Source organism: Taurulus bubalis (genome assembly GCF_910589615.1).
Source record: "Taurulus bubalis genome assembly, chromosome: 7".
Classification (NCBI taxonomy): domain Eukaryota; kingdom Metazoa; phylum Chordata; class Actinopteri; order Perciformes; family Cottidae; genus Taurulus; species Taurulus bubalis.
The window spans coordinates 26696415-26768503 of NC_136595.1; the positions used below are offsets into that span (position 1 = coordinate 26696415).

A 72089-nucleotide genomic window follows, 5' to 3' on the forward strand; every position below is an offset into this window, starting at 1 on the left:
TCCGTGCGCCCGCTGCTCCAGAACAACTCAGGAGCCTCAGCGGCTCAATATTTGATGAGCCGACAGATGATATCCTGCGGAATGTTCCGGAACAAAAAGAAAGAAAAACGTTTTCCAGGAGGAACCAGAACGAATGAGCAGCAGAAGAGTTTTAGCAGGAGATGGTGGGGAGGTGAAGAAACCCTGAAAGCATTCCTTATACGACTTGCTTAAGACATATTTATAGGCCTAAATCGTCTTCATCTTTTAAAAAATAAATAATTTGGGCCGTAACGATTGAGAACAATAAGTCTTTTATACTCTTTTATGATGTATTTTTCAAGTGTCAAAACACATAACTTAAAAAAATACCATGTAATGCAAATTGATAATAAAAGCAAGATGCGTGAACACATGGTGAAATATCACTTTTTCTTTGAACATGAATTCTGCACCGGCGGCTGCGTATGCAGACATTCTGCACACGTCATAATGCATAAAACATGATAATAAGACTGTCACAACAAACGCTCCTTAGAACATATATTTATAAATGATGGTACTTCGTTTCTTAGCTAACTGGTTTATATGGACCCACAAACATAATGACAGTCATCATGCAATACATCAGCAGCTTTCTATAAAGACTTTATGGGGTATGAAGTAACTATTGCCTCACGTTAACGCTTTAACTTCATCATTAACACAAAGGAATGTATTGTAGCTTCAGGAAACTCAAAGCTATGAGGCTGCAGTACCTAAAACCCACCAGCGGGGTTCCTAAAGTTTTACTAAAGTTCTTCACGAGCTAAACCGTTAGCGTTTCAAAACATTTCACTCAATATGAACTGTTTATTTAACAGTTTTACCCGCCTGACAACGTTGACGTGAACGCGTAGAGCGCCACCTACAGGTTAAACTGTGGAACAGCATGAATGTAAGCATGCAGGTTAATGAACATTAATGAGCAATAGTAGAATGTGGGTATTTTTATGTGTTTTTACCGAAGATTCGGACACATTTTAGCCTCGTCTGTCGGTCCACCAACCGACGTCAGCAGAAATATGCGCGTGCACGTTGCCAACAGAGGCGTCGCTTTTCCACCCAGATGAGTTATTAAGCTTTGAACACCGAATTAAAAACTGTAGGCAGCCTTTAAATGTGTGGTTGTTGCATGTTGGGTTGGCAGAAACAACATTCGGACAGCAGACTCGAGTTCTGCAGAACTTGACCGTTGTTACCTGGTGACTTTCAACTGAATGTGGTGGTTGCTCGGTAGTAACTCACGTAAATGGCGTAGATAATATTTTTCCGTTGGTGTTTTTTTCACTCGTCATTCAAGGCTTCGAGGATCATTTATTGTCATGATGCAAAACAGGGCTTCACAAACACATGACAGACAGTCAGTTCTGTGGGCAGACAAAATGGCCGACATCTGTGACTGAGTTTGAGCTCCAGCATCAGGATGTCCTCCTCCTCTCGTCCCTCCAGAGTCCGGATCCCCGTCCTGCTGTCAGACCCTCAAGTGAACTCGATCCTGGACCTGGTGGATCCAGGTCTCAACCGTCACCGACCTCCCGCTGCTTTCATCCATCTTGTTTTTCTGCTACCGGGCATCAGACAGCCAGGAGCATGCTGGGTAGTGGAGTAGCCTTTTTCAGATGTTGATGAATGTACTCTGTCACACGCCAGTAAAACTCTTTTAGGAATATTTAGAGATCTCGGGGGGAAATACACATTATTCTTGTCGAGAATTCGGGGAGAAGACCACTTTGTGCGATAAATACGGCGTGTGTAAAAACTGAATTTCCCGGCCGGGGACCAACAACTTCTTTGACTCACCGGTTGTCTGTTTTGTGTGTGTGTGTGTGTGTGTGTGTGTGTGTGTGTGTGTGTGTGTGTGTGTGTGTGTGTGTGTGTGTGTGTGTGTGTGTGTGTGTGTGTGTGTGTGTGTGCAGATTAAACAAAGTAGATATTATTCAGTGAGCTTCAGATATTCTGGCAGAAACTTTTGTGTGACCTTGTGATAAGAGCCAAAGCTAGCCGTTTCCACCTGTTTCCAGTCTTTGTGCTAAGCTAAGCTAACTGGCTGCTGACTGTAGCTTCAGGGACAGACATGAGGGTCTAATCTATCTTCTCATCTCAAGCTCTAACGGAGAGCAAATAAGCTTCCCCCCGCCCCCAAAAGTCTAACTATTTCTTTAAATATGAAGTTGGAGCCACTAATTTTAGCTTCGCATAAATATTGGAAATGGGATGGGGGCTCCAGGAAGTCACTGCGACTGGCTAATAAACAGCACATAACCCCCACAAATTAAAGATAATTTGTCATGGTCAAGGTCAAATATGTTGATAGAATGCTCTAAACACAAACCAGGAATGAGCCAAAATGTTTTACAAAGACCATATAAAGCAAAACCATTATCACAAGTATTTAATTACATTCATAAAAAAAGAAACATCCTCGATGCAAATCATGACAAGAATCATTGCATGTGGGTCATTGGGTATTAAAGGAGTAGACAGACCGGACTCCTGCTGTTCTTATACGTTTCAAGGGAGGATCTTCCAGACTCTCGGTGAAGCTACTTACAACGCCTTTCTCCTAAAAGTTGATCCGTGGACCCGAGGGGCCCAGCTGAACCGTACGGGTCGATAGAGGCCTTCAGAAACAGCTTGGGGCGAGCCCATGCAGGGCTTTAAACACAAACAGAGGAATCTTGTAAGGAATTTGATAGCGAACAGGGGGCCTGTGCAAAGACGCTCGTACGGGGGGGGCGTTACCCCTTCTTTTCCGCTTGCCGCATTCTGCACCTCTGTGAAAAGAGGCCTGGTGGATCACAACATAGAGGGTTAGAGAGTCATCTTTGGCGACAAGAAGGGGCTGATCTTGGATATGATTATAAGCTGGAAGAAGCTAGATTTGACAAATGTGTATTAAGTATTGGTTCATTATTATAATTGTCTTTTTTTGTCGACGGTTTGATGTGATTGGGTAACTTGGTTATGGGACTGGGCAGCGGTGCTGGAGGAGTTTGTGAGGCCGAACTGTAGGACCTCTGTTTAGTCTTTCTTTCATGAAGAAATGAAAAGGATCATTCTTTATTATCGAGGGAAGGTGGCTGCGTTTCATCGCAGTGTTGTGTCTCTGAATATTTTTTTTCCCAAACGGAAGCTTATAGATGGAAAAAAACAGGGGACCAAAGGTTGAGCCTTGAGGGATGCCACATGAGGGATACACGGGGGTAGAGGATGTGTAGTCAACAGTGACAAAGAAGGTCTTGTCTGTGATATAAGAGTGAAGCCGGCTGAGAGCTTTGCCTAAGGAGTGACCACCATGTTACAAGGAGAACATTGGTTACCCTCAACAGTGCTGATTCTGCAGTCTATGCTATATTTATTTTACACATATAGCATAGACTTCTATCACGAGAGAGAATGCAGCATTAGCTTCACTTTTTTCATAACCGTAGGTTGTTGTCTGATTTGAGTGAAGGAGGGTTTTTGCTCTTTGGTTAACTTCAAGTCTTTATGCTAAGCTAAATTAGCATCACCTTCATGTTAAAAGGACAGGTGTCAGACGAAAATATTCCCTTTCTACATTCAACAAATGTAACCAAGCAAGACCACGTCTTATGTTCTCTTTACGAGGAAAAAACTCCCTATGAAATGTTAGCAATCATACAAAGTTGTGTAATAGGTTGTTTGTCCATCAAGTTTGTTCAGTGCTTTTACGTTTAAAACCTCAAGCGTCCCGGCAGCCATCTGCTGGAGCCGTGCGCCGGGAACAGAAGGTTTCCTCTTGACACATGAGGAAGTGCAGTGTACCTTAGATAAAGTGTTGCGCCTCAACACACACCCCTGCCCACTTTCACACACACACACACACACTAACAAACACACACACACTCATCCTAACCCAACCATCGCTGCCTGCTCCCTCTGCGGCCCGTGTAGCTTCTGGCAGGCCGCAGCAGCCGCAGCCCCCTCCGGTTCAGCGTGTTTCCTGAGCAACTTGAGCAAAAAATGGGAAGTGGTGGTGACCCGAAAAGTAACCCGATATGCCACATATGGCCCCATGTCGCCTTTCTTTTTTTTCCAACCTCCAACTGCAACAAAAATAAACAATTAACTGCACAATAAAAAAACAATTTAGAGACTTTCTGTAATTGTGGTTGTCTGTGACAATGGCTGCATTCAGCTCCGCAGAGGGGTGGGAGGCTGGGAATGTTTTCTGGTGTACATCGAGACTCTCGATGCTGCCTTTGTTGCATCGCCCTCTCCGGCGTCACATGGTAAGGTACGGCGCCTCACATGACGCCGAGGGAAGTCTATGTGATGTGGTCAACGAGGGTCATTTAATGGAGGCCTTGGAGGTATTGACTGTCTCTTTTCTTTCAATACGCATACATTTCACACAAGCTGAAGGCAATGTGGTTTTCTGTGTATTTTGTGGAGAAAAAATGTTTCCCCCCGTGTCCACTGAAAAACGTTTTTTGCACCCGGCCTCTCGGTTTCCTTTTTTCTTCTTCTCCTTGAGCTTAAAAACAAACAGGCCGTGTTTCATATGAAACTGCCAGATTTACCACAAACAGTGTCGGAAGGAGGGTGACATGCTTATCAAAATTTTGAACCACAGCGAGGAACATGCAGCGGGTTGAGCAATCCCAGGGGACCGGTTGCACAAAATACTGGTCACGTGCACATGTTCTTATACTTATGTTGTGCATAACTCTTTTGGAGCCAGATCATGTCCTAAAGTCCCTCTGAGGGGATCCAGAGAAGAGACCGTTGCCGAGAGACAAGTGATGGCTCTAAACGCAGCGTAATCATTATAATGTTCTGGTATGCGTCCTTCTCAAGACAACATGGTTTTCCAGTCCAGAGCAGACCTATTAGCCTTCAAGGAAACATCCCTACGGAGAATGACATCCTGTCTCTTTTTTCAGTTCAGGTTGACAGTTGAGATATTTGGCTTGATAGAAACATGTTTCCGGACTTATTTTAGCGTAGAAATGTTCCCATTACAGAACTATCCCTTTGCTATAAAAGCCAGGTGCGCGTGTCAAAGATTGCTGGTTGTTGGATCCCCCAACCTCCTAGCCTGCCAGCCCAGTTTGGGCTTCTGCAGTCTCAATACTTCATTGGTTCTGATATTGTGTATAACATATGAAATGATTTCATGGGATATACCGGATACATCTGTCTGTGCGTCTGAGCCTCTTGAGAGGTAAAGACGCACAGACAGATGTATCCGGTCATTTTTCAAAATGAAACATCTTCCAGACTTGATTTTTGTTGTTGTGTTGAATATTTTGAACGTATCATCTTTCGTGATACGTTACCCCAAAAATGAAACTTAAAAGTCTGTTTCAACTCTGCCAGTGTTTTGGTCCAAAATCAAGGCATAATATCCTGAGATCGGTTTAAGTTAAGCAGTAGACTGGACATAAAGGTCTTAAGCTACGGAGTAGACTGGATGTAAAGAACACATGTCGGGTGTCTCCCATCACCCCGACCCGGCTCCTTCAGAGAAACAAGCTCAGGGCTCCCACTAATTTGGCGTAATGGTGAGTTGTATTTTTAAGCACTTTATTATTGTCTTTATGCCGGTCGTATCATTTTATTACGGTCATATTTATTACGTCATATTTACCGCCCACATCGTGAAGGCCAGTCCGTGAAAATATTGTCTGACACGAAATCGGTCCGTGGATCAAAAAAGGTTGTGGCCCGCTGCTCTATATGACCTCAGTCTTGGTCCTCTATAGACCTCAGTCTAGTCCTGGTCCTCTATAGACCTCATGTAGTCCTGGTCCTTATATAGACCTCAGTGTAGTCCTGGTCCTCTATAGACCTCATGTAGTCGTGGTCCTTATATAGACCTCAGTGTAGTCCTGGTCCTCTATAGACCTCATGTAGTCCTGGTCCTCTATAGACCTCAGTCTAGTCCTGGTCCTCTATAGACCTCATGTAGTCGTGGTCCTTATATAGACCTCAGTCTAGTCCTGGTCCTCTATAGACCTCATGTAGTCGTGGTCCTTATATAGACCTCAGTGTAGTCCTGGTCCTCTATAGACCTCATGTAGTCCTGGTCCTCTATAGACCTCAGTCTAGTCCTGGTCCTCTATAGACCTCAGACTAGTCCTGGTCCTCTATAGACCTCAGTCTAGTCCTGGTCTTCTATAGACCTCAGACTAGTCCTGGTCCTCTATAGACCTCAGACTAGTCCAGACCTCAGTCTAGTCCTGGTCCTCTGTATACCTCAGTCTAGTCCTGGTCCTCTATAGACCTCAGTCTAGTCCTGGTCCTCTGTAGACCTCGATCAGTAAACAGACCACCAGAGAGAAGGTGGTCTGGTTCTAGAGAGTTCTTCATCAGGAGCTCTTCCTCACTCTCAAAGTCCTCGTACTCCCATGAATCAATGCCAGAGCCACTGATGTGACATAGCAACAAAAAACCTGCAAAGCCTGGCCTTACAAGTCCATTTTACATGTTTATAACACAATTCCACCATAAATATTAACATAAATCATAAATATAACTTAAAGGACTCGAAAGTGACTCGAGAGAGAGCTCCCCAAGTTTTGAAAATATCAATTTTCAAATCCCTAGCTTGATGCCTCACATGATCGGCCTTTCTGGAAAGCTTACAACCGACGGAATCCGCCAATATCATCAAGTCCACTGCCAGACAAAACCTCAGTAAGACATCAACAACATTGCCTTTTTTTCCAGCCAAAATCTGAAATATGACTTAATAATGGATGAAACAATATTCCACACAGCATTGCTTTGTGTGTTTTGGTGCATCTGCTTAAACAGAGCCCCTCTGTTGTGGAACCAAAGGCGTCCAAGGTCCAGGAAGAAAGTTAGGGCATTTTTGTTCTCAGCTGACCTAAACCTACGGTTCACGAAATACGCACTAAATGAATTACTAAAAATATTTAACTTAATCAAAGTCAAACTTTGCATTATGATATGCATAATAAAAAAAAGAAAATACATCCTGGAGGGTTTTTTTTTCTGATGTTTTTTCTTCTTTCCTGTGTTCCATTATCAACCAATAAACCAGTAACACATATACTGCTATATGAACCTCTTAACTGGTTTCACAAGTTTTTTCTGTATATTATACCTTTTGAAATTCAAATAGCCCTTGTGGTTGAGGATACATTATGTATGTATATGTAGACATTATGTATTTATGCAAACCATATGTATGCAAACCATTCGGAATTTTTGAAAGAAATGGCTCGGGGGCTAAAAGAGTTAGCTCCTCATCGGAGCCACTGGGTCGGATTCTGGTGAGAACAGATAACATCATGCAGGTTCACCAGAACCTCCTTCAGCTCAGACTCCAGCAGAGACCAGTCCACCGTGGACAGACTCGGATCCGGCTTCACCTGTAGCTTCGGACCTGTAGTCGGAGCTCCGGAGGGAGGAGGAGAGCTCAGCTCCCGGCAGCAGCAGCATCACCTCCTCCTCCCTGGGAGCCGACATCACGCTGCTGGAGACCCATGACGTATTGCTGGACCCGCTGGGGAGAACCAGAACCCGGACTGAGAAGGGCAGACTGCAGTAACATGAGAGGAACACTACCACGTTAGTCCACAGAGGGCGCCAGAATCGACACTAAATAAAAGTCCCTTTTAGTAACTTTTTGTTTAGACAGAACAAGCAGTTGGAATATGTTTCTGTAATGAGGACCGCAGTATTTGGTATGAACTCAATATGTTGGGTTCAAAAGCATCTTATTTGATTTCAATCACATACAACTGTTGCATGAGCAACCGAGTAACTGGAAGGACTGTTCTCTGGGAAAACAGCTGCTTCAGTCACGCTGCTCCACCATCCTGAAGGCAAAAGATGATGAATAGACTTAACTAATACATACATGTATTTGTGTGAAACATTGTACAGTCATAAGTGCACTTGTCCTTCTGGTCTAATTACTACGGCGATACGCCGCGGCCTCTCTCGAACACTTCCTTATTTCTGACAAACAAACATTTACTTCAATGGTGGGATTTCCTGCTTGTCTCTTATCAGTTAGGTCCCGAAACAATGGACTCTGCCCACGCAAAAAACAAATAAAAAGGCCGTCCTCCTCGTGGCTTTCCCCCTCACGGCCAGATGTCCCTCTCTGGGCTGGAGCCAAAAGGATTTAGAGGAGAGCAGGAAGAACGGCAAACAAATATTAATAATAATGAATCAGATAGTGTGTCATCCGTAACTGTACTTTACTTTAGCATTTGACCCTCCAACGAAGAGAGGATCTGAACTGCTTGTGACAATAACAGCACACAAACACACACACACACCACACACACACCACACACACAACACACACACACACACACACACACACACACACGGCTACCACTTCATTGGAAATGGGGATGGGTGTTGTTGAAAAAAGAAGACAACACCAGTTCCCTTAAAAGTGATACCGATACCATTTATGGAAGAATTTAAGTTGCAATTATTTGTATTAAGGTGCCACTGGCATGTTGCGGAGTCATACTTTTTTTTATGTCTTGGTAACGTCTTGGTGGCATCTTGGTGGTGACATCTTGGTGGTGACATCTTGGTGGTGTCTTGGTGGTGTTTTGGTGGTGATATCTTGGTGGCATCTTGGTGGCATCTTGGTGGCGTTTTGGTGGCATCTTGGTGGTGACATCTTGGTGGTGTCTTGGTGGTGTTTTGGTGGTGATATCTTGGTGGCATCTTGGTGGCATCTTGGTGGCGTTTTGGTGGCATCTTGGTGGTGACATCTTGGTGGTGGCATCTTGGTGGCGTTTTGGTGGTATTTTGGTGGTGATATCTTGTTGGCATCTTGGTGGCGTTTTGGTGGCATCTTGGTGGTGATATCTTGGTGGCATCTTGGTGGCGTTTTGGTGGTGTTTTGGTGGCATCTTGGTGGCGCTGAACTGCCGACTTCGTCGAATACGCCGCGCTTGACTTCACCACGGACTGTCAGCGTTATAGCTGCTGGGGAAGTGGACCAATCATACATTGCATTATATTGATTAACGGCAGCTAGAAAAACCAAACAAATTATATATACTGTATTTTTTCTCTAGATTCGGTTACGAAAAAGGATCAAATGCAGTTTAACTGGAGAAGTTTGCATACTTCTTGGTCGGGACTCTGGTTCTGAGTGAAGCCGAGTGAAGTGTCTTCAACTTGCATCTCTATGAGAAAATGTATTCCCTCAGTAAACATTGTAAACATGAGTTTATGTCTCAATCTCTAGTTTCAAGTCTTCTTCAATACAGCATGATGTTCATTTAGTAAATTATGGTCATTTCAAGTCAAACAGACCATAAAGCAGGGAATGCTTTAGGGCGGGGCTTACTGTGATTGACAGAGCCCTATACGTCCACTTCTTAAGTACAGTCTGTAGTCGACGCATAACATGCATAACCGTGCAGTCTTTGGCTATAACTCATCGATGACGTCATCTCTTACCTGTTTAGAATTTATTTACATTTACATTACATTATTATGATAATGTCATTTACTTTACTCAGTTTCAGCCACTTAAGCTGTAACTTATATGTGCGACCGTGTGACGGACTTGTAGGCGTGTGAAAATCTCCATAAACTGGTGTTGACGTGTACTGACATGAACGATATAGACACATAAATAATTCTCAGCTCAAGGAAAATAGAATGTTGAAATAATTTTCCAAGACATTTTCTCTCATTTTTCCATGTTTTTTTTTCCACGACTTAAAAATTGAAAAAAAGTTTCATTGGGAATTCAATATACACAATTTTATTTACAACGACAACAACATCAAAATTACAGTGACACTAAAGCCTCAGGTTTAATAAATATGGAGCAAAATGCAGGAAAAACTTGTAGGGGAGCATTGAAATGGAAAATAATCATTTTATTTTATTTTACTGATATTGCCGTGAATATTGATCACATGTGATCATCGGTCTGTTTGGATGAGGCGGTCAGCCCAAGTGAACTGTTTAAAAATGATGAATCAGCCAAAAATCTATCCAAAGTTAATCTCTTCCGTTTAAGTTACCATGGTGACGGAGACATAAGCAGCTTTTTTCTATTTTTGTGTTTTTTCCCCCTTAAGTTGAACCAACAGTTGGAAATCTGTGCACACATTAAGAAAATACGGCATAATAAAACTCTGCATCAATGCACCACATCTTCATTGAGATAAACATCTTCAAAAGCGTAGACATTACTTCTTTACAATAAAACGCACATTTATATTTACAAAAAAAGACAGAGCAGTAAGACTGTGGTTTTTTTTGTGGTTTTTTTTTAGTAGCCTAAACGATTTGATGAATCTTTAGTAGTGGCACCTCTTGACAGTATTTCTTTTAATTCTGCAGTCACACACACACACACACACACACACACACACACACACACACACACACACACACACACACACACACACACACACACACTCATACACTCAAGCAGGACACTTTCCTGGTGCTCTTCACAACCTCGTCCACCAGTGGGAAGAGGAGGAGGAGGAAGAGGAGGAGGAGGAGGAGGATGGGAGTCATAAAGGTCTTGGACTGGTGCTGACTACTGGCTGAGAGGTGCTCTGAAAAGTCCCACATCTGGTGGAGGAAACAGCTGGAGGGGCTGCTGGGAAACCAGCTACTGGTTCAAGAACAATGAGACGAACAACACACCGAACGTGGAGCCTTGAAGACGACCCCCTCCCACCCCCCCCTCCCCCCAACTCGTCAAATACAGACACTCGTTCAGTGGCCCCTAGTTTCAAACGATGACCCTCAACGTTCTCCTCCAGCGTCAGTTTGGGACACCAGGCAGCAACCACCGCTTCAAAAAAGCGAAGCCAATGCTTCTTAAACCTGCCATTCTCTCTCCTGACCACCAGGGGAGACTCCTCTGGTTGTATAGAAGTATATGCTTCATGTGTTAAAGCTGCATTCTCTCTCCTGACCACCAGGGGGTGACTCCTCTGGTTGTATAGAAGTCTATATAAATGACTCTACTTCTCTTGATGTATTCCCTCAGTAAACATTGTAAACATGAGTTTATGTCTCAATCTCTAGTTTCAAGTCTTCTTCAATACAGCATGATGTTCATTTAGTAAATTATGGTTATTTAGAGTCAAACAGACCATAAAGCAGGGGACGCTTTAGGGGCGGAGCTACAAGGTGATTGACAGGTCGATCGATACCAGAGGCGTAGACGCCGTCTTTACGTTACTTCTTCTCAATCCTAATATGGTCACTTCCTGTTCACTGGTAGCAATAAACCAAGAATGGTGACCGGTGGACTATCTCGCTGCATCTCGAGGGCCAACCGATCAAATGTCGTTTTTTGACGAGTTGGGAGGGAGACCGGATTGTCGAAGATTGTCTTGTCGACTCAAAACAATATTGCAGTCCACTTAATAGGCATCGGCCTTGACTTTATCCGCACTGTACAACAAAGAGCTACAGCCAAAAACAGAATGACAAGGAGGAGGAGTAAAAATAAAAAAAACTCAGTAAATGGCAGTACCTGTCTCATGCTTGTAAACAAAGACCACACACTTGGATGTGGCGGGAGAGCAAACCACATGAACCACAAACAGTTATTTACACTTTCACGAGAGAACTCTCCAGCAGTCCAGAAACACCTGCAGCCGAGTCTCAGGCTTAACTTCCCCATCGTGAAGCGACATCACAACCTACAGATATGTGCACATATACAGTCAACGAGCACATTGAAGGAAAAGCTGGCGTACCGCGTCCGTTCCATATCTCTGGAGACAACGGAGTGTGTGTGTGTGATTAATCGTGGGCGGAGCCACGGATCCAGAAGTTGCTCTCTAGGTAGCGACATCAGACTTAAAAAAAAAAGAGCAGAAATGCATTTTTCCTAGTCGACTTGAAGCACTTATGGACTGTGAGCATGACCGGCCATGCTGTCTATAGCTTATACACCAGTGTCTCCATACCTATACTCAAATTGGCCCCCGAAAAAAAAGTATCTCCTTCATATCAACGTAGATCAGAACAGTTGGAAATAATACTGACAATGAAAGAGTAAAATAAAAAGCTGCATTATGTGTCGTGTGTGTGAAGATATGAAGTTCAAGTGCCTTCGAGTGCTTTTCCTCCAGCAATTGCAACAGCCAACCCCCCCCAAAAAAATAACAAAGAATAACAAAACATAAAATATACAACAAAAAAAGTGTTTCCAATGACTGGAAAGAAACTGAACGACCTTTATGAAATGTGTAGGAAAAATGCAACTGAACAAAAAAACAAACAGACGGGTCGATGTTCCTCCACCGTCCCCCGGGTGCCTGAACAGTCCTTTGTGGGGAGCATTAGTCCAACTGTCCTCCCTGAGCCACGCAGGCAACAGTAGTGACGGCTACGGCCGCAGCCATTGGTCCTTCGTTGTTTCGGGTACTAGATCGGAAAATACCCGTCGTTTGCAACAAGCGCAGCCGTGTCCGGGTTCTGGTGGGCGGGGCGTGATGGCTGTTTTTTTTTGTGGCGGAACATTACAGGCACTTTATGAGGCGGCCGGACTTGGGGTCGGGCGGGTCCTCACACCCGGTGGGCTCGGAGGGTCGTCCCCTCCAGGAAGACCTCGTGCTGGACCAGTAAGGGCTGGGTGGGAGTCGGAGCGCCGGAGTCACCGGCCGAGTCGAGGCGGTGAAGCGAACTGGGCTCCTCCTCCTCCCCGGGTCTGGGCGTCGCAGGAAGCTTGGGGCTGAAGTTCAAATAAATCTGAAGAGAGAGAGAGAACATCATTTCCCATCTCAGGAAAAGTTTCATTTGTCATAAAATTATGCAGATAAAAGGAATAATTTGACATCCGGAGAAGAAATTATGCTCATTCACTTTCTTGATGAGAGTTAGATGAGTTTGACATATTGTCACATTTCCCCTTTTAATTTTAAAGATGGAGCCAGGAGGCAGTTAGCTTAGCATATCATAGCATTTAGACTGGAGGCAGGAGAAGGTTATCTTAATTTAGATAAAAGACTGGAGCCAGAAAACAGTTAGCTTAGCATTAAGACTGGAGCCAGGAGGCAGTTAGCTTAGTTTAGTATAAGGACTGTTGTCAGTTAGCTTAGCATAAAGACTGACTGAGAGCTAAGAGGCAGTTAGCTTAGTTCAGCATAAAGACTGGAGCTAGTTAGCATAGCACTAAGACTGGAGCCAGGAGGCAGTTAGCTTAGTTCAGCATAAAGACTGGAGCTAGTTAGCATAGCATTAAGACTGGAGCCAGGAGGCAGTTAGCTTAGTTCAGCATAAAGACTGGAGTCAGTTAGCTTAGCATAAAGACTGAGAGCTAAGAGGCAGTTAGCTTAGTTCAGCATAAAGACCGGAGCTAGTTAGCTTAGCATTAAGACTGGAGCCAGGAGGCAGTTAGCTTAGTTCAGCATAAAGACTGGAGCTAGTTAGCTTAGCACTAAGACTGGACAGTAGCCAGTTAGCCATGAGACAGTTAGCACCAAGAGGGTTCGGGTTTATTGTTTACCATCTTCACCATTTTTGTTTAGCTTGTTAGCATAAAAGACGTATGCATAATCTGAATCTAATCTAAAATCGGTTCCCAGAATGCATTGCAGCCAATGCATTCCACCTCATCTGCTCTCCACATTGCGGACTGTTTACCTGAAGCCAACCAAAGGTGACCGGTAAAGTGAAGTACTTCTCAGACTACAAACAGAAAGCCAGCATGCTTTCAATGGCTAGATGTTTCCTCATGTGAACGCAGGTGTTTCTCAGAGCTTAACCTGCCGGTGACAGGCAGAACTGTCAGAGCTGTCAGAGAGCAGGAGGACAGCGATGTCAGCATGTAAGCAATAATTAAATTAAATCAGACGAACACATCTGCTGCGAGAGCCCCTCCCTGATCTTGAGCCCAATTATGTGTGAACATTACCACGAGAAGTGAAGCGTCTAACAGCCACACAGCCAGCGTGGAAACGTGATTCAATTCAATGTCACAAAGGCAATGGTTGGTGCAGAAGAAAAACAGGACAGGAAACAGACAAACATTAAAGCCTGTTTACCAGACATGAGGAATATTTCATGTTTTTATGTGCCGAGCTCCAGTTAGAGCCACGAATTGTTTATATATCACACATACATATATATATATATATATATATATATATATATATATATATATATATATATATATGTTTAAATATATCTTTATATTATATATAGATTTATATGTATATAAATAAATACATATATATATATATATATATATATATATATATATATATATATATATGTATATATAAATAAATACAAATATAATACAAATATTTCAGTGTGAAATAAGCCTGGTCTGCTTCTTGCATAGCCTGGATTTCTGCCCGATATGTATAAAAACTCAAAGGCATCACATGACCCGCGTCACATGACCGCTATAGGGTCTACCGGGAAGTCTTCTCCGTTCTGAACCGGCGGCAGCGGGAAGTACCGGGGAAAAGCGGGCGCTGAACCTACGTGCTTCGTGGCGTCTGTCAGCTGCTGCTCGATCCGTTCCACGACCTTCCTGAAGGGCGGCCTGTTGAAGGGGTCGGGGTCCCAGCTGGACCGCATGATCTGATACCTGAGCAGAGACCAGAGGCACGTTACTGGGGTGTGTGTGTGTGTGTGTGTGTGTGTGTGTGTGTGTGTGTGTGTGTGTGTGTGACAGAAACATAATAAATAGTCTGGATCCTTGTAGACCCGCTGCTATAATATAAACAATAATATTACACCATTTTATACCTCTCACCGTCTCTCACCACTTCACACCGTCTCACACCATCTCTCACCCTCTCACCATCTCACACCCTCTCACACAATCTCTCACCATCTCTCACCATCTCTCACCATCTCACACAATCTCTCACCCTCTCACACAATCTCTCACCCTCTCACACAATCTCTCACCATCTCTCACCATCTCTCACCATCTCACACCCTCTCACACAATCTCTCACCCTCTCACACAATCTCTCACCATCTCACACCATCTCTCACCATCTCACCACTTCACACCCTCTCACACAATCTCTCACCGTCTCACACCATCTCTCACCCTCTCACCATATCTCTCACCACTTCACACCATCTCACACAATCTCTCACCCTCTCACAATCTCTCACCCTCTCACAATCTCTCACCCTCTCACCCTCTCTCAACCTCTCACACAATCTCTCAACCTCTCACCCTCTCTCACCCTCTCACACAATCTCTCACCCTCTCACACCGTCTCTCACCCTCTCACACCCTCTCTCACCCTCTCTCACCCTCTCACCCTCTCACACCGTCTCTCCTGAGATCTTTTTTCACTCACATTTCGCTGGGTGCGAACTCCGGAGCGTCCATTCTGTATCCTTCTTTGATCAGCTTGTAGAACTTGGCGTCTACATGCATGCCGGGATAAGGACTGTTTCCTGAGGAGGTTTTTACAGATATTGGGGTCACATTGTGCGACAACAACAACAACAACAACAACAACAACAACAACACACAGAAGAAGAAAACAAACGGGTGGATGGACTCACCGAGAGAGAAGATCTCCCAGAGCAGGATGCCGTAGGACCACACGTCGCTCTCGAACGTGTACACGCACTCAAAGATGCTTTCTGGAGACATCCACTTCACCGGCAGCCGAGCCTGCAACCAAACATGCAGAGAAATCAGAGTCAACGCCTTTTTGCTTTCTTTCCTCGCCTGTTGTTGGGACGCGTCTGTGACTGAGAGCCGCTAAATGAGCCCACTGTAATAAACGTCAGGTATGCACACACACGCTAACGCCGGTCGCCCGAGGATCCAACCACTCGGAGCTCAGCCCATACCTGACAGCTTGTGGTAAAAACAAAAATGCAAAGACAACACGTCTCCGGCATTCCCGAATCCAAAGGTGCACTTTAAGGTCATAGCCTGGTAGCTAAACATCTGGCATAATTTATTGTGAAATAATGAGAGTAATGATTTAAATGAAATATTATTGTTGGAGCCAGCGATGTTCCCAGCCGGCTCACTGGAACCCGAGAGCTTCGTCTTCTCTAGAAGCCGACGTCTCCCGCTGCTCTCCGTTTAAACAAAGGTCCGTCGTCACGCGTTTCCTTCGTGTTTCTTTGTGGATTCCGATGATATAATATTTGTTTTTTTAGAATAATTGACCGCTGGAACGATGGGATGGTTTTTGGATTTGAACTACATTTGAAACGTCTGTCTCCATTCATTCTTGGGGACTTATGGATGGTTGCAAAAAATCTTCACTTTATAAAATCTTGTGTTACAACTTCTCTGAAATATTTATCTAGCGTCACCCGAGCTATTCGTAAGTTAAATCATAAACTAGTTAGAAGTCAAAGACAAATAACAGTTTGCTTTGATGTTTATGTTGTAAAACGTCATCAACTTTAAATCTTTGCAACTAATAGATTTCACAAAGAAACGTCCCTAGTTGATTGCTTATATTAGGAAAATTATGTTTTGTTTTCAGATATGTTATGTTTAAAATGCAAACGAGGCATTATCTTATTTATATGTGCAAATGTTCAGACATTTACGGACATAAATCATAGAGGGAATTTATTACATCTCTTTGTATCACTCCATGAATCAGAAAATACTTGAAACACCCATTTTTCTAATATATATCACCATGAAACTTCACTAGTTCATTACTGACATTAAGATGATTATTTATTGTATGGCAAGTGTTCTGAAATGTTATGTTTAAATATGCAAATGAGGCGTTATACAACGGTTACCTTTGCTGAACTTCGGAGAAATCTACAGACAAAGTAGTAGTAGTAGTAGAATAAACACTTAAATGTGTATTTTTAGGTGTTTTCTTTCCGCGTCTGACACACGCCTCCAATCTCAAAATTGATCGGTGTGTGAATAATTCTGTATTGCCTGTAGTGTCTCGCCTTAACAAGCGTACAGCTCAAGAGCTTCATTGTGATCTGGAAAAGCCTTTAGGAAGAAGTTTGCTTACACAGTGGCTCTGACAAGTAAAGACAGGATCGACTAAGCAGGGTCAAACCAATTAACCACATCATGACTCTACAAATCTGTTTGGACCGTTTGAACCCAGGAAACTAAAGCTCGGGGTTTGACTGAATACAATAAAAGGCTGAAGTCCGGCTCGTCTCACGCTCCCAAGCACCGCGTCTTTAGTGCAGACTTACGTTGCCTTTGACGACATAGTTGGAGTCCGTGTTGATGTCTCGTGCCAGGCCGAAATCACAGATCTTTGCTACTCGTCCCTGAGTCAGGAGGATATTTCTGGCAGCCAGATCTCTGTGGATACACTGGAAAAAAAAACAAATGCACAACTACCGTTAAGATCCAATGATACGTGACCAATCAATAATATAATGACATTAGGCATTAATGCAGTTTGGTGCTGTATTTCCACACTCGACTCTGTAACACACGACCACGGAATCAGATACAGGAGCTTACTGGCCACGGGATCTTGACTCCACCGCTAATAAATCTTTCAACAGTGTGCTCCAACATGCCTTTTAGATCCGTTTACTAGCTGTGGAAACATGATCCACGCTGTCACATCTCAGATGGAGGAATTTCCATCAGAGTTTTATCCAATAATAAAATAGAGTATGAAGGCGTATAATCCTGACGTGACGGATTGATGACACAAAGAAAACTCAACGCTGTGCTGCAAATAGTTTGAATCAAAAGTATTCATACAGACAGAGGACCAACTACCAGGATCCTTTTGACGTCTGGGAGTCTGTTTGAGGTGAACTGTTTCCTTTTAGGGAAATGCTCAGAGTGAAGCCTCAACAGTTACGCAGTGTCTATGTCTGGGGCTTTTATTGTGAAAGGTAAGAACATAAGGATTGGATCTAGTCTGTGCAGCCCCTGTCAAGGTTGAAAGGAGTAATATGGGTTTTCCGTCTTCAGACTGCGGAATCTTCAGGTTGATGCAAAATGAAAGTTAAGTATGACAATAAACAAACCTCAAGTGTGTAACAAAACAAACCTAAAGTGTGTAACAAAACAAACCTCAAGTGTGTAACAAAACAAACCTTAAGGCTGCAACAAAACAAACGTTAAGTGTGCAACAAAACAAACTTTAAGTGTGCAACAAAACAAACGTTAAGTGTGCAACAAAACAAACGTTAAGTGTGCAACAAAGCGAACTTTAAGTGTGCAACAAAACAAACGTTAAGTGTGCAACAAAACAAATGTTAAGTGTGCAACAAAACAATCATTAAGTGTGCAACAAAACAATCATTAAGTGTGCAACAAAACAAACGTTAAGTGTGCAGCAAAATAAATGTTAAGTGTGCAACAAAACAAATGTTATGTGTGCAACAAAACAAATGTTAAGTGTGCAACAAAACAAATGTTAAGTGTGCAACAAAACAATCATTAAGTGTGCAACAAAACAAACGTTAAGTGTGCAACAAAACAAACGTTAAGTGTGCAACAAAACAAATGTTAAGTGTGCAACAAAACAAATGTTAAGTGTGCAACAAAACAATCATTAAGTGTGCAACAAAACAAACGTTAAGTGTGCAACAAAACAAACGTTAAGTGTGCAACAAAACGAATGTTAGGTGTGCAACAAAACAATCATTAAGTGTGCAACAAAACGAATGTTAAGTGTGCAACAAAATAAACGTTAAGTATGCAACGAATGTCAGGTGTGCAACAAAACGAACGCCAGGTGTGCAACAAAACAATCATTAAGTGTGCAACAAAACAAACTTTAAGTGTGCAACAAAACAAATGTTAGGTGTGCAACAAAATGAATGTTAGGTGTGCAACAAAACGAATGTTAAGTGTGCAACAAAATAAACGTTAAGTATGCAACGAATGTCAGGTGTGCAACAAAACAATCATTAAGTGTGCAACAAAACAAACTTTAAGTGTGCAACAAAACAAATGTTAGGTGTGCAACAAAATGAATGTTAGGTGTGCAACAAAGTAAACGTTAAGTGTGCAACAAAACAAATGTTAGGTGTGCAACAAAATAAACGTTAAGTGTGTAACAAAACAAATGTAAAGTGTGCAACAAAACAATCATTAAGTGTGCAACAAAACGAACTTTAAGTGTGCAACAAAACAATCATTAAGTGTGCAACAAAACGAATGTTAAGTGTGCAACAAAATAAACGTTAAGTATGCAACGAATGTCAGGTGTGCAACAAAACGAACGCCAGGTGTGCAACAAAACAATCATTAAGTGTGCAACAAAACAAACTTTAAGTGTGCAACAAAACAAATGTTAGGTGTGCAACAAAATGAATGTTAGGTGTGCAACAAAATGAACGTTAAGTGTGCAACAAAACAAATGTTAGGTGTGCAACAAAATAAACGTTTAGTGTGCAACGAATGTCAGGTGTGCAACAAAACAAACGTTAAGTGCGTAACAAAAGGAATGTTAAGTGTGCAACAAAACGAACATTAAGTGTGCAACAAAACAAATGTTAAGTGTGTAACAAAACAAATGTTAAGTGTGCAACAAAACGAACATTAAGTATGCAACAAAACAAACGTTAAGTGTACAACAAAACAAACGTTGAGTGTGCAACAAAACAATCATTAAGTGTGCAACAAAACAAATGTTAAGTGTGCAACAAAACAATCATTAAGTGTGCAACAAAACGAATGTTAAGTGTGCAACAAAATAAACGTTAAGTATGCAACGAATGTCAGGTGTGCAACAAAACGAACGCCAAGTGTGCAACAAAACAATCATTAAGTGTGCAACAAAACAATCATTAAGTGTGCAACAAAACAAACTTTAAGTGTGCAACAAAACAAATGTTAGGTGTGCAACAAAACAAACGTTAAGTGTGCAGCAAAACAATCATTAAGTGTGCAACAAAACAAATGTTAAGTGTGCAACAAAACAATCATTAAGTGTGCAACAAAACGAATGTTAAGTGTGCAACAAAATAAACGTTAAGTATGCAACGAATGTCAGGTGTGCAACAAAACGAACGCCAGGTGTGCAACAAAACAATCATTAAGTGTGCAACAAAACGAACGTTAAGTGTGCAACAAAACAAACTTTAAGTGTGCAACAAAACAAATGTTAGGTGTGCAACAAAACAAACGTTAAGTGTACAACAAAACAAACGTTAAGTGTGCAGCAAAACAATCATTAAGTGTGCAACAAAACAAATGTTAAGTGTGCAACAAAACAAACTTTAAGTGTGCAACAAAACAAACGTTAAGTGTGCAACAAAACAAACTTTAAGTGTGCAACAAAACGAATGTTAGGTGTGCAACAAAACGAATGTTAGGTGTGCAACAAAATAAACGTTAAGTGTGCAACAAAATAAATGTTTAGTGTGCAACGAATGTCAGGTGTGCAACAAAACGAATGGTAAGTGTGTAACAAAACGAATGTTAAGTGTGCAACAAAACGAACATTAAGTGTGCAACAAAACAAACGTTAAGTGTACAACAAAACAATCATCAAGTGTGCAACAAAATAAACGTTAAGTATGCAACGAATGTCAGGTGTGCAACAAAACGAACGTTAAGTGTGCAACAAAACAAACTTTAAGTGTGCAACAAAACGAACGTTAAGTGTGCAACAAAACAAACTTTAAGTGTGCAACAAAACGAACGTTAAGTGTGTAACAAAACGAATGTTAAGTGTGCAACAAAACGAACATTAAGTGTGCAACAAAACAAACGTTAAGTGTACAACAAAACAAACATTAAGTGTGCAACAAAACAATCATTAAGTGTGCAACAAAACAAACGTTAAGTGTGCAACAAAACAATCATTAAGTGTGCAACAAAACAAACGTTAAGTGTGCTGTGTCACGGCCATTAATGGTTGTTGCTCACATTTTTGGCGGCCAAGAACTCCATGCCTTTGGCCACTTGGTGTGAGAAGCTGAGGAGGTCTTCGGTGTCCAGAGACAGACCATCCTCGTCGAACAGCTCGCTCTCCACGTCTTCCTCATCTCCGCCACCTGAGAGGACAAAAGGACGAGGATGAACTTTTTTTGAAACGGAGTCCACTGCTTTTCTCTTTTCTGTGTATTTTAAGATGTTTGATGAATGGCTGGCACGCTTGCCTTTGCGTAGTGAGCGTCTCTTCTCAGAGGATGAGCCGAACGGCAGCTTGCCAGCAGCAGAAGGCCTCATGGTCATGTAGCCGTTCAAGCTGTTACTGTGAAGAGGAAAAGGAGCAGTCTGGTCTCAGCAGAGCTCGGACACACATCGGCACGCTAGTGTCCAAATACCATCCTCCTACGCACGTTCTGGATAGTAAATACTAGCACTCTCTTGTTCTCTTACATTCACAGTACACCACTCTTTAAGACACAAGAAAGAACCTGACCCAGCTGCGTCGGTCTGCGGCATGACGTTGCGGTAGTAGCAGTCTTCTTCCTGCTTGTAGCAGATGAAGGATTCCCTCTTCCTGCGCAGAAAGTTGAGGAGGTCACCGAAGCAGCAGTACTCTGTGATCACCAGGGTGGGGCCTGCAGACACAAGAGGAACCACGGTGACGCCGAGAACCACAATGCAGTCTCCTTCAATCTCCGATGGAATGATAACACGGGGCCAACATGGCTGCCGCACCTCCGACCGTGCAGGCTCCCAGCAGGTTGACGATATTCATGTGGTTTCCCAAGTAACTGAGGACTTTCAGCTCCGACATCAGGGCCTCTTTCTCCGTGGCGTGAGCGCTCGCTGTTGGTGGGATTGGAACAGATTAAAAAAGATTGGTCGTCAGCCCAAGAAGTAGGAGTATGTTTACGTGTCGCGATGTGGTATTTGTGCTTGTTGCTAGAGGCTAATAAAAATACAAAGGTGCTTGTAAAATACGGTTATTTGACGGCAGTGTGCAAGCTGTCAAATAAAGATATTGACGTAATCTGCTGCCTGTCTCTGAACACCTGCATCAAAGTTTTATTTATTCATACTTTTCAACAGCTACTTCGTTTGTCTCACGGACAAAATGGCTTCTCGCCAACGCACTTTCATTTATGCACAGGTGTTGTGATTGATGAGTCTTAATATTGTACGGTTATCAGTGCATGAATTGGACCAAAAACATTTCAGCAGTTCCATGACATGTGTTTGTGTTTATGTGTCATTACACTACAATACTCTATATAATATACAAAACAGAAAGACTGAAAAGGTAAGGGTAGAAGCAAAAAATGCTTATATATTCCTATCCTAAATTATTATTATCAATAAAATCAGATAATTAAATTTGAAATAAAGAAAAAAAATAATAAATATATTTTGACCATCGCACACATCAAAAACATTGATATTTATATGAATACTTGGTAATATATCCCAATAATGTTCTTATTCACATTAGGCCAACACACGACATACATTCCCACAGTTTGTACTTACATTTTTATTTGGTTAATAATAGGAGTATTAGTAAAGAGTAGCTTTTTAATTTGTGTTTATGCTAATCGTGAGCGGACACAGCCTCGCACGTAAACTAAAGTTCACAAATGTTTATAGTAGTTTATACTGCATTTTGTCAACAAAACAGACCTTTTTATAGCTTTCTTTCCTAGCCATAATCATAACAATAGCATCAGCATGATCGCTATTAGCGCTATCAATTAGCATAGGCTAATTAAAAGGGAATCTGTCGTCACGATCGCTAATTTAAAAAACAGTAAAGTCCATCGACATGTTTAAGTAATGCAGACCAGCAGTGCATGTGGTTCTTTGTAATGTTCTGTAACTGTAGCATGAAAGCGTGGTGGACTCATCAAGCTAGCTAGCTAAATAGCCGGCAGCTAAATGAACGTAATGCTTCATCCACACAGTCTCGTCACGGCGTGGGAAAGCACACCAAAAATAGCTGAACTGTTGCTACTTTCTGTTATGTTTCTAGTGGCTTCTTTTACGTTTACAGGGTGGAGGTCCTGCAGCCAAAACCCTGCATGTGTTTAGTTAGCGTTCGAGCTAGCTATGTCTAAGCGTGCGCTACTAGACTCAGCAGGTAACATGTATCTGAACTATGCTTTATAATATTAATGACGGTCCCCTCTCCCTGCACTGAATGTAGGTTCCCTTTGCGTTCAGGTTGAAATATTTGCCAAAACTAACAGTTATAAATTCTCCATCTCGGCCCGTCATTTCTTTCTTTCTCACAAATATCCAACATCAATGTATATACGCACAGTATCAACACTCATATTTCATATGTGCAGTCAATGTGAACTTGATTAAATCTATATTTTAGTTTTTATGCATTGCTTATTTATTAAATCTTTATTTCTGATGACTTATTATACGTGTTTTGTGGTTTTCCCGATGCCACTTGTTGTTGCACTGTCCCTTTTGCTGCTTTAATACTGCAAATGTCCCTCATGTGGGACAAAAAAAAAGGTATTTTTTTGCCCTGTGTTGTCGTCTTATTTGTTAAATACAGGTATTCTACCGCGTGTCTTACATTTGAGCATTTTCACCGCCACCGTGGTGACGGAATCCGCCTCGGCGAGTCCGTACGCGGTGGCCTCCACCACTTTCCCAAAAGCACCGGATCCCAGCGTCTTCCCTGAACGACGTGAAGACACAGACGCAGAAAGAAAAGAAACAACTGTTATTCCTCTGTCCTGTTTCCCTCCAACACGCTGGCCCCGTGCCAGTGTTCCCAGGACAACACCGGTTTGAGCCCCCGGGCTGAGTACGTAGGCACCAGGACACGCAGGATCCTGTTTGAGGAGGGTTCTCTTAAAAACAACACCCAGAATATGTCAACAATATGGTGTTTGCAGTGAGGGAGCGGGGGCTTTGTCATGAATGAGCTGTGAAACTGGTTAGTGACCACACACACACATGGCTAAAGCGCCGTGTCCACACACAGAAAACAGTGTTTGCCAATCAGCATGAAGTCGCCCCGAGGCGGGCGGCGGTGATGTCACGCCGCCTGCACTGTTATGGTTTATTACCGAGGCTATTACTCACACAAATCCCTGATTTACGACGCAGGACGCATAAAACAAATTTACAGAAATGACAGATTAAGGCGGATCATTTTGGAGGAAGGACTTGCAAAAGGGGGCGCTCACCAAAACGCAAGTTGTTTCGGGGAAACTCCCACTGGTGATCGTACGGAAGCTGGGTGGGGTCAATGTACACATAGTTGTTTCCATGGATGCCCTCGATAACCTTCCACTGGATCTGGTATTTGGGTTTCTGGCACCGATGCAGACAAAGACAACACACATAAATTAGTGACAAATTGTTTTGTTGCTCATCTTTTGGCATGACTTGACCCACTTGACTTGAGAGGGCGTGCCGCGCAGCATGCGTCTTACCTGCAGGTACTTGTAGAACAGCGTGATGAGGACGAGGCAGAGGATGCCTGCTGCTGACACGGAGCCAATGAGCAGAGGGGTGAACAGATCGTGGGGAACGGTTCTCTCTGCGGAGACAGAAATGATGACGTCAGGTTCACGGAGCAGCGGCAGCGCGGAGAACAGGCGTTTCTTCATTTGGCGATTATATTGGGAGGAAATGTCACGGTTTCCACCATTATTTACGAGAATATCTCTAATGGGCCTCCAGCTGAGGAACTAAAATATGCATCATTTGTCATAGTCCTCTGTAAAGGTTAAATACACAATACAAATGATTTTTCCCACGCATTTGAACTTGTCCGTTTATTTTGGGGAAATGTTTGTTTATGACGCCGTTCAAACAACCGCTTGGACCAACTGAACCGCCATGAATCATTAAACACTGACTGAATGTCAACAAACTAAACAACCAGCCAGCGCGTTGACTATGTCGGCCTGTGGGCGGGTACAAACACGTAGCCGTATCACGCTATCCAAAATCCAAGACAATATCTTCACGATAATGACGCCCCGCCTTCGTGGCAATGGAGTCGATCAGCGGCTCTTTCCATGGCTCGCCGTGTTTACACTCTCAATGACATTGCAGAGGGGCATTAAGCTAAGCTAGGGAGGGCTAAGTCACAGTGAAGCTCACTTTGGTCAAATCACAGCCAACTAATCCAGTTACATGTGTAAACACAGTCTTTGCTTCTTCTTTTTTTTAGTTTTTTCTCTAAAATTCTGCATTTTACTTTGTTTGAAATGCTTTTGCGTCCGTTTCCATCTTCTACGGTATTTTACCGTATTTCTGCTGTTTTTACAGCTGAGTAATTACCCGTAATCGGGGTCCTGTTCCTATGTGTCGGGCTGCTTGTGATGCCTTATTGTTTTGCTCCTCTGTGGGGTGTAATAAGCTCTTTAGAGATAAGAAGCTTTCTCTCCACTTCAAATCTGAGAATGCAGCGTCTGCAGGAACTAATCCCCTGTAAACCTGTCAGTGGTTTCTAAAGCCCGGTGTGACACCTCCTCGCCTCCCACAGCCCCCAGAACGGATTCCCAGCGCCGCCAGGACTCCCACTGCGCTCCTCGCTGTCCTCGCCTCCGCCTGGTCTGCTGCTGCTCGGCGAAAAGCGTTCGGAAAGATCCTGGGCACACGCTCCAAAAAAGAGCTTGAGCGGTCCTCATAATGCTCGCCCACCACACACACACACACACACACACACACACACACGTCCCCATAAACCAGGGTCTCCGGGCCGATGCAGCTTTGCTGTACTCTCAGTTTACTGGGCTCACGCCACTTTGAGGACAGATGGGGAAGCCGTTAAAAACAGAGCGGATTTGGAGTCATAAAGTAAACAATGGGCTAATTCCTATCTGTGAACGACAACATCGCATCGCGGCCAATCACGACCGAGGTATCTCTCCTCGCTAATGTTTACCTAACAGATTACATAAAACCAACTTGTACTCGGACCACGGCAACGGGTTAATCCTCGCCCCAGTTCGTGCTGGTAGTAAATATTTTGAATTGAGGATTAAGTGCGGTTTACAGAACTGAAAGATAACTTTGCTTTTTTTCTTAACAAAGAGTGATTAAAACGTCAAGATGCGGAGCCTGAAAACAGGAGATCTTCATCGTCTTCGTGTCCTTTCCAGGCGCTGTTGAAGGTGACGACGCGCAGAGGGATTACGTCAAACCAGCAACAAAACACGGGACCGACAGGCGCCTCGTTAGCACCACGTGGCCCCTATGTGTGTGTGTGTGTGTGTGTGTGTGGACTTTATAGGTAACGTTGGACTCACCGCTGATAGAAAACAGCGTGTAGGCCTGCTCCCCCTCCACCGTGGCCACACACTCCAGAGTGCTGAAGCGACCCCGGCTCACGTTGACCCGGCTCTCCACCTCCGTCTTGCCGAACATGGGGCTGAAGAGCGTGACGGTGATGACGTTGCGCTCCTCCTGGGTGGCGTTCACCTGTTGGGAGCACCTGAAGGCAGAAGATTACGCATGTTGACAAAGGGATCACCGAGTTATTCGGCAGTTATCTCACTCAGACGTCGGCGTGAGACACATTCCTCATTCCCGAGTCTTTGGAAGAACATTTTACTGTCACGTCCTGCCCTTAGAGTATGGTTTATATTTAGTGGTAGTGGAAGATATACTCCCCGCCTCCTTGATTATCCACTTCACCTCCACCTGAATTTGCCATTACTCAACCCACGTTGAGACACACTCCCCTTGTTATTCCCGTTACTCCACAAGATTGTCATGGTCTGTTTGACTCTAAATGACCATAATTTACTAAATGAACATCATGCTGTATTGAAGAAGACTTGAAACTAGAGATTGAGACATAAACTCATGTTTACAATGTTTACTGAGGGAATACATCAAGAGAAGTAGAGTCATTTATATAGACTTCTATACAACCAGAGGAGTCACCCCTGGTGGTCAGGAGAAAGAATGCTGCTTTAACACATGAAGCATATACTTCTATACAACCAGGAGAAAGAATGCTGCTTTAAGACATGAAGCATATACTTCTATACAACCAAGAGAAAGAATGCAGCTTTAACACATGAAGCATATACTTCTATACAATCAGAGGAGTTGCCCCCTGGTGGTCAGGAAAGAGAATGCAGCTTTAACACATGAAGCATATACTTCTATACAACCAGAGGAGTCGCCCCCTGGTGGTCAGGAAAGATAATGCAGCTTTAACACATGAAGCATATACTTCTATACAACCAGAGGAGTCGCCCCCTGGTGGTCAGGAAAGATAATGCAGCTTTAACACATGAAGCATCAGCTTCACTTTTTTTTAATCGTAAGTTGCAGCCTTGTTCTATGTTGTGTGGTCATCACTTTCAAGAACTTCTTCAGTGCAAGTTTTCTTAGTTTTTTTAAAGTCCTTTCTTATTAAGGGTCTGATGCTCTGTGTACGACTGCCTGGAATCCCAGTAAAGACCCAGGCTTTTCTTAACTGACCTTAAAAAGTCCTGCGTCTGCAACTTGAGTCTCTGTTCAACCCAGCAGAACCACAGACTGCACAGTATGCACGTGTCCACCAGTAGTATTAACAATGGTGGTGGAAGTTCCTCCTGTGCTCATGAATTATAAGGTAGATGTGTAAAAGTACCCAGGGCTCCATAAAAAGCAGCCGTTGTCTCCGGTCACAGGCTCATTCTCGTTCTGTTCAATGGCGTGCGTATACGTAATGAGCATTAAGTGGATTCGATTGTAATTAAAGAATTACTGGCTGGAATTTGGATAATCACTTATGATTCACTGCCTGTGCTGCTTGGGATTGGTTGTTGCTACAGCAACCCGGGTGACCCCTCCTCTGGACGCGCTTTATGTTTGACACGAGACGAGCGCCTACGTCCAGCGGTATCCGGGCAGACGTCCCGGGCCTCCTCCGCCAATCACAAGTCAATTCTTTCCAATCCCATTGTCACATGACGGGTCAGCTTATCGCCGTCAACCAACCACAAGTCAGCGCCGGGCAAACAACCCCCAACCTCACCAACGCCACATTCCACCGCCATCATCATTCCTGACTCTATCCAGCGTGTCTTTGGTGTGACCTTTAGGACGCTCGAGGTGCAATAAGTGCAGATCTGAAATGAATGGATGGCGCCGATCATCGCCTTGTATGTACATACAGACTGTGTGCAAACACACAGTAGATTTCAAATAATGGAGTGCGGAGGGGGCGACTTATTGTTGGAGACAAACCAGGAACTTATCAGCGCTGGTTCCCACGAAAAAAAATAAAAAAACGACAATTGGATTATTCCACTTTTATGATATAAGCATGAATACAATCAGCAGAAGTGAGACAGAAAATGTCACACCACCAGGTCACATGACTTCATATCTCCACTAAGCTGAATGAGGACGTCTAGTCGTCTCTTTTAGACCCTTTTTTTAAGATGCGTAAACGCTTCTAAATTCACCTTGAGGGGTTTGTACTGATGTATTTTATAGCAGAAAAGAAACCGTTAAAATCTTTTCCGCTTGCGTTAAATACGGACCTTATTTCAGACATCTGACCAGAAACACGCGGGAACAGGAAGTGCAAAATTGCTGACTCATTTCCTGGTTTTAGGACTCATTCCTGCAGCGGTCCATTGGATTTCGGTTTGTTAGAGACAATTGGCACAATAAAGAATGCTAGGTTGAGCCATCCATGGTTTTACTTATCTTTTTTTGGCAATACTTTGAATCACTATAACTATGAAGCCTATTAATCGTCCCTTCTGCTCGGTTGCCTGCAGCATCGTCCCCTCTTAGATACACTTATCTGAGGAGGTGATCAAACAACACGGGTCCATCTGATATATTACATCATGTCAAAAAGACCCTAGCCCTCAGGGGCCCAAGGAAGAAAAACAAGAAGCGAAGAGGAGGGAAAAGAAGATCTACGATTGCAAAACTCACAGTTTGGAGTCACGGAACAAAATCTCCTGCCTCGGGCCTTTTGGTTCTGCAGTTATTCTTTTGTTTTATTGTCAATTTCCCTGTAATTACTTCGGGCTGTAGCTCTTAAACTCCTTGTCACGAAACCCCAACATCTTCTTTTGAACTGATAAATGATGATAACTGCCAAATGAACGGAAACCTTCACCAATGAATATGCATGCATGTGGATAAAGTTGATTTCTCCCCTTTAAGGCTTCTTAAGCCCCTTAAAAATACTCAAATAAGTATTTATCTGCATTATTAAGTATTTATTAAGAAAATAAACGACAACCTATGTTAGAGTTGCGTTATTTTTTATAAAAGTTAACACTTAAAAACGCATCAGGAATGTGACGTATCACTAAATCCAATAAAATTTTCCGCATTTTAGCCCCGCCCATTTTAGCCCTGCACACTGCAAAAAGAGAAACGTGCAAATATCTCTTCACATGAAACAAATTAAACAGTTATAACTTTTTAAAGAATATTGTACTGCAGCACCCAATCACTCACAGTGAGAAGCTGACTGAGGACAAAATAAATGAAAGAGTTTTTTTTAATAAAACTTAACACTTCAGGAATGTGACGTATCACTAAATCCGATAAAATGTTCCGCATTTTAGCCCCGCCCATTTTAGCCCTGCACACTGCAAAAAGAGAAACGTGCAAATATCTCTTCACATGAAACAAATTAAACAGTTAGAACATTTTAAAGAATATTGTACTGCAGCACCCAATCACTCACAGTGAGAAGCTGACTGAGGAAGCTGTTTTTAACCTCACCTGGCGTAGGGCTGCTCGCAGTAGTACCAGGTGATCTGGGGGGCGGGGAAGCCCTCGGCCACGCAGCGCACCTGCCCGTCCACCGGACCCTCGTGAGACACAATCTCCGGTTTACCTAACAAACACAGAATGAGTCACGGACATCGAACCCGGCTGAGGTGTGACTGATGAACAACGAGTCGAGGTCGAGATCAAGATCTCATTTCACACACGAGGGGAAGAAGAAAACCAAAATCAATCAATGAAACTCATTTCCACGCGTCAACGCCGGGAGATTAATGCAATGTGCAGCGATGCGATTCATTATGTGGCTTAAGGGGACAAACAACCTTTAACACACTCACACAAACAAACACACAACTTACTGATGACAAAGATGGTGAACGTGTGGTTCACTGAAGCGTCGCCGTTGGAGGCCTGAAAGGTGTAAACTCCTCCCTCTGACATTTTCAGGCGCACCAGCCGCAGCTCGCTGCTGTACCTGAACAAGAAGCAATCACTTTTTATTCAGCATTAATGCAGCAAGCATCTCATACACTTTTCATTTTTCCTCTTGTATTTAATCTTTAACGTTGTATTTTACTTACAACGTAAGTATTTTTATTTTTTTTATACTCTTTACTTTTACTTTTACTTTTTTCTTTACTCTTGTACGAGAATTGATTTTGGGATAAATAAAGTTATATTTTTATCTTATCTTAATGTATTTATCAATGTTTAAGAATCAGCAGTAAAAAATGTTAGATAAAAGATAAATGTATCTGACATTTTCATTTTAGATTACAGTCTTTTGTTTGCCTTTTGCTCTTTTAAGCAACCCAAAAACAAATTCCTAAAATAATTCACAATTATCCGGGCGGAGACATTCTTAAATATTGATTTATTGATTCCTGTGCTTCCTGGCATACCCTTTAATTTACTTGAGAGTCAATTCTTCACACATCTCGAGAAGCGATTGTCCCGAATACCGTGACGCCTCGGGTAATATTCATGTATATTTATATCTGCAATCACGTAGGTAATACCGCAGATATTTCACGGTTTCATTTCCCCGTGAAAGCCATTTATATTCTGCCAGTTCCCCTTTCACAAAAAAAAAAAAAAAAACACAACCCCTGGAGCGTTTTTAGAATGCAGCTGTATTTCTCAGGAGGCTGTGAGCAGCAGCACCTCCACCCAAAACCAGAGCTGTCAAATTCCACCCGCCGGGGTTAATGAACATTTTCGTCTAGGTGGTAAAATGTAGTGTGTGCGTTCGTGTGTTTGTCACACCTGTACTCGTGGCTGTGCGTGCTGATCACATGGTCCGTCGTGTTCCTCAACTCGCGGCCCATGAAGCTCCAGGAGAACGAGCGCGGCTTCGGGTAAGCCTCCATTTCCACGTTCAGGGTCAGGCTCTCGCCCGAGCGGACGTGGATGGTTTCGTTGATGCTGGGTTCCAGGTGGATGAAGCCTTTCTCTGAAAAAATGAGGAAATTGGTCGTTGTTTTTACAGGAATTTGCAGAAGTGAAATATAGTCTATTTTTATTGGAGTGAAAGAAAATGATTTAAGTGGTCAGAAATGAACCCAATGACCTCAAAGACCTCAAAGAGACGGGGCACAAACCACAACAATGAATCACTGCACATATGTACACGTCAGTACATCTCTCTTGGGAAATACGTGTATTTTTGAAGTAAAATGAGAAGTTCAACATCACTCTCATCTCTGGCAGTTGGCTAGCTTAGCTTAGCTCAGCATAAAGAATGGAAATACGTATATATATATATATATATATATATATATATATATATATATATATATATATATAAATATATATATGTTTATATATAAATATATAAAAGTCGGGTTACAAGCCGCTACTACGTTCAGTGGGTGTCCCCTCTAGTTCCCCGCTGTTACCAGCTAGCGCTGCTGCTAGTTCCCCGCTAACTTCCGCTAGCTCTCCGCTTGCTCTCGCTAGTTCCCCAACAATCGAAGGTAGCAGGACCAGCCCCGGCTCGACGCCCGGCAGAGGGGACACAGGCATAGCAGCAGCAGCGGGGAGCTAGCAGCAGCGGGGAGCTAGCAGCAACGCTAGCTTGCTACAGCGGGGACAACCACCAAAGGCTAGCAGCAGCGGGGAGCTAGCAGCAGCGGGGAGCTAGCAGCAGCGGGGAGCTAGCAGCAGCGGGGAGCTAGCAGCAGCGGGGAGCTAGCAGCAGCGGGGAGCTAGCAGCAGCGCTAGCTTGCTACAGCGGGGACAACCACCGAAGGTAGTAGCGGCTTGTAACCCGGCTTTCATACCTATCCATTCAGGAAGACTCTCGTGATTTATTTAACCGCTTATTACAACAGAAGGAAATACAGTTGAGCTTGGCTCCGCTCTGTTAAGATGTCCCTGGAGCACGCGAGGCTAAAACAGGGAGCGCAAAGAAGAAGAAATGATGATGCAACAGTGAGCTCAAAGCAAGACACAGAATACCATTCTCAGCCTTTGAGCTCTGTGCATGTTAGGACTCTGAACTAGGAAGGTGGAGGCGGAAGGTGGAGCGGCAGCTGTGAGGAGGAACTGTTTAAATGGAGCGCCGTGCAGTGTGCTTGGTATGTGACTGATAAGAAGCAATCAGCTGGCTGTGAGAGGATTACAGCTGGAGGGAGGGAGGGGACTTTGCTGTCATGAACGAACACAATGCTTCATTTGATTTACACAGGATTCAGTCGACGTCCTGTATTGTGTTTTTATGTGAATGTGTCCTGTCTGGGTGCGATGTGTTGTGTCTTAATTTAACCGTTTTAATAGCAGATTTCACACATGCAAAATAAAAAACTAAAATGTCTGCCTTTTGAACGCATAAAGTAGAAGCAAAGTGTCTTTTCTTTCTGTTCTATTCTATTGGTAACGTGTTGATTGGTGAGCATTAGAGGTGCCGGTTCGGTGGACTTTTCCACAGAGTTCATTTCCATTCGTTATGCTAATCCACTGCTTCATATTTACCCAACAGACATGAGACCGTTGCGGCATGAAGAGAAATGAAGAGAACTGGAACCGGCGCTGGAGGCGAGGCCCAGTTCATTCCAAGGAAAAGTTGCTCAGAGCCACTTGTTTGGTTAATTATTAATTCTGCAACTTCTAGAACCCAATTATTTAAATATATTAAATTGTACTGGGAAATAAAATTATTTTATATATATATATATATAAATAAAATAAATAAAAAAATAATATATATATATATATATGAATACACATAATAATAATTATAAAAATATATAGATAAATACATTAATATATATATATGTATAAAACATATATACATAAATAAATAAATATAAAATATATATATACAAATAAATACAAATAATAATTAAAATGAAATATATATAAATACATTAAAATATATATATGTATATATACAAATACATAAATAAATATATATATATATCAATAAATAAATACATAGAAATAATATATATATATATATATATATATATATATATATATATGTATATATCTTTCTGGGCCCAATGGTACACGTGACGGACCTGGAAGTTGTAGTTCACGGTTTGGCCAATATGTCAAACTCTCAGCAAAATTAGTGTATTTCCTTAAATGGGGGACACTTAGAAGCAGCTGTTGGAGAAAAATTTAACATGAAGAAATTCAACATGACTTTCTGTCTCCACGACATCAACACTTGCCAATGGTTTATCTTTAAATAAACCTCCATTTACTCACCATAAACATCGAGCCAGGCCGACTGCGAGCTGACCCCCTTCTCGTTCAGGGCCTCGCAGCGGTACCGCCCGACGTCCTGGTGGCCGACGGCCGCGATGTGCAGCGTGGCGCTGCGCACGTGGGTGAAGTTCTCCGCCAAGATGCGGGAAGCGCCGTCAACCTTTGCTGGTTGCTGTGGATACCAGACGGCACCCTGTCAACGCCCAGAGATCTCTAGAGATTAACCCTGTCTGCTGGTCTATCCTCGCCAAGCAAACACTGACACAGACAGACACACACACACAAACACACACACACACACACACACAAGGCCGCACGTAGTGCACGTGGTACACACACAGCCAAGATCCTGAAGCTCAGACAGCGAGAACTTTGACCCCTTTCACTCGTTCATAAGAAGAAACAACCACTGGTACCAGCTGACAGAGGTTTCTCACTTTCTCTTGATTGTCGCTCAGGTTTGGGACCTTTAGAGACGGTTTAATTGGGACCAGTTCCCTGGTTCTACAGCTGGTATTCCTGTGGTTGACTCTTCGTGTTAAAGCTACTCCAAGGAACTTTTATTTTGTGCTGATCCCTGTGGACTAAAGAGGTCTCTGAGCACCAGGGTCCCTTTGGCTCCGATGACGATCTTTAAGAAGAACTCTCTAGAACCAGACCATCATCTTTCTGGTGGCCTGCTTACTGATGGATGACTATAGAGGACCAGGACTAGACTGAGGTCTATAGAGCACCAGGACTAGACTGAGGTCTATAGAGGACCAGGACCAGACTAGGACTGATCCAGAATCAGTTAAAAGTTATTCAGAGTAGCTTTGAGTCAACTATCTGATCAAAGCACGTTTAGATCTACCACCAATCAGGGTTCAGTGTTTCTCTCGTGGAATCTTCCACCAACAGCACAGCACACGGCAGAGGAAGGGAGGGGGGGTCTCACCGAGCCAGGAGGGGGGACCCACTTGAGCTTGATCTCTGCGTTCACGTTGGTGGTGTTGCAGGTGAGGGAGAGACTCTCGTCCCGCGTGAGGATCACTCGCTTGGTTCCCTGCATCTCAATCACAGGAGGAGCGACCGGGACTGAGGAAACACACAAAGAACAAAACAAATGTGACGGAATGTTCCGCCTGTGCTTTTCCAACCCTGCATCTCGATTACACCACAGAGTTTGAAATGTATCGGTGAACATTGTGAACTGAAACTAAACTAAACAATTATCCATCACCACTTGTTTAGGTTTACTAGAAAACATCAGAGTTTGTATCAAAATGATGAAATTGCAAACAAAACAGAAACTACTCTGTTCACATGAGACAAAACCAGCTTGAATGAGTAAAAGCCCTTTTGTTTGTTTTAACGAAACCTCCCGACCTTGTTTATGAGACGTCAACCACGATCTATCTATCTATCTATCTATCTATCTATCTATCTATATCTACCAACCTACCTACCTATTTACCAACCAACCTACCTATCTATCTACCAACCAACCAACCTACCTATCTACCAACCTACTTATCTATCTACCAACCAACCTACATATCTACCAACCTACTTATCTATCTACCTACCAACCAACCTATCTACCTACCAACCAACCTATCTACCTACCAACCTACCTACCTACCAACCTACATATCTACCAACCTACCTATCTATCTACCAACCTACATATCTATCTACCTACCAACCTACATATCTACCAACCTACTTATCTATCTACCAACCAACCTACCTACCAACCAACCTACCTATCTACCTACCAACCTACCTATCTACCTACCAACCTACCTATCTATCTACCAACCTATCTATCTACCTACCAACCTATCTATCTACCAACCAACCGACCAACCTACCTATCTACCTACCTACCAACCTACCTATCGACCAACCTACATATCTACCAACCTACCTATCTATCTACCAACCTACCTACCTACCTACCAACCAACCAACCAATCTGCCTACCAACCAACCAACCAATCTGCCTATCAACTAACCAACCGACCTACCTACCTACCTACCTATCTACCAACCAACCTATCTACCTACCAACCAACCAACCAACCTATCTACCAACCAACCTACCTACCAATTTACCTACCAACTTATCTATCTACCAACCAACCAACCTACCTACCTACCTACCTACCTACCTACCTACCAACCAACCAACCTACCTATCTACCAACCAACCTACCTATCAACCAACCAACCAACCTACCTATCTACCAACCTACCTTTTAACGAAACCTCCCGACCTTGTTTATGAGACGTCAACCACGATCTATCTATCTATCTATCTATCTATCTATCTATCTATATCTACCAACCTACCTACCTATTTACCAACCAACCTACCTATTTACCAACCAACCTACCTATCTACCTACCAACCTATATACCAACCAACCAACCAACCTACCCATCTATCTATCTATGTACCTATCTACCAACCAACCAACCTACCTATCTATCTACCAACCAACCAACCTACCTACCTACCTACCAACCAATCTGCCTATCTATCTACCAACCAACCAACCAACCTATCTGTCTATCTATCTACCAACCAACCAACCAACCTACCTACCTATCTACCAACCTACCTACCTATCTACCAACCTACCAACCAATCTACCAACCTACCAATCTACCGACCAACTTATCTATCTACCAACCAACCAACCTACCTACCAACCAACCTACCAACCTACCTATCTACCAATCTACCAACCAACCTATCTACCTACCAACCTACCTACCTACCTGTCAACCAACCAACCAACCTACCTACCTACCTTTCTGCCTACCTACCTACCTACCTACCTTTCTGCCTGCCTACCTACCTACCTACCTACCTACTTACCTACCTACCTACCGATCAACAAACCTACCAACCTACCTATCTTTCTAGCTATCTATCTGTGTGCATTGACGTTACCTGGTCTCACGGTCAGGTAGTAGTCGTGCGACCGGACGCCCTCTTGCCCGAGTCGCCCCGTGCACACGTAGCACCCTTCGAAGGCCTTCTGTGCGTCGTGGATGACGACGCCGCGCTCCGGGCTGGCGGTGAAGCGGAGGCCGGGGGCCGGCGCTCTGCCGGAGCACGTCTCCAGGCGCAGGTGGTCCAGACTCGGATCCGTTGCCAGGCAGGGGATGGAAGCGCTGTCTCCCACTCGGGTGAGGATGTTGAACACCATTGATTTTCTGAAGGGATTGTCGGGATCTGCCAAAGGAAATGGAGGCGTGAGAGGAGCTGCAGGATGGAGCTTCACTTTGTGATCATGACTAACACCAACATGCACTTCTTCTCCACCACTGCTTTGTTACTTTGACTTCTTGTCATTTGATTACCAGGAAAAATGACATGCTCCATTACCTGTTAAACCTTTGACGGTCACCTGAAGCTGTATGAACTCACCAACCCGACAAGTCTGACAACAGCAGTTAGTGATTGAGTTGTTTTTATTAATTTAAACTGTACTAGTAACAATTAGGTAGGGTGGAGTTCATAGTTTCTGTTAAGCTAAAACCTGCTGAACTGTCTGGTCAGGCCTCCACTCCTTAATCACTATAATAAAGTTGCTCTAGTGACAATTATGGACTCAAGCAGGACTCAATTGGGTCTGAACTTGGCTTTGACTCGGACTCTACTGGTTTTGACTTGTAGGATATCCACAGTGAGTTTGGGAGATTGACATGAATGTACACATTAACTCTACAGGGCCTTACACGTGCATTTTGCTGTATTTTATTGAAAAAAAACAAAATAAACGTCCTAATGACAGCCTCCCTGTTTAATGTTTCTCACTTCCTAAAGTATCGTGAACTTTTCTACTCGTGCAAACGCAACATTTTCCCGCGGCTGCAGCTCCACGTTAACGGCGTCCAGGAAGACGAAGCGACAGCCAGACGCAGCAGCTGCTCGTCTGTCTTCCAGAACTCAGATCGTAAAGGATTACGTCTATAAATCTGCTTTTTTTTCTTCTTCTTCGCTTTCAATTTTGTGGAATTAACAGACACAAGGATCTCTGCTCTGCCAGGAACGATGACTCGGCTCCAGCTTCTTATACATCACGGACGCCACGCTGCAAACGCTGGAGTTGTCCGATGACAATGAATCACATTGGAGCCTCTCGTAGCGGCGCTAAATGTGTGTGCTCTCTCTTCTGCGAATGATGAGCATGTGATGTTCGCCCGCAGTGATGGCGGTCGGCCAGGAGATGTGCAGCCACACAGAGGTGGAGATGCAGAACACTCGCTCGGTAAATACTTAAAGCATCGGCTACACCTGTCGGGGGGGGGCAAAGAGGCAAACACCTCTTTCTCTGGAGCACACGCCCACTCACACACATGAACACCTGAACACACACATTTAAAGCGCTACCTTTCACGTAGACGTAGATGGAGGTGCGCTCCTTGGTGCTCTCCTCCAGGCAGATGTAGCGGCCCATGTGGACCGGCTGCGCCCGGGGGATGCGCAGCGTGGACATGCCGGACACCCGCTTCTCCCCGCGCACCTTGGGCCGGTCCTCCCGCTGCCACTGCATCTCCTTGTCGCCCTGGCAACGCAGCTCGAAGGGCGCGTTGAGCGGGGCGACCAGGTGGGGGCCGGCGGGGGCGATGGTGGGCTTGGTGTGGCCTGTGGAGTGACGAGAGAGGGAGTCAACCGCACGGCAAACACAAGGGAGGCACCACCAGCCAGTCTGTGGTGTCGACCTGTCAATCACCTTGTAGCCCCGCCCCTAAAGCGTCCCCTGCTTTATGGTCTGTTTGACTCTAAATGACCATAATTTACTAAATGAACATCATGCTGCATTGAAAAAGACTTGAAACTAGAGATTTATATAAACTAGACATTTATATAGACTTCTATACAACCAGAGGAGTCGCCCCCTGGTGGTCAGGAGAGAGAATGCAGCTTTAACACATGAAGCATAGACTTCTATACAACCAGAGGAGTCGCCCCCTGGTGGTCAGGAGAGAGAATGCAAGTTTTAAGACACTTCCACATCAGCTTCACTCGGCAGAACTGAAGGTTGCCACCTGGATAAAACTAACGAAGCTAAAGTAATTTACTCATTTATTTACTTAAATAAAGATTAAACATGACAATTAGTAACTGCACAGATAACAACTTTTTCAAAGCTATAAACTAATTGATATCATTTTGACATTTCTTCACAAATAAAAGAAAATCTGCATTTTATTTGTGGTCTGATAGTTTACAGTTTAAATGAAACAGTTAAAAAAAAAGAAAACGCATGACAGTTGACCCCTGTCTTGCTGATTTACAGGTTTCATCATATTATTTATAATTTGAAAACCTCAAAGTTGAGTAATGCTACAGGGGTGAAATGTCAACATCTGCAACATTCTCTGATCCAAAAGCAAACCAAATTATAAAATAAAACAGGATTTGTTCTGGCTCCATAATTGATCGTGAGTTGTTTTATGACACAGCTGCCAAAACCAATAGACTGTAAAAGTTGCTTTAGTTAAAGCAGTTGTTCCTAAAGCGATAATGGCTTGCGACACAAAACAAAGCACAGTCGGCTTCGAGCCTCTGCGTTCAGAGAGATGACTTCCACAGTGGGAGGCAGGCAGTGTTTCCAAAATACAGCTCGACCCCTCAGATTTATTTTGGGACCTCTGAGTTTTATGTTTGTAACAAAAATATGATTTAGATCCTCTGAGAAAAGCCATTGTTTTGTATCTCTCATCCATGCGACCGCAGCTGGCCTTTACTACGTCGCGTTAGTCCAGGTGAAGAGGCAGGAGTCCAACCTCCTGACATCGGGGAAGAGGGGCCAATGCGCGAAGGGGCTGAAAGCCAGGGCCCCCGGTGTGCTTATGGCGTGAGATAACCACCCCAGACCCCTTGGAATATATGGTGTGAGGGGTCCCTTGATCATTAAAACAGAAGCGAGCCTATATCACCAGGACCCTCCAGACCGCTCGCGCTGTCAGTGTGAGGGCCAAAAGACCTTTTGAAATCTAAAACGTCAGCCTCTCCCCGAGGGCCCCCAGCCCCCTTGTGGTTTAAAACCTAAGTCAGCCGACCACAAAGACCCCCAGACCCCTTGTGGTTTAGAATGTAAGCTGATCGCCGGAGCCCCTCGGGCCCTTTGGAACCTACAATCTGCTGCACGTGTACGTCATGGACCCTCAGCGACCCGGCCTGATGGTAAATAATTGTTCTGCCCTGTAGAAGAATACACTTAAGACTGTAAATTAGCATTTAAAGTCTAAATCGTGACGGCTATTTGCATCGATCAATATAGAAACGTCCAAATCCTCCCATCGCCAAACATTCAATGAGATCCGCCATGAATGCGGTGATGGTGATGAAAGCTTAAATTCACAGAATTACAGGACAGCCAACAGCAGCGTCATCTGACGTCACAGCATCGATAGTTCTTCATGTGAGGCTCCTTGATGGAGTCCCATCGCGTGGAAACACGGTGATTTAAAAACGGGGAAACAAACTTCACGGCGTCACGTGACGCGAGCCCGTAAAGATGTGTCCGTCATTCACAGCCCGGTGGAGCGTGTGCACGCGGACGCGCGCATCGGATGCTCTCAAAGCTGTCGATCAGGTGGAAACAGAAGAATGAGAGAGAGAGAGAGAGAGAGAGAGAGAGAAAGAGAGAGTCCACCTGACGCAGGAGGCTCTCCAGGTGACCCGCGCGCGCAAAAGAGCGCAGAGTAGAACAGAAACACTTGTTTTTGGCGCAGATGGCTCGACGCACGCGCCAGCTTTTCAACTGAATTTCCTCGCGAGCCAAAGTCTGCCAACTTTCCTGACGAGATAGAAAACAGCCGACTTCGAATTGACTCTCGCACACGGATATTGCGCATAAAAAGCCAATTAGTGCAAGACGACGCCAGGCCGTAATGGTTGCAACGTGTTCACAGACAGACTCCCACACGTGTTCATAATTATTCAACAAATGAGGGATTACACAGGCATGCAAACCACTTGTGGATATGATAGCAGCTGCTTTGCATGCTTCCACGGAACCAGGAGTTGCGGATATATTTCCATAAAGACGTTCAGAAACCCGCAGGAGCCTGCCTCGCGCTCCACACGGGGGGGGGGGCTCACTGTTGTTATAACTCAGCTCCCTTTTGTTTTTTTATTAATGGCGTCCTGCTCTAACTCGTGAATTATTAAAACACAGATATCGTGAGCCGAAGTGTCCGCTTTCCTCGTCGGGTTTCAGAGACTCCGGGTCTCGTTGCACCGGAACAAAGACAAAGTGGTGCAAACGCTGCGCGAATGGCGCCGCGGCTGCACCTCCCTGTGATGTGGATTACCAGGGCTAAAACAGAGCCCAACTCCCCCCAGTCCCTTTTAGAGACAGAGTCGCGCGTGCGTTGCGCTACCCCCGCGGAAAAGACACACACCCCACATAAAGCAACAAGTTGCCGCGCGCCTCACCTGGATGGAAGGTTAGCTGCACACACACACACAGCAGGATCCAGAGGTATTCCATCGTTATTATTCCATGGGGCTAGCCGTGCAAGGTGAGCCTCTCCGGGGTTAAGGTGGCGCTACTCTACTCGCCCGCGAGCGCGCGTGTGTCGGACTTGTGGAGAAGTTGAACTGCGCGAGGTGGAGGCGCACGCACTCACTCACTCACGAGCCTTCAGAGGAGCTCGCGACCACAGCAGCGCGCAGCCACGGCAGATATCCGCAAACATTGCTGGAGCGCGCCAGGGTGGAGGCGTGGTGGTGCTGGTGGTACTGGTACTGGTGGTACTGGTGGTACTGGTACTGGTGGTACTGGTGTTAATGGTGGTACTGGTGGTACTGGTACTGGTGGTACTGGTACTGGTGGTACTGGTGGTACTGGTGGTGGGTGGAGACCAGCAGGTACTCTCTCTCTCTCTGACTGACTGCGGCGTCAACAACATGTTTATAAGGAGCCGCGCGGCGGAGCCTATCGCTCACGAGGAAGGAGGCGTGTTGGTGACCCGTCTCCACACACACACACACACACACACACACACACACACACACACACACACACACACACACACACACACACACACACACACACCAGCATCCACTCCAGGCTTTATATTTTATTCTTTGAATCAAGTAATATCAATAAACAGTAAAACAGTAGTAAAAACAAAGTCAAAATAAAAAGCAGGAAGAAGAATGTGAAATATACAGACACGCACATGCCAGCTCTTAATTATAAATACGTTATTATGGTATAATTACTTTACTGTATAAGTTTTTTTCACAACACACACACTTACGATCATTAAAAGACAAAACAACAAAATTGAGACAGGAACATCACATAATGACCCTTTGTATTTTCCCTCATGAGACCAGGCATGACGTTTTTTTTATGTTTTTTTCTACTATCACACACACTCACACACACACACACTCACACACACACACACACACACACTCTCACACACACACACACACGCGCACACACACACACACACACACTCCCAGAGCTGGCCTAGTTTCCCATTGCATGCTGGGACTGATCTCTGCATAATGTGGACAGGAATTAGTAATTTATTCTTTAAAACAGCCGTTTATAATCGCGACAACAGAAAGTTGGCCCTTAAGAAACCATTAGCTTTGTTTTCCATCCTGAGACATTATGGACCGTTTTATATCTTTATTTACATTCTGGTATTTCATAGAATAGTTGTACTTCTTCAGAGTTGTGCATAAGTGGTTTAACCGGTTCTTACATCAGATGTTGGACACTTGAAGGACATTTCAGGGAAGAATTCCTCTTCTATGTGAAAGCGTCACAATTAAAAGGTAATTATAAAAGACCAGCGATTTAGTTTTGCACGTAAAAAAAAGGCAATGGGTCAAGCTTCAAAACCCCTGGATCCTACATCTCCCACAATGCAGCTTTTCCCTGCATGTTAAATATTCCACACCCCAAATGTATTAATGTTCATAATCAAGCAGCAACGTCCTACGCTGGGAAATTAAACCCAAACGAGGAAGTTCCCAAAAAACTGTCCTCAAATTTGCCGCTTGATTCTCCCATAGACGTCTACGGTCAAAATGACAACTTTACAGCTGAAATAAATATGTTTCCAGCCTGGTATAAAAACAGGTTTTGGTCTCCTTAGCTGTCATTCCAGTTCATGATAACTGTACACAGGTGAACTTACATATAACATCCATCTCTTTGCCTATTGTTAGAGTTAAACTGTGTCGATGCAAAAGATGCATTTAATTTCCTTTAAATTCTTCACAATAAAAGTTGCTGTTTATCTAACAAAGCTCCGATAGTCAGTGAGTTCATTTACTACACATTCTTCCTAATAAAAGTTATTTTTGTGGCTCTCTGCAACATGTTTTAATTCATGAATAGAGGCTAACAAAATTAATTTGCATGAGTTTCACTCATCCTCCCTGCATACTACACTTTATCTATTTAAGAATAGCCTCGAACAACAAGCCGTAAATCTAGTGATGAACACATTTATTCACTCTAAATTCTTCACAATAATATTCCTTGTTATCTTTGCTGTTTTCTCTTTCTCCCTGCTGTATGAGACTCGTTATATTTAAAGATTCGCTGCCTGCAAAGCTCGGCTAATTTAGTTTGAAATTTCCGATAAATTCTTCACAATAAAAGTCACCCCATTATTGTTGCTGCTAACTCGAACTTAGCTGTTTCATTGAAGAAATAGCCGCTAACAATGCTAATGCTAAATTTGATCATGAATACATTTTCCTCTAAATTCTTCACAATAAAAGCCCTCCCTGGTGTTAGCTTTTATTTTGAAGCAGCGAGTGTGTTTTCATCAGCAGTAACTTAACAGCAGAGCTCAGCTGTGCTCCAGGTTTTCCTCTCCCCTCGCTCTTCTGTGGAGGGTGTGTGTGTGTGTGTGTGTGTGGTGAGATGATGAGACCTACGTTTGATAAATTGATTGCGTCCACATGTCCATGCTGAGATCTGAACCCGAGGAGAGCCGAGCCGCATCAGCATGTGGTCCGGACCGGCAGATCGCAGTGCGAACGAGATCCGAACCGAGAAAACAGACTTTCACGGTCGAGGCCCTCCCGGTGCGATCGGACTAAAGAGAGTAACCGCGGCGACTTGGCGATGGTTTTAATGCATTTTTAAATGTTTAACAGGCCCGAAAAGAAATAAAATTGTCTATCAAAGCCAAACTAGTAGCAGAGCTTCAAAACAGATGTATTCATAAGGTACGATAACATGGGAGGAAGGTTCAAACGTGCTTTTTATGAGTGAACAATTGGCGGAGTGCTCCTTTAAAGCCATGTCTGTTTGGTCTGATTTAAAAGGAACTCGGGAAGCGACGCACATCCTATTGACTCCCTAGTTGTAACGTGCACCACTAATGTCTGCCTCTATTTAATAACCATAATTGGCTCTTCTGTTGGCTGGGAGACATCCAATGATTACCCTTTGTCTGACAAACATTAACCACAACATTCAAATTACCTTGGCTTAGGGGCGTGGCCTAAAACACACTCAAACACTGTGTGTGTCATGTGATACTGTGGGTTGTTTGTTTTGTTTTTGGTTGTTTTTTGGTGGTTAACGACATCACTGCGGTGGTGTCGTTAACCACCTGGAAATGCCACGACTACAAACCCCGTTTAAACAAACATCGTGAAATTTGAGGGTTTGTGGAAACAGATCATAGCAAAAAAATGACCCAAAAATGTGCCGTGATTACGAGGTTCATTTCACAACAAAAGATACAGGTGGCGGACACATGGGCCTCATAGTTAAACTGTCTGCTGTCATACAGATATGACTAAATAAATTACACACATCGATGGCCAGAGTGCAAAACCTCCTATCTGCAAAATGATCCACAAAACGTGCGGGAAAAACGTCCTATCTGCAGTTTTTAATTTTTGTATTTTGTATTCCGATTATGTATTAGGTATTGGGAATCCTTAACAAATAGCATTCTGAAAAAAAACAAGAAAAGTCTTTTTTTGTATTCTCAAAAAAGAATTTTCAGATAAGAGGTTTTGCTCTTTGTCCATCGGTGTGATGTTTGTAATTTTAAAGATAATTTTGCAGATCAAAAAAGTCTTTTTTATATATATATATATATATATATATATATATATATATATATATATATATATATATATATATATATATATATATCAACCTTTTAAACACCATAGGCCCCAATCAGGGTCGTTTTTCCTTCTGTACCTCTTGTTCCCCGTGTTCAAGTAGTCATATGAATCCCAAATTACTTCTAATACTTCTAATAAAAATAAAACTTAACTATGAACATCCAGCATGATTATGAAATCCCTCCCCGAGCGGTCCCAGAGTTTTTCCAACTCCATGGTTCAGGACCGTAACCACATCCCACGCACCAATAACACACCTTTTGGAAAGATTAGGACCTAAAGAAACAAAGCGTTGACATATTGAGGAGTTTTAGTAAAAACAAAACGTGTTGTTCGGTTCAAAAATAGAAAAAGTACTTGTTTTATTGGAAAACATTGTTAGATTTTTGCATGCTGGGGCTTCAAATCTTCAGGAGCTTCTGCTTGTGCTCTATGACCCGGATGCAGAGCAACGGCCATTTTGTGACTTTTCAGGTACAAATAGGGGGTTTGTAAGGCGTATATTTGTTTGTTAGTGAAATCCGACTTTGTTAAGGGTACGTATCGCGAGTTTAGTGAAACGTTACGGTCGCCGCAGCAAGTTCACGGAGTTACGTAAGTACTTAAACTTAACAGTTACTTAAATTAAACCATATGTATCTTCTCACACGGGTTACAGTATTGAAGCAGTTTAATTTAAGTTAATAAAAGTTGTGGTTGCGGAGATAATTAAGTTTAAGTTTAAAAAAAAGATTTTGCGTGAAACGCATGTCACCAACGGTGTCCGTTAGCGTGGCTAGCTAGCTAGCTAGCTCGCTAGTTCACGCGCAAAACGTGACGTCAAAAAGAAACTAATTTGATCAAACCGGGAAGAGAAAGAACGAGCGAGAACATGGTGGTTCCAAACGCACAGACATTGTAGCGTAAAGACACTTTTTGGGGGTTGGTCTTCTTTTTAATTACATATTTTCACAATCTTCCACGTGCAAAATGATCTTTTAACTTGACAAACACCATATTGATGGCCGAAGAGCAAAACCTCCTTTCTGAAAAATGCACTTGAAAAATGTGTTTTCTTGCAGAATGCTATTTATTCAGGATACCCAATACATCATTGAAAATACAAAATATACAAAAGAAGAAGAAGAAAAAACACAAAGTGCAGACAGGAGGTTTTCATCTCTTTTCCTGGTTTATTTTGCAGATAGGAGGTTTTGCACTTTGGCATCGATGTGTGTAAATCGTGGCACAGTTCAAACGGGGTCGAATATTATTTGTTTTTAGCCGTTGACTGGTCCATGTTTTTTTTTAGAAATAAGGTCCCATGATGCTCCACCAGAAGGGACTTCGCCTCCATTCTCTTCCAGTTGGTGTATGTTTGGTCACGGATGCTTTAGATTCCTGACCCATATCTTTATTTAACATCCCGGCTCCCCGGAGGAGAGTTTAAATAACAAGTTCCTGTATTCATTAGCTGGTTTGGACCCATAAGCTGTGCGTTTGTAAAAAGATAAAAATGCTTTTTTGTAAAAAATGTCTCAACACCATTAAAGACATGAACCATAAACTCGAGCCTAAATAGATTCTTACTGTTATTTAATATCTTTCGCAATCACTTCTCATAACGTGAGCCCCGCAGACGACTCCTGTAGCGCTAATGGCCTGAAACCAAACCTCTAATTTAACTTCCTCGAAGCATTAACTCCTGGAGAAGACCCATCAATTATCACACATTGATTTTTCCATTCACATAAATGTCTTTTCGGACCACGGAAAAAATGTTCTTTTTTCTGTCTTGATGACGGTTATTAGAATGGGGAGAAATTCAACCTGGTTGCTTTCGAGGATTTAAATAATGCACAAAAACGAAGCTATATTTTTGTATATTTCCTCGTGAGCTCTTCAGTCTTTACCGACAGATCCACGATCGTAACGTGAGGATGTTTGGTCTGCAGCGATGAGAGGAGGAACAAAGTTCTCAGCAGCGGAGACACATCCAGAGACATCAGCCGCATGATGTAAGTTAGGCCCCGCCCACTTCCGAGCAACGGACTGCAGGCCTCACCTTTTGCTTCAACGTCTTCTGTGAAAAAGACACAACAAGGTGCATGCAACTGTTTATTTATCACCTACATTTGAATCAATTATCTAAAATAAGTTCGCGAAAAGAAATTAAATTGAAGTTAAAACACATCTTTGATAGAAACATGGTGAGGTCACTGTCACAAAATGCACGTGTGAGATTTTATCAGATTTTTTTTCCTTTGCAATCATGTAATTATAACGAAGGTCGTCTAATTGGTTGATGTCATAACAAACACATTTCATAATCATATTCAGACAGCTTCCATGTGTCCATAACGGAGCCCATTACATGAAATAATGAGCAATAATAACAATACAGAGGTGTTGCATCCATAAGCGTGTCAGGTTTCGTGGCTGCATCTTGTTTGGTTTATAAAGGCCGGTGTTGTTGCCTCTATGACTCACAACAACCACAACAACCACCTGCTGCAGCTGCAGGTCAAATAAACGTCCAGTAGGAAGTAGCGCCATGAGGTCCCAGAGTTCTCTGTTCCTTTGCAGCACTTCATAAATCTTTCACCACCTTGTCGACTCCACCACAGACAGCGCTGGAACAACGTCATTTGTGGTCTGGAATCAACTCCAACAGCGCTGTTGACGGAGCTGCTGCATGGTTACAGATGTGTGAAACAACAACAACAATGCCCATGTTTCATGCTGCAGAGATTTAAACTCGGAGAACAACATTCGTTCTCACTGTCTGTTGATCGGCAACACAACCGGTCTTCAGGTCGCAACGGCTTGTGTGCAGAAGCGTTTATTGCAACCAGCGAACAGGAAGTGACCATATCTGGACTGCGGATGAGTGACGTAGAGACCTGTCAATCACCTTGTAGCCCCGCCCCTAAAGCGTCCCCTACTTTATGGTCTGTTTGACTCTAAATGACCATAATGTACTAAATGAACATCATGCTGTATTGAAGAAGACTTGAAACTAGAGATTGTACTTTCTTGAGGCGTAATATTATCTTGTAAATCGACTAGCATCATACACAACTCAAAACATGAAAATATGATTTGTCTTTTGTCGTTAACTACCATGCATACTTTCATTTATTACATTACATTTTATTTAGCTGACGCTTTTATCCAAAGTGTGTAAATCAACCACGAGTACAAAGAGTCAAGACATTTCTTCAATCAAGTTAAACCACAAAGTGCTACCTTCCTTATTCAAGGTGTAGTCGAAAAAGATGTGTTTTTATACTGCTTTATACTGCTGTATTGCAGTTTTTCTCCATTGTACACACACACACACAAAATGTAAATATGCAGACGATGCTGTAAAATAGCATGAAATGTCGGACGCAAACTCTAAGCACAATTGTTTTTCACCCAAATAGAAACTCTAAATCAAGCAGCATTGACATCTTACAGACCGAGACTGTAACTCTTGTAAAGACCCATCATTATTTCCCTCTGCATACATGTGTTTTTAGGATCATCGTGAATGTTTTTTGCAACATGTTAAGACACGCGTGACAACAGCTTGATTTGTATGTCATTCCAAAAACAGGATAATTGAACGCTAGCACTGGAAGAAGACAACATTTCTTTCACCTGTGGCTCTGTACTTACTGTGGTCTGTAATCTACGTGTTTCAGTAAAGTGTACGACTCATAAAGCTGTTAACAGCGGCCATGCTGCATCCACAGCGCATCACCGCCTTTCTATTGCAGCTGCACTGCTGAAGCGCGTGAAGTTCGTGACGAAGTAAAGCAGATCAAGACCTGGCTAACAAAGTGAGACTGTCACAGCAACAGCACAGACACCGAGTGAAAGACAAAAGCAATTAAATCACACAAACGTGGTGCAGGAAACGTTGACGAATACTAAAACAAAAGGAACTTAAATGGAGACTGGAGGGAACACGAAAACCATATTGCCTCGAAAGACGCGATGGAATCTTGGCTGTGACTGAAAGAACCAGATCTTCAGAGCAAGAAAACCACACTTTGAAAAGTCTGAATTATTTGCGTATGTCCTCCATGAGCAGAACTCTTATTATAATAGGTTAACCCTTTAAGCCCACACCCTAACCCTAATAACCCTAACCCCTAATCCTGTGTATTGTTTGAGTTGTGTTTAGAGGTTGTACATCGGGATTATATATTATTGTAGCCCTGATTTTTATGTTTAATTTGATACCTAACATGTTTTTTTTGGGGGGGGGAGGGATTTATACCATGATTCTTTCTTGATTTTCCTGATATAAAAGGGTCCCCCGATCGGGGGGCTCAACAGGGCTCAACAGGGCTCAACAGGGCTCAACAGGTTAAAACCAAATAAGTCTGTATATTAAGGAAAGCTACAGAAAACAGACTTTTCTACTCATATTCTATTTCCTTGACTTTTACCTTCTGATAAAAGTATTTAAAAAAGAAAATAATGTCATCACATTGACAGTACCAATGCCTGAGAGTCTCTCAAGAATAATAACAAAGATTCACGGCAGTGTTATTACAAACATGGCTATTTTCATACATGTGCAGCGAGCTCCTCATCCGACCCCTCGTGGTTCCCAAAGACCACCGGGTCAAAAAGAAAAGAGGCCAGAATGACAAATGAGCTTTTATCACTTGAACTACTCCACAGTGTGAATTGTCAACTTTGCACTTCCTTCAATTTTCTACGTATCACATGAACTTGATGCAATCTCTACTCACAATAATGTTTTGTGTTTTATGAGCAATAAAGCCATCAACGTGATGCTAACAGACTGCAGTGGACCTCTGAGAGTCACTAGAGAGGAAGTAGCAGGTCTGGCACAGCGATATTCTAATATTGTCCGTTATCGCCCCGTACGCTTTGAAAACACAGCTTCCCAGAGGGAGAAGCCTGTTTGTTGCTCAACTTTTACGACGTAGATAGGACTTGGTAATTGCAGCGTTTGAGAGAGAAGACGTTTTAATGTTAGATGATTCACTCTAGGGTGTTTTACTCAAGAAGGTTTGCTCGGATATGAAAGCAGTTCACTTTGTGATTCCCTCCAGAGCTTTTCGTTTTAGTCTCAAAGACATTTGGGAACAGTCAGGTGAGAACAAAACAGTGGGAATAAGCTTCACGTAGCATTCCCTCCAGGCCTCGTTGGCTTCTGCCAATATTGACACTGACAGCTAATGAAAGAACGTTGTAACAACCCAGGTAAGGAAACACTGATGCAACCTGGGCTCTGTTTTTGTTTAAACTGTATTCTCAAGTACGTTTAGAGGGCCACTTATTTTTCTCACGGCTCTCGCCGTTTAAACGTGTTATAAACCACGTGGTACTAAACTAAAACACAACAAAATGTGTTTTTAGGCCACAACACTACTTGGTGAGAGTGATTGAATAAAAAAAACATCATGGTTTAGGTTAAAATTACAATGTTTTCTCTTTAAAAGCCATTTTTCGCAAAAATTCCGAATGGTTTGTATACCCAAACTACAGAATATCTCCTCAACCACAGGGCTATTTGAATAATTTCAAAAGGTATAATATAGTTATATAGACCAGTTCAGAGGTTCATATAGCAGTATATGTGTTACTGGTTTATTGGTTGATGATAGAACACGGGAAAGAAAAACAAATTAAAAAAAGAAAAAGATTCCTGGATGAATTTCCTCATTCAAATGATTAATATCATCGCTTTTTTTCTACTATAAAACAGCACTATGTGTTAACAGTATCTCTGCAAAGTTTGACTTTGATTAAGAGAAGTAAAATATTTTTAGTAATTCATTTAGTGCACATTTCGTGAACCGTAGGTTTAGGTGCGCTGAGAGCCAAAATGCCCTAACTTTCTTCCTGGACCTTGGACGCCTCTGGTTCCACAACATATGGGCTTTGCTCAAGCAGATGCACCAAAACATACCAAGCAAGTATTGTTTCATCCATAAGTAAGTCATATAAGGGGAGGGAGCAGGGGTTAGCATGTGAAGGGTAGGGAGCAGATGTTGTACAATGTCTTCTAGGCTTCTTTGGTTAATTGAGTGAAATTGTGTCATGATATTTGAATGGATGCTATTTAAAGATGGGGACAACACATATCCTGTGGTTGGTGTGGAGCCACCAACTGCTTGTCCAATTTTCAGAATTTTATCAGCAAAATAGGAGGCAAATTGATTGCATACCCAGGTGGATTGGAGCGTAGTACTTACCAACACCGGAGGGTTTGTTAGCCTGTCGACAGTAGCAAATAAGGCGCGTGTATTGTTATTGTCTTTGGTTATGATGTCAGAGAAGAAGGACTTTCTTGGATTTCTAAATTCCAAATTATAATTGTGAGGTCTCTCTTTATAGATAACACAGTGAACCTGGAGATTAGTTTTTCCGACACTCTCTTTTCTCTATTCTGACCAGCGTGGCATTTCTCCAAGGGGATATTTTCTTACCCGAGACAAGGGTAGGAAGCAGGGGTTAGCAGGTGAAGACGAGTTTGAAGAGGTGGGTTTTAAGGGCTGAAATGATGATAGGGTGGGAGATGGGGAGGGCGTTCCAGAGGGGGGGTGCAGCAGCTGAAGGCCCTGTCACCACAGGTCTGGCACTTGGTCCTCATGGTCTTCAGAGTGTTTGCACCGGTGGACCTGAGGCAACGGGTTGGGGCGTGGAGGGGCAGGAGGTCTGAAAGGTAGGGAGGGGCCCGGTTGTTTAGAGCTTTCTGATCCTGTATTTGACCGGGGCGTGGTAGGACGATATGTCAAGCTGCAGAGTTCTGAAAATATTGGAGTTTATTGAGGATTTTGTTGGGAGAGCCAATCAGAACCATTTATTGCCAAGGAATTTGTCATGGCGGGTGGTACATAACATTAAACAATCAACAGAGTGCAATAAATGGGCCCCTGATGTTCATGAGCTCATCTCTGGTGAAAGAGCTCTGGGAATCACAGCAGAAAACAGAGTTTACAACAAAAACAATGAGCGCCAACACACCGAGGCAGCCATCTGCGGCGCCATCTTAACTATCAGAATCAGAATCGATGATGAGTATTTCAGATTTATGGCAGTTGAGTTTTAGAAAGTTCTGTTGCATCTGTGATTTCATATCAGAGAGACAGGTGGTGAGAGTGGAGTGGGTGACTGAGGTGATGGTCTTGGAGGAGAGATAGAGTTGGGTGTCGTCAGCGTAGCAGTGGAAATCGAGACCATGAGAGGAAGGATGTAAATGATGAAGAGAAGGGGACCCAGCACGGAACCTTGGGGAACACCGTGGGTGACTGGGGAGGTGAAGGATTTACAGTTGTTTATTGCAATGAATTGAGAGGTATGAGGTGAATCAGGAACACCAGTTGTGTTGCATATTTAAACAGTTTTAGTAAAAAACATAATGGTTTATCTTAAAATGACAACGTCAGAACATTATTTAAGCTGTGTGCGTAAACTAAAATAAGTAAAAGATAACTTTTGGTTTCAAACAAGGGGTGAAAGTCACAGTGAACAAAACAAAACAGTAACACAAAACAATAAACTCTTTGTCGTCATCATTTTGTGAAAAACATTGCGGTTTGGCTTTAAATGAAACGTTTCTTACATGATTAAAGCTGTGGGCATGAATTTAAAATGAGTGAACATTGACTTTTGTTTTCACTAGGGACACGAACCACGGTTTCCTTGGTGAGAGTCTTTTGTTAGGCCTGTGTCACATTTTTTACACAATTTTAAACATATAACATTGTAAATCGGAACAAAACTAAACATGCAACAAAACTACTTGGTTAGGTTTTTAAAAACATTATGGTTTGTCTTCAAATGACTACACCTGTTATGTAATTTAAGCTATTTATCTGGCACAAAATATGTTTTCACTCAAAATGTAATTCCTAATGCAGTTACGTTATATTGGGACTCTACATGTTAAGGAGACAGGGCTGATTGGAACCACTAAACTGTTTTGTTTTTTTAAATTAAAGGCAATAACCTACGTGGTATTTCTCCATCTGTGATGCTTTGTGATCTCATGTTGCTTAATCAATGTTCAAGTTAAAGCAGGTGTTGACCAGAGTCCCTGAATCTGCTTTGACAGTAACCAGAGGTGTTCTAGTAGCCATATGAGTGCCTTATAAAGGGTTTGGAATTTTAAGTAAAAAACACACTCTGTAAAAGAGACAGCATGTGGGAAACGGGTGTTTAGGATTCCATCGGCTGGTTAGTTCTTTCAAAACTGCAATTTAAAAATGGATCATTTGAAAATCAAAATGTTCATTTTTTCCACCCTTTTTTTAACTCATTTTTTCTTGATCCGCGGGCCTGGTGTCCAGATCTTTATACAGTGTGATTCAGACACCCCAAGAACACAAAGTGCCTGTGACTAACTAATACCTTGTTATCTTATCCAATTTTTTAAATTTAAACAATATTTTCTAATATACATATAAGGTAAACGTTTGTTTATTGTGGATGCTTATCATTATTCCTATCCTGTGTTTTTATTTATTTATTTGTTATCCCCGTACTTCCTGTACTAACCCAGAACGTGTATCTGTATGATAAGATAAGTGAAGCAATGGCAATGCAGTGAGAAGAGTTCAAATATAAACAGTGCAAACAAAAAGTTGAAAATAAAAATAATGTGCAAATATTTACAATGCCAAAAACAGATAAAGATCATAGTAATACAAATGAGTTAACAGTATCGATCATAATAATATAATTAGGTTATGGGTCAGTATAGTTGGGGTTGTTTGTAATAATAAATGATGAGTATCGGATTTTCGGTCATTTTTACAAATACTAAAAAAGTACATTTAATTAGGCCAAATATATTTTGGTCTCCCTAATTTCAACAGCAGATGGTTGCACTTTAGATCTCTCATGCAACTAGCCTGCAGTATGTAGATTTACATGGTCAGAGATAATAATCTGTGGTCAGAATATATATTGTAAATCTCACGATAATTAATCATAAAAAATTCATATTTTTTTCTGGTCTGTCATCATTCTGAGCACCTTTAATCATATTTCAGTGACAATCAAATTAAATGATAAGTGAGCCTGAACGCTGTGACACAACGTTGTCCGTTAGCCGTTAACCGTTAGCCGTTAGTCGTTAACCGTTAGCCATTAGTCGCTAACCGTTAGTCGTTAGCCGTTAGTCGCTAAACGTTAGCCGTTAACCGTTAGCCTCGTGGCTCACCTCTGCTGGCCAATGAAGTACCTGCCTCGGAGGCCCGAATGGTTCCAGGGACTTTTCCACCGCAGCTCAACCATTCGGATCGCTTCGGGCGTCATGTCTGTGCAACTCTGCAAGTCAAGTCTCCGTTTTCTCCTCATATGATCGCTGCTCGTATGGACAATGAGACGATTTTGATTCAGCAGCTGTGCGAGAGGAGCCGACAGCCGGCTAATCACTCGTTCGGCTGTGGAATTGTGTATTCTGGGTTTTGAAACGCTGAACCACATGATGTGTTTAATGCAAACTCAAACGCTTGAGTGGTCAATTCACTGCAGTTAGAAAACATGTTCAAATGCACAAAACACAAACAATTGAGGAAAACGTCAGCATTTTACAAAAGAAACGCCGCAAGGAACCAATTAGACGAATGGAGGTCCCAGAGAACACCGTGAAATTAGACATGAGGCACATTTCTGTATCTTTTTTTAATATTTAAAGTGCATTTTTTTGTATTTGGTTGTGTTTTCGTATTTGAAGCGCATTTCTGTATTTGGTTGTATTTCTTTATTTGTTTGTGTTGTCTGCATTTGCAGAATATTACTGTATATGTTTGTGTTGTCTGTATTTGAAGCGCATTTCTGCATTTGGTTGTATTTCTTTATTTGTTTGTATTTTCTGTATTTGCAGAAAATTACTATATTTGATTGTGCTTTCTGTTTTTGTAACTCTTTGCCGTATTTAAATGTTTTTCGGTGGTCGTGTTTTTGCGGTGCTTTCCTGTATTTGTTTGTTTCCTGTATTTGTACCTCTTCGCTGTCTGTCTTTTCTCTGTGGTCGTGTTTTTGCAGTGCTTCTCTGTATTTGGTGGTGTTTCCTGTATTCTGAGCTCTTTTCTGTGATTTTGATGCAGTGTTTTCTGTGGTTGTGTGTCCTGCGTTCGGGGGGCATTGGGGCAGCGGTATCCGGAGGGGAGTCTGCGGCAAACAAATACAACAGTGACAGTCAATGTTTTGTTTAACTCAGCCAACAACTTGTTTTTACACTTTGTTTTTACAGAAATATTAGATTTTGCGTATTCCTTTCTACATGAAATAAGCAGGTTAGTGTTGAGTTGGGAGTAATTCCCTTTTCTGGATAGAAAACACTGCAGATGAAGACAGAATGAGTTTAGCTGCTGCTGCGTTGGATCTTCCAAACACCTCCACGAAGATCAGCTCAAAAGGGCCAAAAGCTGAATTTGAATTATGTTTGCTCCGACACATGGAGGGCAGATTGTGGCTATTCTTTAAAAAACAGCTTATGGGAGATGCACTTCGGTGAATTTAGAGAGTTTATTTCTGTCAGTCTGGCATAAGAAAGGTTTATATGTTCCCGCTGGAGCCCGAGGCTCCGCCGGTTTTTCCAACACAGCCCGCTGCCAATGGTCACATGAATAGAAGGGAGTCGTCCCCGGGCGGAGGCCAGAAGTCAGAAAGCACATGACTACTATTGGCTCAGTAGCATCTCTACACAGACAAGCACACACACATCAAAGCGCAAACGCAAACTACCGCAACACCTCAACATACCAAAAACTGTTTTTAATGCAAAAACAACCAAAAAGGAACACGCCACGTGTACTTTGCTTCGAGTAAAAACCGTTGTATTCGGCTCAGAATGTCCAGAGAGCATGACATGAAAGGATGGAGTTGGGGTTAAGTGGAGGTTTCAAAGAAAACAATCATCACTCTGTGCAGAATCAAGATGGGAGAGGACGAGTCGGGGGTTGTTGGTGCTCGTCTGGAAGAACGGTCGGCGACAGATCATCATTTTGGCTCGGAGGCAAAGAGTTGGGCGGAAAAATGATTTCTCTCCGATTGGAGCCCTTTTTCAGTCGAACACCAAGTGATCATTAATGTTTAAATACACTACGTGGAGGAGCCGAGGGGCCGAGGAGCCGGGTGTCCGATGTCCTCGCATCACTGTCACCGGCAACGCTTGTCAGACGTGAACTGTCAAAGAGTTTTCTTTTCAGGTGAAGCTCCCGTCATGGATAATTAACACTGTGTTGAAAGTGGGAGGAGCTATATCAGCTTCGTCTATGGCTCCTAAACGTTTAATGTTTATGGAACAATTAGGAAATATGTGGATGGCAAAAATGATCTGAAAAATGCACTTTTTTGAGAATACTAGAAAAAAAAAAAGTGTTGTTTTCAGAATGCTATTTGTTGATACACAATACATAATACAAAAAAGAAAAAAATATATATATATACCCAAAGTACAGGTTTTCTCCCACTTCATTTTGCAGGAGGTTTTGCACCATTGCTGCTGGCCAAATCCAGAAGAAAAAAAATATTTCTACAAAGTCATATTTTGGCGTCACTGCTTTGCAGACTTTTATCCTGAATAGACATGAAACTAATGGAAGACAGAGACCACGCTTGTGCTCTGACCTACGGTCCTCTTAAATTCCAGCTTCGCTTGTTAAAAACATGAACATGATAATATCAATGACGTAAGAAAACGTTGACATTATTATTGTCGCAAGAAACATAGAAAATGAAAGCTTTATTCTTAGACTTTTATTGAACTCTCAGTCTCCAGACTCCAGATGTAATAACTGATAGCTGGAAGATTGCCCATGTACAGCTCCAACTCTCACAGCTACAGTAAATACAATTTCTATTTTTTTTTTTTTTTAAGGAGCAAAATGTGGCCAAATGATGAGTTGGCATGGTAACTTAAAAGAAGAGATATAAAGGTTGGTCTCATAGCGCTGGATTCCTGTACTGTCCCAGCCTCCAGCGCTCTCATATGATTCCTGATTCCAAGTGTCTTCACAGTCATGAGTTAGCATGTTTTCCTGCTCGCAGCATTTCCCCAACAACAAGGCCGGCCTATGTGACCGTAGCTGTAAATCTGAGACGAGAGATCAGCGGGTTTTTTGGTCCGACGGCATCACTTTTGAGTGTGTCTTGTTTATTTTCCCATCATTGTGTGACAAATCAATGGCAGTACATGTCCCAGAGATGGTGTTTTAATCTGGGTGTGACGTTCCCTGTTAAACAACAACCTGAGAGGCGCATGCCGGCCCCTCAGAGATTTAAAAGAGAGCTTGAAATGGGACACCGGCTGGTGTCCTCGAGGACTCGAGGCGGCCGGGAGACGGATCTGTTTTACAGCCGATCGGTCTAAACCCCTCGACCATAACTCCTGGAGCGCCGGTCCCGGAGGAGCGCCGGGCGGAGACCACACGGACGGCACCGGGGGGTCGGGTTTCACCGCGGAGACTGATGTTCCGTATCAAACAAACCAAAGAGATCGCTAATCCAATTGTCTCACACTCACTCGTGCAGCCAAATATATCAAAATCAGATTGCCTCTCACTCTGGCAAAGTAAAACATGATGCAATCAAATCCCCCGCTCCCCATGACTTAGGGTCTGGCTCGGCCCTCGCCGAGTCTTTCCACGTCGTTAAAAGAGATCTGTATTTGTCATTCCAAATCAAATCTCGGTATCTCGGTTCTCAAAGCGTTTAGTAGATGCTGGAGATGCCGCTTGTGCTTTGTTTGTATTATATCTGCTGGTCGGCCCTCAAAGATATTAATCGTTCCTGTGGGAGAGGCAGGGTCAACTACAATCCAATCATATGATTTGTTGCATATTTTTGTGTGCTAACTTGCCTTTTTCTTGGTTTGTTTGAGTGCAATACGTCCTTTCGACACATTTCTGATGGAGCCCAGAACCCTGCGGGGCGCGACTTGCCAGGATCAGTTCTGAGAAATGAAGCCAGCAGCGTGAAGTGTGTCAGCAGCACACCGAATCACTTCAGAAATAACGAGCGTTGACACAATCCTAATGCTGCGTTCACACCAAATGCGTTGCGAATTTGACGCATGAGTAGATTACATGCTGCATCTTCTCAGTGGAGGCCTTGGCCTCGTCTCGGCCTCACACACTTTGGTCTTGACCTGCTTGATATCAGATATCCATCTTCGGTCTGACGTTTGCTCCACTCTCATCGATTTCCACGTTTAGTAGCTGGGGTTTTGATTTCAGCGAACCGATCACAGGAGACCGTCTTAAATCCGCTTGAATCTAGCATTGTGTGTGGGGGAGGGGAGTGTTGCCATGACGATGTGCTTTGTGGTGTCAATGGAGCTGAGCTTAAAGTTTAGAGACAAAGTAAAACAAAAGTATAAACAAAACACAGCTATCCTACAATGTCGGATGTTCGAGAGGAAATATGTAACAAATCATTTGTTAATCAAGGTGGAAATTTGAAACTATTATTCAGCCAAAGAAAGTCCGACGATTCAGAGATGTCGGGCAAACGTCGTTTCACAGCGCTAACCACGCGTTACAATGTTTCACAGCGCTAACCACGCGTTACAATGTTTCACAGCGCTAACCACGCGTTACAATGTTTCACAGCGCTAACCACGCGTTACAATGTTTCACAGCGCTAACCACGCGTTACAATGTTTCACAGCGCTAACCACGCATTACAATGTTGCTCAACGCTAACCACGGATTACAATGTTTCACAGCGCTAACCACACGTTACAATGTTTCACAATGCTAGCCACGCGTTACAATGTTTCACAATGCTATCCACGCGTTACAATGTTTCACAACGCTAACCACGCATTACAATGTTTCACTATGCTAACCACACGTTATAATGTTTCACAATGCTAACTACACGTTGCAATGTTTCACAACGCTAACCACCCGTTACAATGTTTCACAGCGCTAACCACGCATTACAATGTTTCACAATGTTAACCACACGTTACAATGTTTCACAGCGCTAACATGTTACAATGTTTCACAACGCTAACCACATGGTACAATGTTTCACAGCGCTAACATGTTACAATGTTTCACGACGCTAACCACACAGTACAATGTTTCACAATGCTAACCACAAGTTACAATGTTTCACAACGCTAACCACATGGTACAATGTTTCACAGCGCTAACATGTTACAATGTTTCACGACGCTAACCACATGGTACAATGTTTCACAATGCTAACATGTTACAATGTTTCACGACGCTAACCACACGGTACAATGTTTCACAATGTTAACCACATGGCACAATGTTAGCTGTGGCAGATTCACAAGTTGGATATCCCTATCAGCCTCAATTGTACTTTGTCTTTAAGTTTAATTCGCAAATATTACCACAATATCTGATTATAAAATGGTAAATACTGTTCCTGCAGCATGTTGGCATGCTAACGCTAGCTCAAAGCACAGCCTCACCATGCTGCTAACATGGCTGTACACTCTTAATCTTATTTTATGAATGAGTTTGTTATGTTGTGAGCTCTTTTTGCTGTCCTTTGAGCTGAAGCTGACCGTTAAATGTGTGAGCGCATACTTTTTTAATCAGATTTTCTGGAAATATATTTCCATAAATGCAACCGTTCTGCCAAACCTTCAGTTATTTTACCGCGGTAAATTTACCAACTTTGCATGCTTGTCTCAGGTTGAGCAAAGTCCACTGGCATTTGTGTTATCACCATTAGGGGATTTTTCCCTCATTTCCATGGAACCATTCTTGAGAACAAAGGCCCCTTATGGTTCTCAGGCTGAGTTGTTTCATTTCAACCACAAATAATAAAAACATTTTCACGCAATGAAGGCTTTTTTTTTCTTCTGATAAATCATTTGTTCCGTCTGCAAGCCTCTGTTGCAACTTATCCCCCGACTTCCATTTCAGAAAACCTGCATGTTAGCCTTCAAACTGTCGGTTCCTGGAGAAGGTGTTGCTAATGAATAGCCTGGAGCATCTCTACCAACTATCACAACCATCCACTGCCACCTCCTTTGTAAGCTTCCCTGGGCTCACGAGCTCCAGCTGCGGGTTTGTGTGCAGGTATTGACCCCTCTTTGTAGTAGCGCCGGTCTGCCTCAAGGGTTCAACACTTTGCAAACATTTAATAGAGAAAACCAGTCAAGCGACTGAATAAGTAAGACAAATAAAGGCAAAGTAACTGTCGAAGTTGTATAACTGTGCAAGACATGGGGAGCGTTATACAACGGCTGAGGCCTGACGGATGGGTCGTACAACTGTAACTCAGGACACACACCCTCGGGCGTCGTTACTGTTGATCACTGTTGAAGCCGGTCCACACACACCTGCAGCCTCAGATCATGAGTCGCTTCCTCGTCTCCCACGCCTGAACGCACCGAGCATGAGCTGGACTCTGGCTCCCTCTGGTGGCAGGAGACGGCAACGACACGCCCTTGCTCGCTGGTTTCTTTAGGCTCAGGATGGTGAGGATGTTCCCTCTAAAGGCCGGATTTCAGATTGCATTTAACAGCTTGCTTTTTATATCGTCAATGAAATATTTATATCTAATACATAATACATCTAAATGTAAACGTAGTGTTATTGTTTGTGCACATAATGTGTTTTTTGCTTGTGACTACACAGTATTCTACTCAGTTTGAGGTAATTGTACTCTACTTGATAAAACTTGTAGCACAATAAATCCTCCTATTAGTGTCAGTGGTGAAGTGGTGAAGTTTCATGGTGATGAGTTCATGTGTTGACCCTCTTCACCTGCAGAGTCTTCATCATGATGTCATAACTAAACTTCTCTTTAAAGGACGTTTTCTCTCCATGAGTTTGTTCTCAGACTCTGATCCAGAAATCTCACTTCAGCAGCTCTTACATCACCAAACTTTACTCTTTCATTCCTACATATATTATTGATAAAAACATGGAGAAAATTAATGTTTTCCATGGTTTTTAATTTGACTTGTGGAGTGATACAAAGAGATATCTAAAATGTAAAAACCTTTGACTCTAATATATAAAGTGTGTATAACATGAAATAAGAATTTTGAAGCTGACTTCATCAAACTTTTAGATTTCTGTTCTGGAAATGTATGAAAATTAGCACATATTTAATAAGTTAAATTTGCTTATTTAAACATAACAAAAATGTATCTAACATTTATCAGAAGAAGTCAAAGAAATAAAAGCAGCTTTGTTTTCTTCTTATTTCTTTCCTCAATAAATCATCACACGACGCCCCGGGACCTTTTACTTATTTAACATTGTTGTACTGTTATCTCCAGGAAACGATCTCCCTCACACCGCTGGTCATGTGTGTGTGTGTGTGTGTGTGTGTGTGTGTGTGTGTGTGTGTGTGTGTCACGGCCAAAGGCGCTTCCTCTCACAGTCTTATTTTTCATATGGATGTTTTTTATTATCAATGTTATGCTCATAAATATATAATGAGTCTCATTGTCCAGCATCTTCTGCTGCATCCGTTAGCTCCCATGACACAAATACTCTTTTCATAAAGGTTTGTTTTTTTCACGAAATATAATTATCTTTTAAAATACGTGTAATTCATTGCACACTTCAAGCAAGATTAAAAAAAGAACAGAGAGCCAGAGGACATGTCTTCTTCTTTTACATTATAAATCATTTATTGAAATATAAATCATCTGAATGTACATGATGTAACATATTGAAACACAGTATAAACTCATCATATTGGGTGTGATTACCTATTATTACAGATACTGTACCGTCGCTCAGACATTCACATCCACGCGGGTCTGAAGACCATTCTGAGGAACTTCTTTTTAATTCTCTTCTTTCTTTCGGCAACACCACAAAACAAAATGGAAGACAACGAGGAAAGTGCAACTCCTCTGGTTGTATAGAAGTGTATGCTTCATGTGTTAAAGCTGCATTCTCTCTCCTGACCACCAGGGGGTGACTCCTCTGGTTGTATAGAAGTATATGCTTCACTTGTTAAAGCTGTATTCTCTCTCCTGGCCACCAGGGGGCGACTCCTCTGGTTGTATAGAAGTATATGCTTCATGTGTTAAAGCTGCATTCTCTCTCCTGACCACCAGGGGGTGACTCCTCTGGTTGTATAGAAGTATATGCTTCATGTGTTAAATCTGCATTCTCCCTACTGACAACTAAGGGGCGACTCCTCTGGTTGTATAGAAGTCTATGTAATTTAGAGTCAAACAGACCATAAAGCAGGGGATGATTTAGGGGCGGGGCTACAAGGTGATTGACAGGTCAACACCAGAGACGTATACGCCGTCTCTACATCACTACTCCTCAGTCCAGATTTGGTCACTTCCTGTTCACCGGTTGCATAAATACAAGATGGCGGCAGCCAAATCGCCAAAATCAAGGCTTCAAAACCGTAGACCACCAATGAGACGTCGTGATGGCGACGTCCACTTCTTATACAGTCTGTGGTTTAAAGTCTAACGTTAGCTTTATATATATATATATATATATATATATATATATATATATATATATATATATCTGCTGATTGTCATAAACGTCTGTTTGCCACAGATATTATTTTCTGTAATTGGCTAATTGGTAGTTGTCTTTTTTGTTGAGTTCCCAGTGCGACGCTAACTTCCTGTTGGACTTCAGATCAAACACGAGATGGAGCTCACAACCTACTAGTGAAGCGCTTCCTCTTTTTTTGTTGCAGCTAAATTGATTACTATCCATATCATACGTTAAAAACATGATAAAATATGAATATTCTAATCGTCAAAGACTATATGCCGCCCACTATATGATGGCAAACGTGCTTCCTATGGGAGGAAAATGCGTAATATTTGCTTTGTTGCAGTGGATTCATCAGAAGCGTAATATGTGCTTACATAACATAACTGTTATCTCAATAAGTCTCTCTTATAAAAACAACAACAACAACAACTCTGGAGCTATTTACAATACAATCACATTTCGTTTTTTTTTGTGTGTGTTTTTCTGAAGCTTTTTTCTCGGAACCACGGGATTCACAAATAAAACACGTTTACATAACCATGAGGTACAAAAATACACTTTTGAATTACCGCACATGTTGTTTTTTTTCTGAGTTTAAAAACAAAATCAGTATAATGGTCATAACATGCGGCAAAAAAAACAACAACACAAAGTCCAGATTTTGTGCTTTTCAAATGGGAGTATTGCTTCTGATGGAGCCAGCATCAGGTGCTCCTCCTGCAGCAGGTGTGTGAGGCGGGTTTACCTGCCGATGCTGTGGCGAGTATTGGACTCCTTCAGTTTAGTGCTTCTGTAGTGGTTAAATATATATATATATATATATATATATATATATATATATATATATATATATATATATATATATATATCATATGATTGATATCCTGTGGAGTTGAATTCGTCCCTTCTTGCTTATATTGCTGTTAGAAAAATGCCCCGATAGAATAAAGCTTTGCAAAAAAATTGGGGAAATAAATCTGTTTTAGGTCCGACACTCGGGCTCGGTGGTTCTTTGAGTCCCTTAAAGTCTCACGTTCTCTTCGGCGCTCGCTTGCTCCTCCAGCCCAGCAGGGGGCGACGTCCGGGGAGAAGTGATGGCCGTACGGTCGCCACATCCAGACGGGGAAGTGGTTTTTTTTGTCTTCTGAATGGGCGGTCGAGGAAGAGGAGGAGGCGGAGGAGCAGAGGGCCGACAGACAGTTTTTGGTTGATTTAACAAGTTTTTATCTCTTTTCTGCGTCCTCACAGAGCTCCGCCCCCTCGCTGCTTCTGCTCTACAGGCGGGGTGCTCGTCACAGGAAGCTGTCCTCCCCAAGGTCACTGCAGTCCAGACACATCTCGTCCAGCAGCGTTATGTCCTCCAGAGTCTCGCCCTCCCGCTTGGCGTACGTGGAGCTGCTGGAGCCGGTCTCGATGGCGCTCTCCTCGGACGTCTCAGAGCTGCAGAGAACACGGAGAAAGAGTTAGTGTCGTCTGTGGGGAACGCAGACAAACCTCCGGGTCTGATAAGTGAAGTGTCTTAAAACCTGCATTCTCTCTACTGACCACCAGGGGGCGACTCCTCTGGTTGTCTAGAAGTCTATGCTTCATGTGTTAAAGCTGCATTATCTCTCCTGACCACCAGGGGGCGACTCCTCTGGTTGTCTAGAAGTCTATGCTTCATGTGTTAAAGCTGCATTCTCTCTCCTGACCACCAGGAGGCGACTCCTCTGGTTGTATAGAAGTCTCTGTTATTTAGAGTCAAACAGACCATAAAACAGGGGATGCTTTAGGGGCGGGGCTACAAAGTGATTGACAGGTCGACACCAGGGAGTTTGGTCTGTTTTACAACTTTACTTCTTGTGTTTTCACTTCATTAAAGTTAATTGTAACACCCAAAAAACAAGATCGCCAAAATAAATGAGCACTTTTTACTTTTTACTTTTGACCACTAGATGTCGCTGTTATTTATGAACAACTGCTGGACCTGCATCAACTACAGCTGGATGAAAACAGTCAAAAGGGAAGTGTGTTTGCTGTGATGAGAATGTAAAACGTTAGAAGACACAATGAAACTAAACAGTAAATCAGTTTCATTGAGTTTTCTGCTCTAGAAAACACATTTTTCTTGCAGAATAACTAGTTTAAAACTTCACATTTACTATTGTTTGACCTGTGACTCCTTATGATTCTCTGTTTATGGCCCACAATCACAAGAGTGAGTCTACTTGACTGTATTGCTGTTTTGCTGCACATCTCGCTTCCTCTTTTCGCACATGCTCAGTAGCGATGTGGTGGCGGGTAAAGACTTAAGTTTACGAGCTGAGAGGCAACTGATCGTTTTAATTATCCTGGAAACGGGAGTTTAGCTCGGATGTGGTGCAGAACTCAAAACTGCGTTGGAGTCTTAGTTGTCATTCAGTAGATCTCAAGTGTTAGAGGCGAGAGGCGGCGGTTCTTACCCGTGCCGGTTCCTCTTCCCGTACTCGTCGTCGGACATGGGGTCCAGGTCGGGCAGCGGGATGATGTAGCCGCTGTCGGAGCTCAGACGCTGCTCGTCGAAGCCGCTCTCCCGGTCCTTCAGCTTGCCCGGGTCCTTGTAGCTGATGCCGATGTAGGCGTCGTCGTTCTCCACGCACACCCGGGTCACGGCGGGGTGGTCGCTCTTCAGGAACTCGTGGTTCACCCTCTCGTAATGCTGCGTGAAGACGGGACGCGTTAGAGGAGTTAAATGCGTAAAGGAAGTGGGACAGAACCAATAAAAACCCCCATGAGGCCTTAAAACTGCAGAAGGTTTGATGTGGCGTGGAGCTGAGTGGGAGGTCGGGTGCAGGCGTCATTACCCGCCCTCACATCCAGCTGCACTCCAATCACTCGTTGGGTTTAACAGAAACACAGAGAGACCACGGGAACACCGCTAATGGTGCATTAGCGGTGTTCTCAGGGGAAGTGGAAGAAAGGGGGGCGTTTAAAAAAGAAAACTGCACTCAAAGCAAGCGCACGGGGGGAGGAGTCCATCCTCCAAGCACTGGGGGGCGGGGTCAAGGGTGAAAGTAGGCCTCACCCTCTTGTAGCTGGAGGGTAGCAGAGACGAGACGGTGTCGCTCAGACCCAGGAACGTGGGCCTCTTCTCCGGCTCGCTGTTCCAGCACTTCATCATCATCTCATACCTGGAACACCAGAACAAAAAGCAGACGACGTTGACTTGGAGAACTCTGTAATTTTGACTGATGTCAGCCATCGTAGCACATCACGCAGCATTCCTCCTTTGGCAGCAGGTCATGTGATCACGTACACGTCATCGGGTGCCAGCTCCGGTTTGGACATCCTGTATCCACTCTTGATCTTGTTGTAGAAGCTTGAGTCCACCGTCATGCCCGGGTACGGGGTTCCACCTGCAGGCAAACACATTCTCAGCATCCAACTCCCCAATCTCTAAAGGTGTGTTTCCCCTAGCGAACGCGTGCGGCGGCTCACCTAAGGAGAATATCTCCCAGAGCAGGATGCCGTAGGACCAGACGTCGCTCAGAGTGGTGTACATGTTGTCGAAAATACTCTCTGGCGCCATCCACTTCACGGGCAGGAAGGTCTGTGGCGACGGCAGAGAGGAAACGGTCAGTCTCGCTTTGCAAAGGAACGTGAATGGAAAGTGTGTTTTTTATTTAAAGTGCCGGGCATGAGACTCACACTCCCTTTGGAGACGTAGTTGTTGTCGTGCATGATGTCCCGGGCCAGGCCGAAGTCGCAGATCTTCACGATCTTGCCCTGAGAGAGGAGCACATTCCTGGCGGCAAGGTCCCGGTGCACACACTGGAGAGAGAGAGACAGAGAGAGAGAGAGAGAGAGAGAGAGGTTCACACACGTTGTTTTTCCTCAAACGAACTCTTTTCTCCCACAGCTCCCGACGGCATCTATTTCTGGAAGTGTTTCATTTCAGCTGAGTAGATTTTTTATTTTGGTTTAATGCCGTGTTCATATTGCTTTATGAAGATCGGCCCTTGTGTAAACATGCCAGTTGGGAGGAGACGGCAGCGACCGCTGGATATTTAGGGATAATAACTATGAAGCCGAGCGCGCGGCTCCTGGCTGCCCGGTAATTCTAGCCCTGACTGCGCTGCGACTATATTCAGCCGCTGGCCGCTCTGCTGAGAGGCTCAGCGGCCTTCACTAGACCGCTTACCGGCCCGCAGCCTCGGTTCCCTTTGGGCGGCACCGTATAGGACGGAATCCACTACCAGCAGGAAACAGGGGGGATGCCAGGCTGCAGGACTTAAAGCCAAGGATGGACTACTGACAGGTTGCCTGTTGGAAGTTACTGCTAATACTTCTGGTTGGGAAGTCACAGAGACACGAAACGACCAAAAAGAGACCCAATAGAACCAAAAAGAGACCCAATAGAACCAAAATGAGACCCGGAATGACCAAAACAACTACTAGAAAGAGATGCTAAACAACCATAGAGACAGGATATGACCAAAACGGGACACATAGCAACCAAAAACAGATGGAAAATTATCAAAAAGAGATGCAAAACTGCTAAAGGACACAAAAAACAACAAAGAGACATAAAACGAACAAGAGGAGATGCAATAGAACTATAACGACACACAAAATGATCAAAACAAGATGCCGAATGACTAGAAAAATATGCTAAACAACTACCTACGACCAAAGACAGACGGGAAACAACTACAAAGAGATGCAAAAGGTCCAGAAAGAGATGCAAAAGGTCCAGAGATAGATGCAAAAGGACTGCAAAGAGATGCAAAAGGTCCAGAAAGAGATGCAAAAGGTCTACAAAGAGATGCAAAAGGACCAGAAAGAGATGCAAAAGGTCCAGAAAGAGTTGCAAAAGGACTACAAAGAGATGCAAAAGGTCCAGAAAGAGATGCAAAAGGTCTACAAAGAGATGTAAATGGACCAGAAAGAGATGCAAAAGGTCCAGAAAGAGATGCAAAAGGACTACAAAGAGATGCAAAAGGTCCAGAAAGAGATGCAAAAGGTCTACAAAGAGATGCAAAAGGACCAGAAAGAGATGCAAAAGGTCCAGAAAGAGATGCAAAAGGACCAGAAAGAGATGCAAAAGGTCTGCAAAGAGATGCAAAAGGTCTACAAAGAGATGCAAAAGGTCCAGAAAGAGATGCAAAAAGACTACAAAGAGATGCAAAAGGTCTACAAAGAGATGCAAAAGGTCCAGAAAGAGATGCAAAAGGACCAGAAAGAGATGCAAAAGGTCCAGAAAGAGATGCAAAAGGTCTACAAAGAGATGCAAAAGGTCTACAAAGAGATGCAAAAGTACTACAAAGAGATGCAAAAGCACCAGAAAGAGATGCAAAAGGTCCAGAAAGAGATGCAAAAGGACTACAAAGAGATGCAAAAGGTCTACAAAGAGATGCAAAAGGTCCAGAAAGAGATGCAAAAGGACTACAAAGAGATGCAAAAGGTCTACAAAGAGATGCAAAAGGTCTACAAAGAGATGCAAAAGGTCCAGAAAGAGATGCAAAAGGACCAGAAAGAGATGCAAAAGGTCCAGAAAAAGATGCAAAAGGTCTACAAAGAGATGCAAAAGGACTACAAAGAGATGCAAAAGGTCTACAAAGAGATGCAAAAGGTCTACAAAGAGATGCAAAAGGTCCAGAAAGAGATGCAAAAGGACCAGAAAGAGATGCAAAAGGTCCAGAAAAAGATGCAAAAGGTCTACAAAGAGATGCAAAAGGACTACAAAGAGATGCAAAAGGTCTACAAAGAGATGCAAAAGGTCTACAAAGAGATGCAAAAGGTCTACAAAGAGATGCAAAAGGTCTACAAAGAGATGCAAAAGGACTACAAAGAGATGCAAAAGGTCTATAAAGAGATGGAGAACACTACAATTCGATGACAAATGACTACAAAGAGATGCAATCAACCAAAATATGCCTCTTTGAGTCTGTGGCTCTACATCGACGGCATGGGGCCCTTCAGACGGGGCCCTTCACACGGGGCCCTTCGTCTCATTCATTGTCTCCGTGTGGATGAAACGTACATTCTTGGAAGCCAGGAACTCCATGCCCTTGGCCACCTGGAAGGTGAAGCTGAGCAGGTCGGTGGTGCTGAGGCCCTCGGTCACGTCGTCCATCAGGTCCTCCATCTCGTCCTCTGGGAGAGAAACAGACAGAGAGCAGTGTGGGTAAAGGCGTTCATCACGTGTCGTAAATATAGCGCGGGCTGCTCAGAGCTGGCTCCCAAACTAATGGCAGGGAGGAAACCGGGCAATATTATGCTCCACGCTACAATTACCCTCTCCGGTAATGACAGGGAACCAGGAGCTAAAAACAAGGGTGCACCCCTGAAACCAGCGTACCTTTCTGAGAGGGCGGATGGTCGTACTCGGACCGCTGGATGTCGGAGTACTTGGACGGGTCGCTCATCTCCAGCATGGGAACGTACTGAGTGTTGTCGCTCTGCTTCATGTCCATGTAGTCCGCTTTTCCCTCGAAGGACAGGATCACATAACTGTGTGAAGAGAGAAAGAACATTCATTTATATTTATAGAAATATATCAGGGTTCATACACACTCTGACCAATGGATTTCCAGGACTTTTCAATGACTTTTCCATGACATTAAACACGATTTCCATGACTTTTCCATGACATTAAACTACATTTTCATGACTTTTCACCAAATTTCCATCAATTTAAACCAAATTTCCATGACTTTAAACCAAATTTCCATGACTTTAAACCAAATTTCCATAAATTTAAACCAAATTTACATGACTTTTCACCAAATTTTCATCAATTTAAATCAGATTTCCATGACTTTAAACCAAATTTCCATGACTTTTCCATGATTTTTCACCAAATTTCCATGACTTTTCACAAAATTTCCACCAATGTAAACCAAATTTCCATGACTTTTCACCAAATTTCCATCAAGTTAAACCAGATTTCCATGACTTTAAACCAAATTTCCATGACTTTTCCATGATTTTTCACAACATTTCCATCAATTTAAACCAAATTTCCATGACAAACATTTAGTGAAATCTGGGTGTAAACAGTAGAAAGTGGGTAAATGTAGTATTTAAACTAACAATGAGAACACAAAGCATACAGTAAACCTTAAATGACACAAATGAATGAGACAATAGTTTGATTAAAAGAATAAACATTTATATAGATGCCTGTATGTATGCCTGCTTATATTTTGAGTCTTTCTTTTAAAAGCATATTCATTACATCAAACTCAGCGTAAATGAACGTCATGAACACATGAATATAACATTTTTTTTTAGGACTTTTACAGGCCTGGAAATAACCATTTTAAAATTCCACGACTTTTCCAGGTTTTCCATGACTGTAACAACCCTCTATATAAATATATCTTCACTGATTCTGTCCCTTATTGTGTGTGTGGCCCTTTAAATCCTCTCCCCTCCCTCCGGCCCCGGCGTTAGAGGAGGATGTGGTCGGCTCTGGCCCGCGGCAGCCGGGATGAAATCATGTTATGGTCGGATTTCGAGGTGTGGTCAGTGAGTCATCAGAGAGAGAGCTGCTGCTCCACCGCGGACAGAATTAACAGGTAGCTGCAAGGAAACGACATTAGCGCTGAAAGCTGAGACCACTTCAGGCCGCGATTGGATTAGAGCGAAGACGCCAGACGAGCTCCCCGTCCGTGGAGAACATGGCAATAGAGTTACCGATTAGGGGCCATTGGGGGGGGGTTATCAAACAATAACCCTTAGGTGTTGTCGGCGTAGTTTACTGATGCATGTTGAAGTGAATAAAATGGAAAGGAAAATAAAAACGAAGAGCATTTAGTTGTGTTTGAGAACACGTAGACTGTATATCAGAAGTGGACGTAGCGTCGACCTGTCAATCACCTGGTAGCCCCGCCCTAAAGCGTCCCCTGCTTTATGGTCTGTTTGACTCTAAATGACCATAATCTACTAAATGAACATCATGCTGTATTGAAGAAGACTTGAAACTAGAGATTGAGACATAAACTCATGTTTACAATGTTTACTGAGGGAATACATCAAGAGAAGTAGAGTCATTGATATAGACTTCTATACAACCAGAGGAGTCACCCCCTGGTGGTCAGGAGAGAATGCAGCTTTAACACATGAAGCATATACTGTACTTCTATACAACCAGAGGAGTCTCCCCCTGGTGGTCAATAGAGAGAATGCAGATTTAACACATGAAGCATAAACTTCTATACAACCAGAGGAGTCGCCCCTGGTGGTCAGGAGAGAGTATGCAACTTTTAAGACATGAAGCATAGACTTTACTTTTCGGAAGCCGAGGTTGCCTCCTGTTTAGAGCGTAACCACCGCTAAAATTAATTGAAAATCTTTTTTTTTCTCTATTTGTTTAAAACGAGTCGGAAAGCCGACAGCAATGCCTGAAATTTACTTTTAATGTTATTAAACAAAGAGAAATGCTCATAACTCTTCCTAAAATTATACTAAAGTACGCCCCCAGAACTTAATTTAGTGTGTGTGTGTGTGTGTGTGTGTGTGTGTGTGTGTGATTTTGTCCTCTCCCTAAACACAGTAAGTGTCTGAATTACAAGGTTTTAGATCCCAACCTCCTGCTGCTCTCGTCTGCAGGGTTGATCCCAAAGATGTCCATCTCCTTCTTGCTCTTCTCCGGGTTCAGGCTGAGGAAGGTGTCCCGGTTCTTGTGCAGGTAGTTGACCAGGTCCCCGTAGAAGCAGTACTCCGTGATGATGTAGATGGGCCCTGGGGAACCACAAAGGAAAGGTCAAGAGTCGTGGCTACATTGCAGGGAAGAGGAAACTTAAAGTAAAGCTGTGTGTGTGTGTGTGTGTGTGTGTGTGTGTGTGTGTGCGTGTGCGTGTGCGTGTGCGTGTGTGTGTGTGTGTCGTTTACCTGATTTGGTGCACGCTCCCAGGAGGTTGACGATGTTGAGATGCGGTCCAAGGTGAGTCATGATCTTCAGCTCGGACATCAGGGCCTGCTTCTCGCTGGAGCGGGCCGTGGCTGAGGAGAAAGGAGGCGTGGCCAAATGTGAGTATGACAACCGGGTTTAAAGGTGCATTCATTCATCCTAAAATCAGCCGTCAGGTGAGGTGTTTTCAGTATTTTGGTATTAAATGGTTCAACGGGCCTCGTATTTTGTGCCACCGACATTCATTTTATAGCCTTATTTATTTATTCATGAGTTTTCAAAGCCTCCAGAACACCACCTGATCTATTTTATAGAGAAGAACAAAATGTTTAAATCTTAAAAAAAGGGACAACCATCAGTCTAGATGGTTGGAGATGTCGGGCATAGAGACGTGTTGCCTTCTCTCTATTATAATGGGACTTGACGGCACTCAAAGCGGCAAAAAAAACAACTCAACTTAGCAATTTCTCTCTTTCCAGAAACCATCGCCGGCTTTCTGAACATGGCAGCTGGTTAAAACACACACAAAATGATCAAGATTTCCTTACAGCACTAAAGGTAGGGGGACAGGTTTGTATTTGTGATTTTGGGGGGCACTGTCCCTTTAAGCTTGTGTTAACCACATCTGACCAAAAACAATCAAGTGAACTCCCCTAAACACCTCAAACCCTCAAACCGTCACTTCCCCGCTGTAGAGACACACACCGGACTCCTTCTAAACAGGGTTCATACACATTCTGACCAATGGATGTCCATGACTTTTAACCACATTTCCATGACTTTTAACCAATTTTCCATGACTTTTAACCACATTTTATACAAATATGGGTTCATACACATTTTGACCAATGGATGTCCATGACTTTTAACCACATTTCCATGACCTTTAACCATATTTCCATGACTTTTAACCACATTTCCATGACTTTCAACCAAATTTCCATGACTTTTAACCAAATTTTATACAAATATGGTTTCATACACATTCTGACCATTGGATTTCCATGACATTAAACTAAATTTCCATGACTTTTCCATGACTTTTAACCCAATTTCCAGAACTTTAAACTAAATTTCCATGAGCAAACATTAGCAGACAATAGTTTCATTAAAAGAATAAACATTTATATAGATGCCTGTATGTATGCCTGCTTATATTTTGAGTCTTTCTTTTAAAAGCATATTAATTATTTCAAACTCAGCGTAAATGAACGACATGAACACATGAATATAACACATTTACATGATTTTTCAAGGTCTGGAAATAAACATTTTAAAACGCCATGACTTTTCCAGGTGTTGCATGACCGTAAGAAGCCCGTCTAAAGTCTTGTGACTCCAATGTGTGGAACTCACGTTTCAGCATCT

At 42.9% G+C, this 72089-nt stretch overlaps 2 protein-coding genes across 2 annotated transcripts in view; both read right to left on the reverse strand.

Moving 5' to 3' along the window:
* Positions 1–12455: 12455 nt before the first annotated feature.
* On the reverse strand, positions 12456–40770 carry kita (KIT proto-oncogene, receptor tyrosine kinase a; the record flags this gene model as incomplete). Its single annotated transcript, XM_079221334.1, has 21 exons — positions 12456–12729; positions 14473–14578; positions 15312–15411; positions 15523–15634; positions 17164–17286; positions 20816–20943; positions 21043–21143; positions 21315–21456; positions 21557–21667; positions 23409–23513; positions 24028–24154; positions 24277–24383; positions 26104–26288; positions 29549–29663; positions 29914–30029; positions 30821–31007; positions 33269–33461; positions 34206–34345; positions 36213–36497; positions 37659–37913; positions 40716–40770. The coding sequence occupies 21 exons, from the start codon at positions 40768–40770 to the stop codon at positions 12547–12549; spliced, it is 2976 nt and encodes a 991-aa protein (XP_079077460.1). The 3' UTR covers positions 12456–12546.
* A 21916-nt stretch (positions 40771–62686) lies between these two features.
* pdgfra (platelet-derived growth factor receptor, alpha polypeptide) overlaps positions 62687–72089 on the reverse strand; it is a gene marked incomplete at its 5' end in the record, with an annotated part of 17880 nt that continues 8477 nt past the window's right edge. Inside the window, 11 exons of the mRNA XM_079220859.1 lie at positions 62687–63286; positions 64288–64523; positions 64890–64995; positions 65121–65220; positions 65303–65414; positions 65513–65635; positions 67848–67960; positions 68166–68317; positions 70399–70552; positions 70703–70813; positions 72078–72089. The exon at positions 72078–72089 is cut by the window's right edge and continues 93 nt beyond it. Of these exons, the coding sequence (XP_079076985.1) occupies positions 63139–63286; positions 64288–64523; positions 64890–64995; positions 65121–65220; positions 65303–65414; positions 65513–65635; positions 67848–67960; positions 68166–68317; positions 70399–70552; positions 70703–70813; positions 72078–72089 (1367 nt within the window). The 3' untranslated portion in view covers positions 62687–63138. The remainder of the gene's footprint in view (positions 63287–64287; positions 64524–64889; positions 64996–65120; positions 65221–65302; positions 65415–65512; positions 65636–67847; positions 67961–68165; positions 68318–70398; positions 70553–70702; positions 70814–72077) is intronic.